Below are 72,089 nucleotides of genomic sequence, written 5' to 3'. Positions count from 1 at the left end.
AGAAAAAAATCTAAATTACAAAGTTACAAAAATTACGGAAAATGACAGGCAGCGGTAAGCGACAATATGAAAAGAACACGCATGTGGCGCATGACAGCAAATAATAGAATTACACCTCTGAAATACATACAAAAATATTCATAACAAAGCAGTGCATGAATACTTTCTTCGTATTTCTTTTTTTTCTCTTTCTTTCTTTGTCTCTCTATCTTTTTCTCTCTCTAATCCCTTTGTTTCTCCATATTTTGCTCTTTCTATGACTTTCTCTCTCTCTCTCTCCCTTTTGTAGTTGTTCTCCCCTCCTCCATTCCGTCGTCCTCATCTTCACTTCCTTTTTCTACCCCCTTTCTATACTATACTATACAAGGCTATGCTAGGCTCTGCTAGCGTGCATGGATAGCCGAGTGGTTAAGACACTGGTATTCGGATTGTGGATCCGCGGGTTCGGATCTTGCCTCGCCAAAAACGTTTCCCCCCAAAATTTCACTCTTTCTATCTCTCTCTTTTTCTATCTCTTTGTCTTTCATTCTTTCTGGCTCTCCATACTCGTTCTCTCACCAATCAAAGTTGTTGCACCCCGCGCCGGAGAAATCGGCCCACGTTTTGTGGGAGCGAAGCAGAAGATGAAGACGACGACGATAAAGAAGAGGACGAAGAAAGCGCGTGCCAGTTGATGATGATAATGTCTGCTCGCTCTGCATGGACGAACGGTCGGCTTAAGCAGCTCCATTGTTTAAAAAATGACATTTACTCAGCAGTTATTAGAAATCATCAATGCACGAAAAAAATGAAAATGAAGCCCTAACTCCGATCGTTATCATTAAGCGGCAATAATTTTTTTTCCAGCGCGATTGCTCAGCTTGCTCGAGAGTTCAACAAAGTGGCAGAACATGCTCGTAGCCGCCGCATTCAACAGCATTGACACTTTCTTCTTTCTGAGGTAAGCAACAGTTTTCAACTCGCTAATTTCCCTAATGCGGTGCAGGTGGTATTGCATAGTTTTCTATGCCTCTGCGTGCCTTTGCTGTGTTTATTGGTAGCATGAAATAAGAGCTGATGGCGTCCAGTAGCCAAGTAAATTATGCGACTTCCTTGCCTGCATTGAAGAGATGTCCTACCTTCAGCTAATAAATACCTTCTGATAGCTCGTGAAATGCCCGCAAGAAAATCATTCAGATTGCAGAAATAAATGCTTGCATTCGAGCTAGTAGCGTGCAAAATTGTTCTCACAGCATTTTACTACCGCAGTTGAGATTTATGGACTATATTGAAAAACTTATTCGGGGTTTGTAGCACACAACAACGCCCATACGGTTGCGTGATCTTCAACTCAGCCAATGGAGACACCGCAGTTGAGGCGTCGTGTCAATTTACAGTTGTATACAAAACATTCACTGTTCTATAATGGGTGATTTACGTTTATGCACCTCAAGTGACACAGTCGCACTAATTTTTGTTCACCCTCGTAGAAAGCACAGTGCGTAAGGCGTTTTACAGCGCAGCTGTATATACTCAGATCTCGGGATGCCTCCGTCTCCGTCAACAAACTTGTCGACAGAAAACAATTGCCCGAATTCAAGTTAAGAGCGCCTATCTCTATTGAAATTACGCATGCAAGACGCACCCGTGTATTTGTTTCAGTTAAGAAAAGCAGAAAACACATGTCGAAACGCATTTACAGAAGAAAAAGCGCGTTCGCACGATGCGATTCGCGTAGCGAACACAGCATGCGTTTGAAGCAGATATTGCGATTGCGTACGCTGCATATGCCGGGAAAAGGCAACAGTAGCGTACTAATCCGGGGGTGACGTCACTAAACATCCATATGTAAGAGAAAATAACGGCTAGCAACTAATTTCATATCAGGTGGTATATTCTATGGGACCGCCACGCATACTTAGCGTTCCCGCAGCTCATCGTTTTACTACATTATTTTTAACTGTTTTGTTGTCAATCAGTCCAGGTCGTCAATACTTCTATCGCCCAATCGGTCACATTGGTCTATAGAACAGGTGATCTTTAGTCTCGTACCCACGTTAGAGCAAGCACACATAATCTTGACCCCAGCTTGACCCCGCAGTCTTGATCCCGCGGTCAGCGTAGGGGCTGCCAGCTTACGTAATAAGTGATATGGCGAGCGAAAAGTGACCGCCAGCGTGCGATAAGTACAGGCCGGATGCTATTAGGTCATCCATTCCACCTCTGCCGCAGCCCCCCCCCCCTCACTAAAGATGGCTGCCCCCCGCGAGCGATGCAAATTCTGGCTAGTTGGACCAGCTGGTACGGCATGTACGTTGGCGAAGTACCTTCAGAGCGCGAACCGAAGCCTAATTTTTCCCAAGTCAGAAATGACGACACGCTGACATGTTCTTTGCCAGATAGCCACCGAACAGCTTTAAATTAAGATTTCTTTATCCTCGGCGTCCCGTTTGGATTTGTGAGTGCGGATTTGGTATGTCGTGAAACAACAGGAAGATATTTGTGTCGTCACAGTAAGCAAGAAAGATGGAGTAATAAACAGAGGAACCTGTCCAGCACTGTACATATATTTGCTGTGAAATCATCTACAGGCTGCCGGCATTTCCCAAAAGTCTTTTTTTTTCAGAATGACTACAATATACCAGACATCAATACAAGTTTAACACTGCGCTTCCATATCTGTTCGAAATATTATACAATATTAGTCTTTTCTTGGTGCATGATGAAATAAGTGAAGGTGTGCAGACACACATAAAAGACAGCAGAAGGGACCCGGAAAGAAACGAGGCCTTTGTATTGAATGAGTTTCCGTACCCGCACGCGTTACATCCTTGCATGATGAATCCCTGTTAACTAGCTTTAGATTCTTTTGTTAGAAGCTCCTGGTGGTGGTGATGTTGCCACAGGCGACATCACCGGGCCGGCAGTTGCTCCACCTGAGCGGCTCTTTCCTTGAAGTATCTCTCACCATGTATCACTTAAGCCGGCCTCTCACAGAAAACAAATAAAACCAGCCACCTCGTTGCGAGTCATACGCACACCTTTCCGAAAGGAATCTCTTCACAGCATCCGTGGCGAAACCCTCTTTTCTTCATACTGTCCATGAGTATCTACCTTTCGGGGCAAAAGCGCTTACAGGACCAGATGTAGTGGTTTCTATTCCCAACTTCACTAAACGCAGTACAGAATGGCGAAGGAGTGCCCCTTACTTTAAACAACAATGCAGGAGTGCAGGCTGATCGTGCTCCTAATCTATGCAGTAGGGGTTGACTCGGCGCGACTAAGTCCTCTTGTGAGACAGTGATGATGTGGCGAATTCGAGAAAGAGCGAAAATGGCATCGACTTGTCTATTTTGGTAGTTGCCGATTCAAAGGAGTTCTGACTGTCGGTTGTCTTGACTGTGCTTCATTGGCTAAGGCATCTTTTCTTTCGTCGCTGCTGACATCAACATGCCACCGTATCTTCTGCAATTATATTTTGATTCTTTTTTTGGTAGCTGCTTTCAGCGATGCTAATGACTGTCAGTAGAACTTATTTGTGGGAGTCCCAAGAGAGAAGTGTTGAATCGCCGACTTAGAGCTGTCATTTTCTCGTTCAAAGCTGTATTTTGTTCTGGGGGTATAGGAACAGGCGCTACTCAATCGGCGGTGTGGGTGAATGTTGTGCGTAGACGTGGACATGAACAGCACATTTGATCTCAACTCTTTCAACCGTGGCTTTTTTATTTTGGCCCGAGGATACTTTTGTGCGCGTTTTCCAATGGTTAGGACCTCAGATCACGAACGAAAAATTGTGCCAGTGGTGCAGTTATTTATGGACTTACATATATGGTGTCACATTAGGTCATCAAGACTCAGTGGTTTTGAAATAACAAAAGTCACAGTTTCGCCACAAATGCGTAGGAATGAACGCGATAGCAACGAATTAGCAAGTCCCAAGAAGAGCACCAAAGAGCTAGACACTTGCAGCGCGCTACGCTGCTCAAACACAACGAAGGACGCTCAAAGAGAACGCGCAAGTATAGACATGACGAGAACGAATTAACAACTATCCCAGATACTTATTCGTGTTTGAGCGGCACACTACAATCCAATGCTCTTAGATAATTTTGTTTTCTTGAAAAGTGCGGCGCGTGTAGTGGCCCCTCTTTTCTCCTGCCGCGTGGTACCGTTCGACGCATTATTTCCCAGATGTTCCACATCACATGTGTGTACAGAAATGGGCCATTTTTTAGTGCGCGCCTCAACGGCAGTTTTCGAACAGAAGTAAAATCCAGGATCATTGTTTTAAAGTGCACCCTGCCGGCAACCTCGCGGGGGATGCTGCACACGCGGAAGCACCTCCGAGTTCTGCATACCGCCAGCGTTAAATCATGTATATAAATAGCTCGCCGTTAGTGTTCTGCACAACCGGTGGCGCGTGGCCTAGTTGTTTCCTAGAGTGTCCACACGATTGCTATCAATTATGCTATCAATTTCACTTGTGAACAAGGCTCCCGCGTGGGAGCCGAAACGTCATTTTCTGTGTGTTTTAATTTTCACTTTGGTCGGCGCAGTGCCTCATGGTTTTTTACCTTCACCATAATTGCTATCACCATAAAAATGGGATCTTTATTTCTGCTACTCACTAGAGTACACAAAATCTGAAACAACGCTTTATTCAACAGTGTTTAAGTTCTTGAAACAACTTCGGGACTTCGTCCCAAAAACGGCGTTCACCCGCTTCGGCGTCACTCATGAGTTGCGTCAGGCGTCTTCATTTTGGTTCGCAATAATTCCACGATGGTGGAGTCAACCGCAGTGGGGATCATTCAAGAAATATTCCACAAAGAATTAGCAGTTTTGGTGTCGTTTGCGAGTTGCTAGGTGAAATGTTGCGTGATGGTGTCACTTGACACCGCCATGGGCGAAAGGGTTAAGCTGATAATTGGCAGAGTGCTTGGCGTTCTGTGGCACGTGAAGTAGTGAGCTCTGGTAAAGTGTACTAGAACAGGGGAGTGCTCGGAACGAGCGAGCTTCGTAAAGTGAAGCACGAACAGGGTCAATCTGATTGTCGCGCTGCGATCGGTAGTCTGCAATGTGTCGTCGTTTAAGAGTTGCACGTGGCTCCGCCGAAGTGGTGCAGAGAATGTGCACAGCTGTAGATAGTAGGTCTTCATTCTTAGTGTCACCTTTTATAGCTGTATTGGCTTTCCTTCGTTTCTTCAAACTAGCTTCAGTTGCTACGTGTTGCTTCAAAAAGTAATGCGAATTGTGAAGTAAAATAGAAGAAGTTCGACAGTGAGCGTACTGATTTGCGGCGCCACCACCCGGGATTGAACGAAAGCGTAAAGTATGGCCTCCGAGATTTTTGCGAATACGAAACTCGAAACGACATTTCACAGTTTTACGTTACTTTGTGAAGTAACACGTAGCAACTGCAGCTAGCTTTAAGAAGCAAATGAAAACCAATACAGCTATAAAAGGTGGCACTACGAATAAAATCCCTCCATCAAGAGCTGCTATTCGAAGCCGGGCCTTTTGAGTGGGAAGCTGGCATTCTACCCCTGCACCACTATGGCGGAGCTGCGCGCAACTCCTAAACGACGGCACATTGCAGACTACCGATCGCAGCTCCACAAGCGGATTGACCCTGTATGGGCTTCACTTTCAGTACGTGGGTGCTGCGGCCGTTCCGAGCACGCCCCTGTCGTAGTACACTCTAGCTCCTGTAACCTACCCGTCATCACCAATGGTCAACGTGCTTTTCCAATTTTTTTTCCAGTGGATTTTTTCTGTGTCACATTATAAGCAAGCAGAAGGGGCATTGGTCTGTTGTGTTCATCGTCGCCGTCATTAGAAGGATGATCAGGTGAGAATGTTGACCCATGTTTGATTTTGAATAGGCGTATAAAAAGCGATAAGACCACAAAAAAGCTGTAAAAACGGCACGCAGACGTGTTAAAGAGAGCACCGCATTTCATACTTATCTGTTATATTCATGCATTGGCATGTATTCCAACGAAACAGTTAAACAACCTTGAGCACTTTTTACAAACCTGATACGCCGGTATTTTAGATCGTTGGGATCATTGATTGATCGCATTAGGCGCTCTGCGCAAGCTGTGTAGAGGATCAACGTTTTAAAACGGGGCACCACTGTTATCTGATCCCAGCAAGGCCACCATACCGAGTTTTCAACCGTTCGTGTTTTGTTTGGGACATGGAATTATTTTATGATGTCATCCGTTCGACCGACCCGATTGGCCTTACGGGGTTTGTACAGAAGAAAATTAACTCAAACTTTAGGTCCTAGCTGTAGAAATTCACCCAAATAGTAATGTTAATCAGACTTTAAGGATTCTGGTGCAGTGAAAAGTCAGCGAAATTTCAAAGACAATGATATATCTATAATGTGGATACCCCTTTTCGTTTCTGAGAAAACGGTTCCTCAACATGGTCACAAATGCATGGGAAATATAAGCTTACCCGGTGCCCTTATCGCATTGATGCGTTGTGTTGAAGGGGAGCGCTTCTCTAAGCTCGTTCTTCGCCTTGACTCCACGTAAGCAATATCCGATATCTGTTGTGTAGCCCGATCGACGGCGTTATCAGATGCCATCAATCAGCTGGCAAGAAATATCAACACAACGATGCGCATCGAATGGGTACCACAAGCGGCAGTGTCTGGTCAGCTATAGAAGCGTATTCTGGCAGTCGCTCGGCTGTCATATTTTAACCGCTGCCGCAATTGACAGATCTCACCAGATGATGTGCGCATGCGTGAGACTCCGACAACGGCACTGCTGCCATCTTAGTTGTAGTACCCTTCGCGCTGCTGGTGCGGCTGCTTGCTGCGTGCTTCAGGTATATTGGCGTTTTGCACGAATCCTCGGCACATAACACGAATGAAAGCGATGGAAAAGTGTCCGAACCTGTAACGTATCTTATTTTATTTCACGTTAAACTGCATGCTAATGTTAAGTAGAAAAAAATGGGGAAGTTTGCAATTAGTGGTGCAAGGCTTGAAACAGCGAAGATGGACGGTTCTGCAGTCTAATCTGGTTGCTTCTAGGTTGTTGCTAAGCTTTAGCTAGGTGATGCTAGGTTGTTTCTAGCTTGCTTCACTAAGCGGAGAGGTTCGAGTTAAACCACACACAGTCACAGACACGACCCGGATGAGCAAACTCCAGATACAGAAACTCGCGCTGAAACCAAGCGTTCGCATCTCCAATAGATCTATGGGAACCGCCGTCGTTCGCGTAAGGCAGGGGTCTCAAACACGCGGCCCGCGAGCTTCTCGCTTGTGGCCAGCGGCCCGCACATGACTTTCTTCGCCGCGCATTTTTTTTTTATTTTCTCAGTAAGTGTGTTCATGAGCTACACAGGCATGATTGGTCCAAGCCATTCTTTTCGTGAGACACTCCTTGCGGTCACCAAATGTTGAACATAACCGTGCAGCAAAAACTTTTAGCCATTTGATTTTAGCCATTTTGAGGATCGCTAATGACATGTAGTTGGAATCTGACAATTTGCCGTTTGCAACAGTTTAACGCCCCGGAAATCTCGTGAACGGCAAAATATTTGCTGCTGAAAAAGGGATGGATTGGTCAGTGAAAGATATTTGCGGCACACTCAATGCGGCGGATAAGCAGTAGCCTGCACCGGCCGCCGGCGGTGGCCTCAGCCGATGTCTCGGCGCCGATATCGCAGCTAGGTTAGCGCTTCGAAGTTGCGGTGTACAGTACTTTAAGAATTGGAAATTCCACACTTTGTAAATTCCAAAGTTTGTTCGGCACAAGCCTGTGGCCATTCGACTTACAATGTCATGGTATCGGTAGAAACCACATTCTTGAGGCGCTTCTCCGAACCGCTTGCCGTAGAAAAAATTGGCCGCCTATCTGCGTGCTTCGCTGCAAATGTCGTCTAAAGACGATAGAAGAGGCGCTGCGTGAGATATGGACGCCATCTGGCAATACGTCGGGAAACATGAGTGCTATGTTGCGGGCTGGTAGTCCCGGCGCAGCGGCAGGCGAAGACCGGCGGTGACCAACGCGACCGGTGGGGACGCCGGCCAGCCCGAACACGCTGTTTGGCGCGATGCGCCGAAGGAGAAGAAACGTCCGCACTCAACGAGTACTCTCCACAAACTCTCTTATTTACACGTCGCCTGGATAAAACAGGAATTCCAGAGCGGCGCCCCCTGTCATTCGTACAATGCAATACTGAACCGAAACCGAAACACAACATGAGCTTGTGCAGAGGGCACGGAGGAAGACAAGTTTCGGCGCAGTCGCATTTTCAGCGTAGCTTAAGAAACTAGGGTCTTTAAAATTGCGTGTCTATGTATTTTCTATCAAAGGAACACACCACCTAATACTTACCTAATGATGTGGCGCCTCAGGTATGCGTAATATTTACTTTTTGATCGACAACGTTCACAAGTATGAACAGCCGTACCAGTTCAAGATGGGTGGGTGGTAAGCAAGTGGTTCAACTTTGGCCGGGTGGCTGAATCGGGTGACGTGCCGACAAACAGAAAGACAGACCAAAATTTCTGCGCTTAAGTTCCCCAAGAAAGACTATCGTTTTTAAAACCACCGGGCCGCTTGGGAGACATCCGACTAGTTCGACTGCTGCAACGAGACGTCTGAAGAAGAAGCGTTGCCGCGCGCCCCTGTGCCATCACGTGATTGCTAAGAGAGGGTGAAGGGGCATGGACGGACGCCGCTGCTGGAGGTCGCCGCCGCGTTGCGCAACAGTCACGTAAAGGTACGTACACACTGGCGGAAAGCATGCCGCGGCGGCGTCCAGCCCGTCGGAACCTCCGCGCGGCAAGCAGCGGCAGGCTATCCACATTGCCGGCGCGAGAGTCAAGAGTGGACATGTCGAGGAGCGCGAGCACGCCGGCTCGCTGCCGGCTCGCAATTTCTCGCCGAAAGACGGAGAGGGGTGGCGCGGGCGAGTATATGTCTGGTTGCTATGAAGACAGCCCGTGTGAGAAGGAAGGGGAGAATAAGCATGCGCTGATTGGCGGTTTTCTTGCGTGGCAGCCGGCGGCAGCGTCAAAAATAGGTCCTGAAGCGATTGGGTTGGCGGTAGGAAAGCGTTGATGTTCCGTGGGAGAAAGAGAGAAAAGCGGCGTCGAGCGAGCGGTGAGCGGCGGGCGGGAGAGTGCCGCGCCGCCAGTGCTTTCGTGCCTTAACGCGCGTTGGAAGGAGCAACGCGCAACTGTTTCTATGCGCCGCTGTGCCATCACGTGGTTGCTGAGAGAGTGTGAGGGGGAGAGGCCACAACTGGCACCGTTCCAGGGCACGGACGGACGACGGACGCCGCGAGTATGAGACAATGAAGGCTTTCGCCTTAATAAGAGCCGCCTACGCTCATTTAGCAAGCTACGCCTTGCTACCAATGTTGCCGTTCGTGATAATAACGAGCAACTCGCGAACAGCAAGTTGTTCGTTATGCAGCTCGCCGATGAACCTGTTTTAAGCAGCTGAACGCACCGAGCACATGGAGTACCGGTATGCACAGCGGCAGCCGTGGAGTAGTGGAACTCGCCGTGAGATCAGTCTGTTCCCCGAACATCACTGCGGCAAACTGATGCGCCAAGAGAAATGTATCCGAGACGCACCACACGAGCAGTCGTACCACCGCGTGGTTCCGAAATCTCTGGTGGGCTCACTCGCTTAGAGGAAGTGGCACTTCCGAGGCTTCGCGTTGGGGTCGCACTGGGCAACGCGAAGCCTCGGAAGGGCAGTGACTGCCCACGAGCCGAACACTACCGCGCAGCGTATGGAACCACATGCCTCTTTTGTGATATTTATATCACTGAAGTGGAAGTGACACACTTGTTGTGGTCGTACCCGGGCTTAGAGCAAGCGCACCTTCGCCACCTCGGAGTGACCGGCCACCGTCCAGGTCAACCCCCGGACTTCCAAGCGTCGATGCAAGGACCATTCCACCCATCCTTATGCGATTTTAGCCACGAATTGAACTTCTGTGTTTACGTGTCACGCGCCTCTCGTGACGCCGTGGAAATATGTCAAGTTTAAGGGTAGCCTTTCTAATTAAAAAAAGAAGGAAAAAAATTGCCAGATCCTACGCACCGTTGGAAACGATGTTATGCGAAGCATGCGACTGGAAGGTGACTGTGCCGTAATTTTTTACTTTGAGCGAAACGCTACGAAACGGTATACGTGCGCACATAACTTGAAGAGTCTGACATGTGTTTCATAACCAGTTTTGTAGCGTTAGCTACACTGGCCTAGCCGAGCCAGTTTCGCGTGGCTCTTCTAGAGCCGTACTGCGCATTCGCGAGGATCAGTGATGTCACACAGCTGGCGCATCGGAGCCGGCACCTCCCGTGCAACTCCGCCGCTGCCGCGCGCGACTCGCTGCCGCCGGTCTGCGCTTTCCGGAGGAGTGACGTCGTAGCCGAGGTAGACGTACTGGCGCCGGCGCGTGCGCAGCTATTCGCCTTCGCTGTGCAGTCGCCGTTTGACACTGCGCTGTAACCGCTTGATAGCACCTCTTACTGGCGTTTGCCAGTGTGGTTTAGCCATAGAGAAGGAGAGCGCATATGCTGCTCAACGGCGTAGAAAAGCGGAGAAGCTTAACTCATCGGATCCCAAAGTAGTTGCCTGGCAAAATAAATACACATGCACCACATAATATGTATACGACGTGTGTGTCATTAGAGCAGCAGTAAGTGTGATAATCGAGCTAATCATAGACAATCAGGTAAGGTAAGGACAATCAGCTAAACCTTTGCTAACGCTACGTTATCCTGGCATAACCGAGCTAAGCTACTGCAGCTGTTTTTTACAGTTGGGTAACAATGCGAACGCCAACATGCGTATTGCCAACATCAGACGCGGTAAGCTGATATGGAGTGCTTATACTTGTCCGTTATGATGGAGAACGCACGCACGTTTCACGAACACGTGTGCAGGTATTGAAGGGGCTCTTGACAGTTATCAGGTAGATGGCGGTAAACGAATGTATCTGTTACTGTGATTGATGTGCGCAACGCAGACCTCGGTGATTCCGCTGCTTGTCTGTGTGTGTTTGGTGTCTGGCAGCCGGCGAAGTGGGATGCTACGCACGCTGAAGTTGCGCATCGCCGTGTTTTTATATGTACCCATATCGTCCCAAATTTAATAGAGGCGATTGCGGCGGATGACACACTGGAATCCCGCCAATGCAGTGGGCTCATATCTCCTGGTTTCAGAAAGTGCTAACACGCCAATTTCTCTGAGCAGCGCGTGTTTTTCGAGGTCATGCGTGTGCGCGTGCACAAACCGTACGTTGAAAGCTGCGAGCATGAGGTGATTGATGTGGTTGCGGTACCGAATGAAGGTGGTAGCCCGGTCCAAGACAATGTCTATAGGCCTGTTTGCTAGTCGGGTAACATCGTCAATAGACTGTTTGTCGATAACGGCGGTGACATGTCGAAACCCTGAGTTACCCTTTGCGCTGGTGAGGTATAGGCCATAGAGCCTGGCAGCCCTGGAAAGTGCTACGTAGTCCAACTTCAGTGGATGGCGATTATCGTATCCGTGGACTACCTAGGCGTATGCGGCCCTTTGTGACTTATATATAGTTAGAGCGTTTGCTTAAGCAAGGGCAAACTGTGTTCTCTTACACGAGATATTTTTCTGGCGTATATTGTGGTTGTGGTGGTTCGCACTCCCGCGGGCACCCATTTCAATTATACTGAGGGGTATGCGGTGGTGATGTGCTTCGTCAAAGCGGCTCTAAATCAATATGAATTCATCCTCGGTCAGCATGAGGCCTTCGCCCATCCTGATAAGAAATGCAGAGTGCACATGGACGAGTGGATGGCAGTCGAGCTTCTTCCAGGAGTGTTCTGTCTTGAGCTCTTTCACTTGCTTTGTGTTTCAATGCGTATGTTCGCGGTTACTGTGTTGATTATGACTGTGAATAACCTGTGGCCCATACCCGCATAACATGAACTGCGGTATGGGGGTATGTGCCACACGTGACTGAGGGAAATGGTATTATGACGTTTGCAACAGGTGATTTGCGTTATGTCGTTGCCACTGAATCATGTTCGTCATACGCTAATCCCCTGCCATGACAATTTTGGTGTACAAAATAAAACTCCTAAGGGTTTATTCAGGATCGAAAATTAGAGCTTAAGCTTTCGTAGCTGACAGTTGAACTAGGGCCTTGGTACAAGTTATGGGAGGACAAGCAGAGCGCCCAGACGTAGGTGATAAGATAGATAGATAGATAGATAGATAGATAGATAGATAGATAGATAGATAGATAGATAGATAGATAGATAGATAGATAGATAGATAGATAGATAGATAGATAGATAGATAGATAGATAGATAGATAGATAGATAGATAGATAGATAGATAGATAGATACGGCCATAGTGCCTGAGGTTCGCTAGGAAATGCTTCGCATTTCAAAGATGCCTGTGTGGTCGACGTGCTTGGTAAACGCACTAACTGCAGACAACTACTCAATCTAAACAAAAATGTCGCTCCACCTCGACACTCTTGGCTCAGAGCAAAAACAGAAAGCAGCATAGGCAGCTGCTTGCTGACTGCTTTGCAATTAGTCGATTCCCACATTGCGTGAGATCTGCCGCAATTTTTTACCGTTGCCGCGCAAGGGTAACCGTAACAAACTGCCCCGCCGCGGATGGAGATCCCGATGCGTAGGGGACGACATTCGCTGTCCAGAGGGTTGACGTTGGTCGGTGCTTACAGCCGTTGTTGATTTTTGCCCAGCTCTCTTGAGCACAGAACACTGTGGGTGTTGTACGACGTTGAACATTGTGGTGAGAGCCCGAATACCACAGAAGGTTCGGCAGCAGTCTCCCGTTAACAGCAGGCGTCTGTTAGAACCCCACTGAAGTTCAACCACCCCGTTGCTAAGCGTAAGACATTTCCCGAATGAGCGCGTCGGCTTGTTTTCAACGCGAAATTGTAAGTTTTGCGAATTTTATAGCAGTACTAAAGACATACATATTTTTTACACCTTACAAGACGTAGTTTCAAGCAACTATGCCCAACAAAATAAAACTCCTAAGGGTTTATTCAGGATCGAAAATTAGAGCTTAAGCCTTCGTAGCTGACAATTGAACTAGGGCCTTCGTTAAGCCAACGCTTAAATTAGAGGGAGGCTTACGTAAGGACCAGCTCCGATACTGCATACTCAAATGTATGTAAAACGCAGGAATAGTTTCTTGATAACGTCCGCCTGGTATTAATGAATCTTTCGCATTCAAGAGAGGAGGTCCCACTCATGCGACGCTATGAACCTATATGTGTATTCACCTACGGGCCTGCTTCGTCCTTCCCTCGAAGAAAAACTATCACTATTCCGTGGTGTGAGTCCGTAAGATCCTCTAAATCAGATAAAGTAGACGTTCAACTTTGCAGCTTAATTGTTACAACGTTTACACCTGTTTTCTGAATGGCCTATTCACATGAAAAATTTCAAGACTCTGTACATAGCACATCAATCCTGTCCGATTTATATGTATAATTGGGTGCACCTTATATAATATAAATATTGTTCAGTAGAGGGTGTTCATGGCCCAGTTGGAACTTGTTATTTCGCATAATTGCCATCCGTTTTGTCATGTTTGTTATTTATTACTGCGTTCTTATGTCTCTTTAGCTGCGTTTACTATATATTGCGATATATTTTTAATCATTTCACAGTGACGGTGCTCGAAAAAATTCTTGCATTCAACATTCTTTTTATCGACGGCCTGTATAGAAAAATGTCCGGTTGCTGCACTCACCATAAACTGGCATTTCCTCTTATTTGTAAGGAATCTCATCAAATTCGGTAGTGTGGTTGCTCTGGAAAAGATTGTGTTACGTTGTATTTCAATAGGATAAGAAACCTATTAGTTTTATATAATACGGGAAAAATGGCAAATACCTCCTGCTTACATAGTAGTAGTAGTAGTAGTAGTAGTGGTAGTAGTAGTAGTAGTAGTACAGTAGTAGTAGTAGTAGTAGTACAGTAGTAGTAGTAGTAGTAGTACAGTAGTAGTAGTAGTAGTAGTACAGTAGTAGTAGTAGTAGTAGTAGTAGTAGTAGTAGTAGTAGTAGTAGTAGTAGTAGTAGTAGTAGCAGTAGTAGTAGTAGTAGTAGTAGTTGTTGTAGTAGTTGTAGTAGTAGTTGCAGTAGTAATCATTTATTTCGAAGAAGCATGGTTACATGCATATATGTGCTACATGAAAGTGCAGGGCTTAAAAAACAGACTACACTGATCAGGCAACAGATAATTGGAACGCATGCGTGAATATATTATGCACGTAAAGCGCAATAACTCGTCACGTATAACACAAGGTTGGCCTTGCCTTTGTTAACCCGGTGCCCTTAAGAAGCATAACGTCTCTTGGTATGACTGTTGCAATTCGCTGCAGGATCTACGTTCCCCTTTTCTTCGTCATAATGTGGTTCTACTTGCTCCCTCGTTTCGTCAACGGACCGGACACCGAGACCTTTTTCCAGAGATTTTATGTGGACATATCCGAACACTGGTGGATGTTCCTGATCCCGATCAGCAACCTTTTCGAAAACACTCTACAGGTGAGTCTTGAGAAGGGTCCAACCGAGTGCAAATTCGCATAATACGGAATTACCGGAGCGCACATGCTTTGAAGTTAATTTGTGACTGCGACAGCACGACATCTGTCTTTTGTGGCTGAGTGCCGAGCTTCTTATCGGAACTCTTATCAACTGCGTACTGGAGAATATTGTGGACGTTGAAGATGGCCAGTTAACAAGTAGGCATAAATGTTTTGCGTTTAACAAATTGCGCAACGATATGTATGCTTGCCCACCAATATGCGTTTAGCAATTCCAGGAATAACGTTCAAGTTGAAAATACATCGTTATATCACATAAACTTTCATGACAAGCACCGAAGCCTTTGTTTAGAAAGATTTATAAACGCTTTCTAAAGTAATACATCGGGGGAAAATTGTATGGATTAGGGGGATGTTTTGGCTGAGCTTCCGCGAAGATAAATATGTGATAATGTATGTGTTTCGGAAGGAGGCCTTCAACAATTGCTCACTCGAAGAGCATTATGATCTGTGTACATTACAAAAAAAATCTTATAGAGCAACTATGGATTTGAGGAGGGTGATTAAATTACATAAACATGATGTTATTAACCCACCTCGGGGACGGAAATTGGTTTGGTGTAAGAGGAGGACGTTATTCGGCAAGTGCGTACAGACATGTGTGCATATTCACTAAACTTCTTACGCAATAATTATTCTTCCTAACAAAAGGTACAGTTTCGCCGCAAAGGCGAAGCAATGAACGCGATAGAAACAAATTCCAATTTATATCAAGTAAGGCTAGCAGCTCACTTGTTAGCGCGCGATCTTGCGCAACACAAACAAAACGCTGGAGCAAGGTAACGCGGAGGCTGTATCGAGCGAGGCGGCTTTCTTGCTGTCTGTGGCTTCAACTGAAGCTTTGTAAGAGAACAGAACACGTATGAGGGTGGTGTCGGTTGATCCCCTTTAAATATACAGGGTGCGATCACGGGCGACCATGCCCGGCTGGTAAAAGTACGTATTTAATGTCGGGCCCACCAGCTTCCCCTCCGGCACTCCTCCCTGGGCCTTTGCGCGACGTAGACGGACGGCTCGTTTTATCTATGCTTGAGCCGCGCTTCTCGGGAGCACTCGAGTGCTTTAACTCACACATTAAACATATGAAACGCAGAGCGATGTTATCGATGCGACTTAATACGGAACATGACGGCCACGTCAACGAGGACGTTGACGGGAAATGTGCCTGGAGTGTCGATATATTTGTTATCTCGATGAAATTGCAATGAGTCCCAGTGCTGTGTATATCATTAGCGAAAGTGCTCATCTAACGACCGATTTCGTTGTTTCTTTCCCTGCTCATTTTCTCACTTTTCCATTCCCCTTTCTCATTCTCCCAGCTTAGAGTAGCCAACGGGATATGTTTCTGGTTAACATCCCTGCATTCAGCCTTCCCGTTTCCTTCCTCCCAATGGCAGAGTCACTTACAAATGACTGTGCATTTGTAAGAACATCGACTGTGCAACGGGGTGGCGACATGTGTGCCACCAAGCTCGAAAAACAGAACAAAAGAACGCGCCGTTGCTGCGACCGTCCCATTCGGCGCGTTTCCAATAGAAGTGTAATTTGTTTTAACACACCGCGAGGTGGTTGCTTCAGCCCAAACCACGCTCATAGCGTCCATCCATATCAAAAAATAGCTCTCCGACTCTCGCCTGGCTGTCGCACGGCGTTCCCCGCTCGCCTTGCGAGAATTAACTGCCAGGCTAGAGGGAAGACACAACGCACGTAGCGTTTCTTTTCGCGTTTCAGGAGGCTTTGGAGGAGTGCATATCAAGTATCAGTGTTTATTATGTGCTGTGGGGGTGCTATATCAGCCCTGTAAAGGCGACTGCCGTAACTTGGGCGCGGTCGCTGTGTTTGGAACGCACGTGCTTGGCGTAAGCAGAGGCGTTCGTCGAAGGTCAGTGATGCGCTCCCGAGTTTAGCGCGGTGGCGCCGGCATCGCCGCCGCGAATATAGGCCGGCGCATAGAAAAAGGAGTGAGTCTCTCTTTTGGGGGCTGGCATAAACTTTAGGGTGGCAGCGCGCGCGGATGGGCGACGGCCACGCTGGGGTCCGTGGGGGACGGTACCGCGGCTCGCTTCCCTCGGGCCCTCAGTGTGAGTCGTGCATCTGCGGCGCCGCCTTCGAATTTGTATTGTATTATGTTGTCTTATGTTATGCCTTATGTTTGTCTTATGTTATGGTGTACTGTATGCCTTATATTGTCTAGAGTGTGTGATATGTTTTTCCTAGTATTCATTGTTAGTGTATAAGTTTTAGCGTGTTACGTGGTACTAATTCGGCCGGCGAGCTTGCCATATATGTAAAGTATTGTTTTAATAAGCCTCTATGTGTTTGTTGCACGACCCTGAGGCGTGAAGTGTCTCCGTGTGTTCCGAGGGCGGCGGCGGTTATATCGCTCAGACCCCACAGTGCTTGTTGATGCCATATTTGAGCGGGGTTCACCATATGCGGTGTCTACGTATATGTTAAGAACTTTGTCTACCGCAAACGTTAAGTCATGATCATGGGTGTTAATCATCCGTGAGGAGATGTGGCAGTAGGCGTCAACGTGAGTGCGTCCATATCAGGCGGTGCTACATCTGCGAAACAACAATAGACATTATACAATCTCTGATATACCAATGCATTAAAGCAATCAACTACTTCTGTGACGACACGTTTCACTTTCGTGTTATACCGATTCCTATAACAGAGGGATCAGCCGTCTTTTTTATTTTTTAGCGCATATTTATCCATCCCTGGTTCTTGTCCACGGACTTCCAGCTCTTCGTGTTCGCACTTCTGACATTGCTGACATTTAAAAGGTGAGTTCACATATTCGAAACTTAGAACGAGAGCTCTACTACTCTATGTCTTCGACATGAACGTTTGCGTGTAGAGGGGTCGCATGGGGACCCAGGGGCCTGGGAAGTCCTGAATACTCTCGCAATATACTTTTTTAACATGACTGGACTCATCGCAAGGTCATTCATAGCGTCGCAACGACCTTGGGTCGCCGGAGCGCAAGCGCAACGCAAGGCGCGTACAGCCGGTCCTGGCGAATGAAGAGCCGCATGGTGCGAGATGTGAGTCACAGGAATACAAGAACGCCCTTGGCTCTCGGCCAGCTTAGAGCCGCAGCTGCTGCTCTTTTGTCCCAACGTCTCTCTGGCTCGAAGTCACACCACGTTTTTTCGCTGCGGCGATGGATCGTAGCTGCTCTTGCTTAGAGCTTCGCCGCTGCTGTGGCAACTGACTAGGAGAAGGTTTAACAGCTGCTTCGCCGGCGCTTGTTCACTCAGTCTCGCCATGTACGGCACGCCGGCTGGGCCGCCTGCGTTTGTGCTTCCTGCGCAAGCGAAAGGCTGAATCCAATCATCCAGTACTTATATATAGACGGCAGGCCACAAAATCTAACGCGAAGGCAAAGTTGCCTGCTGAAACACTGCAGCAAAGGCGCTTGTGCTGTCCTGACTTTTTTCTTGTGTCCGTGTTTGCGCGCCCCGTCTTTTTAGAATAAAGGAACCAGATTTGCACGTTGTAGCGAAGCTTACCAAGCGCGGAAGCGTGTCAAAATCGAAGGTACTGAAGTCGCCACTTGCGTGCATAATTTTTGTAAAAGCAAGCGAAAGACACATTTCGCATGTTATAACTTGGTGTGCAAGGGTGAAACCTCCACCTATTTTTTTGTTTCGTACGTTCAGCTATTGAAGCAACAGTTGCGCAGCGTGCTTGTGCTCGTTCGAATAATGCTTATTATGACAGCTTATTTATCGTAATTAATGAGAGACGCTGCGTATACTCGTCTATATTGGTCTATATCATGTTCATATCCCCAGTATATTGAGGCTATTGCAGTACAGAGCAGATTTGGTTTGAATTAGCAGAGGGGATGAGGGACGTAGAAACGCTTTAATTAAACGACCGTTGGTTGGAATCACTTTGATTGCAATTTCTGGAATTTTAGGTGAAGTTTCTCGATTAAGCGTAAGTCTCAATTGAAGTAAAACCTCGTGCACGTTGCGAAAACAGTGAAGTGTGGACTGACGCTGGGCTAAACATCATGATGCCATAGGTATGCACGGTAGTGCTAGCAATAAAATCCTTCCGCGAACAATGTGTTGTGTCTAAGCGATCACAAAAGCGTTCTCTTTGCGCAGACGAAAGCGTATGGCCCTGGCAGCTTTAGCCATACTTTCTCTGCTAGGCTGCGCCATTGCAACATGGACCATGGCGAGATTGCATCTTCCACCATTTCTCATTATGCCATACCCGGACATCTCGTAAGTACATTTCCGTAGAGTGTGTTGAAATCACTGAGCACACTAAATCAGGAAGCTTTGTTTTCTGAAGTGAACCAATGCAGAACTAACGCATTATCCTAAATTTTGTTCTTATCTGACCAATAAGCTCCCGACTGCGGTGTTTCGATTCCCGTACAGTATATTTTTAATGTCATTTATTTTCTGAAGACGAAGAAAGAAACTGTAGGCGACTTTATTGATCCATTTAAGTGCCTTTAAAGAGGCTCTGAACGACTTTTCTAAATAATCATCGAACGGCCTCAGTAACGCACTTTATTGCCTCACGAATCTATTTCCCAAAACATTTCTCGAATGCTTCAAGAACGATCGGAGTTACGGGATTTTTCTTGCCCTTAAGCGCTTGCTCTTTGCTCTTGTCCTGACGAGCGTGCCGGAAGCTAAAAGCGAGAGATCGCACGTGGGAAAGAAGTTACGTCAACCCTCGTATTGACCTTGAGCGTGCGTGATGAAACACAATCGCTCACTCTCCCTTTGTGATTCCTGTGCGCGAGTGTGGCTCACTGTGTATTGTTAGCTGACTATGGAGCGCAGCGCCGGCACGTGTTGGCACCACGTGGCAAGAAGCGCATCTGATCGAAACGCACCTCTTGATTTATGTCGGTTATTTTCAATAGCATGCTATCCGTTGCTCGACGCTAAACAACAGGCGCCGGCAGCTCCGAAGAAAGAGAGAGAGAGAAAAAAATGTTTTTATGAAAAGCTGGAGATGTAAGCCTGGCTATTCGCCTAGCATGGTACTCCAATATCTTCCCGTATATGTTCTGATTATCTCTACTCTGATCGGTGTGATCTATTTTCTTTCCTGCACTGCCTTGTACTGAAGGTATATAGGTCAGCGCCATTTTCTGAGGGCACTGCCCCATGTCCCTTGTGTGGTCTTGACTCGGTAGCATTCGCTCGACGGCGACGCGCACATTCGCGCTTCTGGGTGCGCCGACGTTCTTAGTACTGCGTGTGCTTCTCTTTGGAACGTACGACAGGCGTTCGATCTCTTACGTCACGATGCAACGGGAAAACGCGATTGGTTGACTATAAGAGAGAGAGAAGCAAAGGAAGACAGAGACGTTAACTAGACGCACGTCCTGTATGCTACCCTGTACTGGGGAAGAAATAAGGGGCGAATAGAGAGACAGAGGAAAAGAAGAGAAGTAGGATGGACACAATCACGAGCCCACGTCGGCGAGTCCATCCAGGCTACAGGCGGTCGCTCAGACTTGTTGATTTCAGGTACTTCGGTAGCGCTTTATTTGCCTTCTGCGCTCTCGAAGCACAAGTTCAAGGCCCTATAATCTCGTCTAGAGCAAATGGTCTTAAATCTAGTTGGTCCAAAAGCATCCGGAGCGGGCATCGCCGGGAGTCATAGCGAGCGCAGCTGCAAGGACGTGTTCGATTGCCTCTTCGGTTCCGCATGCGTATTGAATAAAGACTATGCCATTTATTAAAGATGGCTACACCAATCGCAGCGCGCGGACGCGCTGACGTGGCTGTCACTGTGAGCTACCTCTTCTTAAAGCCACCCTGAAACGGTTTTGACGAATTTGTATTAACGCATTCAGCCCGTAATGGAAGTGCTAATAATCATTTGAAGACCGATTTAAGCTCTCTGCTTCAACTCTGTAATTAATTAGAGGACAATAAACATGTGAATGGCTAGAGATTACAGCGGCTCAGCAGAACAAGTTTTCAACTTCTCGTGCCTATTCCATGTATCATTATCTGATTTGATAAGTTCAGTCTACGTTTGAACTTCTAGTGGGCAGCGAGGGTCGTCTGCCTCTGTTACAACGTGTTCCGTGCTGAGGTGAGCTGAATGACAGTGTTTATCTCGAGTTTTCTTTCCTCGGGCACAATTTATTGCCCTAGCTGTGTTGCGTGCCACAAATCTAGCGATTGGTGACTTGTAAAGCTGCGACATAATATAAGGTTTGTGAGGCATATGGCGAGCGGAATCGTTTCAGCTCCTCGCTGCAGTGAGCATCGGGCTCTTGCTATCCGGTCAACGCTAGGAGCGATACACTCTAACAAAAAAAGAGTATGCGTGATTCTTTTCGGAGAGTTCTGACTTGCCACGTATAGGACTCTCTTTAAATAGTCACGGTGACTCTCTTGGTGGGTCAGGGTCGGCTCGCTCTAGGAGAGCCCCTGACCCTCTAGGAAGAGTGGAAAGACTCTCATCCGAAGGATCACGTTACCACTTATAGGGAGTCAGACGACTCTTGCCTGTAACACTGTTACGGGGGTCAAGTGACCCACACCGAAGCGTCAAGCGACTCCACAAGTATTTTAAGCTACTCATTTGACCCTTGCTCTACTTTTGAGCGACTACTGTTGAAAATAGTGGAGTATTCATTTTAAGCAAGTCCAATAATACTTGCCGTTCCGCCCAGGGGCTGCAAAAAAAGAATAGTTCAGTTTTCGCATTATTTTAATAAAACTCGTCAAAACAACACATATTTTCCAGCAATGTTATACAAAAAGCGCGAAAAGGTGGTCTTTGATTTCCAATTGAAGTTTGGGCTTCCCTAATTTGCATGCTTCTAAGAGTATAGCCAACTAAAATGTGTGACTGGTGTGCATAGTGCCATATAGTGCAAAAGAAACTGCAGAAATAGGCATCATATTTCAATCTTTATTTCTTATGATTAAGAATAAATCAAAAAGTGGGGACGGCTGGAGGCATCAGACTTGTGGCCTGCTAGGTTTTCGCTCCTCTTCAGCATGAGCACCATAAAAACGGTATCTAAAAAGCAGAACACGATATTATGATGAGAAAATGAAATTGCAGTAAAGGTTTGCGAAATTTACAAAATAAGTGGTTCACATAGACACAATGAAGGCTCACAACAAAACAACAAATGCAAACACGTATTGTAGGGAACCAAGTTTTTTGCTGTTATCGTGTAAAACACAACTTACAAATAGTACCTTTTGTAACACGTCACTTGGCGACAAACTTGCAGCACACGATGATGTGAGCCTCTTTTAAACAACAAACCAAATTGGTTTAGGCTCCTTTGCGTGGGTGCCACTCACCTCTTTTCCTACGTCGTCTTGTACAACCAAAAGAAATGTAGGACCGACTGCCTCGTTGACAGGGCGAACGCCGCTGTTGATTTTCCCATCACGAGCGGTGAGGCGCCAGACCAGAATGGCACCTTCGTTTCCCCGAGTGTGGCTGTCAACTGGAGTGAAGAGGCGGGAGAAGTGATCCGGGATTCTGGGAATAACCAAAACACACACATTATTTGTATTTAAAACCACCCTTTGTTCAACACACCGTTATTGTGCACACATCTGCCACGAGTGTTTAGTTCAAATTTCGCAACGAAAGCAAATTTTCACGTAAAAGGCAGCAGGAACCTCGTCTCGCAATAGGCACTGGCTATACACGAATGAAAGCACTTCTTTTCTGAGAAATCGCTTCAAAATTTGGTTTCAGAATAAACATGGTTTTACGCCGGCTTACCTCGACACCCAAGCACATCCTCCGGTAGTCAGGGGCACGCCGTGAGCGGTTACTGACCGCATGTTTTACAAACGTAACCCATACTCAGATAAACACATGCGAGTACGAGGGCCCGAACGACACCCAGCGCGTGCGGACGCCGTCTACGTCGAGATGAGACATGTCATATGCTAGAATTAGCACACATAACTCCCACAATCACGTACACTCACTTGATTCTGTTATAGCGTCATCGCAGATGTTGGCAAACCATGAAAACAGCAAACAGTAACGAAGGAAAAAAGTGCACGGCGGCGGCCGCAACAAAGGGCACCGTCGAAAGTCTCTAGCTTTTTCGCCTCACCGGCGAGGCGTGCCCAACTTGAATGACTACCGCGTACGTTCTGGAAGCCACCGTACTATATCTGCACCTCAAAATACCGTCTTTAAGCCAAGAAAAACCATTATATACAGTGCGTGTGAGCGTTATGTACACAGGCTTTCTTTTTTTTCACGTTCCCACGCGCGGAAGCACGCAGCACACTCAAGGTCGATGGAAATGTTATTATGAAGTACACTAAAGTGCATCTCAAAACGACATCTTGCACCTTCAGTAGCGCAGACACAACGTGCGAGCAGCAAGAAATGACCCTTGATAATCGTTTGCATCGCTTACTTTATGGGAGCTTGAACAGCTACGCGCATAACGGCGGCAACTCGTTAACTAACAGCTTTAGTTGGGCATCCGCAACAGCCCCGCGGACACAGGCAGCTGTTGGAAATGGCTGGCAGATAACTTCCGCAGAGCTGCTGCAGACGCCCAGCTAAAGCTGTCTAATTAGTGCCAACGAAAGCAGTACCCTCACCGTTAACTGGCGCCCGTTGTCCGTATCCACAGCTCCATGATATTCCGCCCTCCAAGCGTCACTTCGTGCACGGAGCATGCGTCAACACCACCGAAGAAGACGCGCATGAACATGAAACTGATGAAACTTTAAGACACGCAACCCGCGCAACCAACGCAACCACGCAACGCATTCCAATAGACGGGGAGACTGAGACGACTGAGGGAGAAGGCAGAAACGGCGCGCCAACCCGGCGCCAACCCCGTCTCTGTCGGCGAGCAACGCGCCACAATGGCGCCAAAGGGCAAGCGCACGATATGTGTGGCGTATACGGCGGCTCTTTCCTGACGGAAGCCAATCGAAACGCGCTTCAGGAGCGTCCAGTGACTCCTTCCGAAATGCTAACTCTTTTTCTCTGCCTGTACCTTCCAAAAGGGGTCACATGGACGCCCGAAGAGAGTCACGGTTCCATGACCCTCTCTTGACTCTTTTTTTTCTTAGAGTGTACGTCTGCGGCTGTAACTTCACTCCTTAAGACACAACTACGATGCCCGAGGTTACGCTTATCGGTAATCGCTCTCAAATACTTTTTGTTTGTCCTCATGCCTTTGCACGTTGTCGCCGTACAGGAGAATAAAACAAGTTCGGCTGTTTGTGTGGCGGCATCCCGCGGAGCAGATACCAACCAAACCGCACGCTTTGTCATTTTTGCCAGACGGCGCATTACCGGGCGTATTCGAAGAAGCGCATCGCGCCGAGTGCGCTCGTGAGTGCGCTGCGATTCCCGGCGACGCCAGGGTGTTTCATGAGTTGAGGAGGCAAGGTAGTGGTGAGAAGGAGAGTATAGATATAACTTCCCGTAGCTGCCTTGGTACACGATGCGTCGCTTAATTTGTGGTGCGAATGAATTGACGACGCTGTGGCCTAAGTGGTGACCAAATTTCAACAAAATGTTTCAGGGTCCCTTTAAGGTTACGTACAAACACTTTGATAGACACGCGCGAAACGTCAGAAAGGAACGAAATCAGGCATTACTTTTAAGGCTTCTGCCATATCCCACGTCTACGTGCTCCGAAACAGCATGGCGGTTCTGTCAGAGTGGTTTCCACCCCTAAATATTGCCTGCATGTACATCTTGATTTCAGCGCTTAAAAAACATTCTGGAGTTGGAGCTCTCGCAATGTCTTACCAGGAAAAGTGAAACCGGCGTTTGCCCCCCATTAATCCCGAAAACGTACTCTTATCGAGTGGTGCCCGCTTAGAGACCAAGTGGTTTTGCTTTGTAAAATGTGTAATCTGAAAGCTAGAATAATTATAAGACAAAAATCGTTGTGCCAAAGGAACGGAACGTACCGAGATGGGTATCATTGAGTTTAGTTCCAATAAAATCTGCCAAGGATTTGAAGGATTTGAAGGATGCCAAGGATTATTAAGGTAACCAGCAAATTCAATACAATAACACGCATTTAGCAGTACCTGTCAGATAGGTTTTACCAGTTGGAGCCTGTGGGTCGTGGGCGGAAACCACTCCCTTTTCATCGTTGAACGCTCACGTTTTATCATGCTCCTACTAAGATGGTGGCTGCGGGCACATGGCTTCAATCTTGATGCATAATTTCCGCTTCAAAAATTTTAAAATTTCATGTTTGAATAATGGATGCTTGCCTTCTCTTGGAGTTCATTCCTTTAACGCTGGTCGTTATGAGTAGCAAAATGGAAGTGCGCGCGGGGGAGACAGAAAGTTAGGTGGGCAGATGAGATCAGGAAGTTTGGGTGGATAATGCGGCTGCAGCATGCACAGGACCGGGTTAATTGAAGAAACACAGTTGAGGCCATTGCCTTGCAGTAGGCGTAATGAGGCTGACGATGACTTATGTCGGCTACTGGGGACATGTCTTGGCTGAACGACTTAGTTACGTATGATGCTTGCGCATCATGTGACAATTCCCCAGTATGCAGTTTTCTGTTTAAAAATTTTCATAGTTCACTTTAGCATTATACACAGCTTGCACGTGTCGTCACGACCGTCTATCCGTCGAAGCGGGCGCCATATTGGGGGATCCGCAGTTGCCTCTGTCTGCTTCGTTTGGTGTAGCGCTGTTCACACATTCGTTGACTCAAAATGCTTTTTGGAGTTTTTGCGACATTCTTGGCGCAATGCCGCACGCTTACAGTCTTAAGCAGCTCGGCGCGGCATATTACGGCAAGTTAATCGCGTCTGCGCGCACACGATAGGAGGGAAATGCGCACCGGTTTCGACACGCACACACTGCCACCGGACTCCGACATGTACACGGACGTCAAGGCTCTACCTGAAATGATGCACGGCGATGTAGTCAACTACATCGTCTACCAAAGAACTGACAGTTGGACCTTGTCTTTGTCCGCTTCCAGTGCTGCGCAGTGAACGACGTACCTCGTATACTCCTCGAGCTTCTTGACCCTATAGGAGTTAACGCGTTCAAGTCCCTTGAGGAAGCTACAAACGAGGGTCGTTGCACTTAAGTCAATTTCGTTATTTGCTGGAGACTGGCCTTCCAAACCCTCCGGTCCCGACGGACATCAAGTCCGCGACTGCCGCAGCATGAGCCTCATCTTTCCGCAGGCGACGTCTTGTTCACGCGGTCGTATAGCGCCCGCGGTCTTCATGTACGCGTGCTGTGTCCGAGCAGAAGTGTCGGTGCCCTGTCGAGATTTGTCTCCTCGCACACATGGCCTGCCTACGAACGCAAGTGGTGCTGTTGTTTCGTCGTGACCCAGCATGTCGATGGTCGAAAAAAGGTTTTCGAGTTCACGTCATGCCGTGACGCCGCATACTCGGACATGAGCACGGTCATCGTCGAGATCGGCGTGCGTGATACGTGCCAGCCAAAAACTCCACCGCTTCGTACTTAAGCGCGAAGCGGTGCAGTTTTTGTCTGGCACGTATCACGCACTGCTTCGTGCAAAAACTAGTTAGAACTCCGCTTATAGCTGACAGACCCGAGCTTTCTTTTTTTGCGGCATGTAGCGTCGTGAGGTAATGGGAATGTTCTGCAGGGCCACTTTTATACATGCGTTGCACCCACGTCACGACAAGGAATTCTGGGATAGCAGAGGACCGTCACGGGGGACCACTTGAGACAGTGAAAGTGCGGAAGCGTGTCCGCGATTGCTGTAGACGTGCTGAATTGGTGTGCGGTCGCAATGATTGTGCTCGACTTTTGGCAGGCGGAAGCGATTTTTGTTCACTGACTACCGCGTCTCCGTCGTTCTGCTGCGGTTGGAGCAACCATTTTCAGCGCACAGCAGCCCATTTACAGCAATCGCGGACACGCTTCCGCACGTTCATTGTCCGAAGTGGTGATGGTCGTCTGGTATACCAGAATTCCTGCTCGCGACGTGGATGCTACGCACGTATAGAAGTGGTCCTGCAGAACATTCCTGTTACCTCGCGATGCTACTTGCCGCAAAAAAAGGTAATAATAAGGTCGGATCTGTCAGCTCCAAGCGAAGTTCTAACTAGCTATTACTCGAAGTCAGTGCTGCCTGTCTTCTTTAATTATCCAGAGCGCACTGGATACACCACAGCAGGAGGCGCAAACGAGCAATATAACCTCCGGCCCCCTCCTCCCCCCTTGAAAAAAAAAGAAAGGACTAAAGTGATAAAGCCGTCTCTCGTGGCCTTAATAAGACTTTTACTCTTTTTTTTCGCTTTGAACCTATTTCCTGTAATTTCCTCTTCAGACGTGCATTGCGCTGGGATGTGGCGGCACCCCGTAGTGGCTGCAATATCTGCACGATACAGCAGAAGAAGCAACCGGTAACTCTGCTTGAATGCGTGCTCTATCGCTGTGATCTCACCGAGCTATGTGAGTACACGATGTGGAGCGACTTCGTCCAACGCCAGCTTGACCGACGGAGAGCAAGGAAATCCAGATTGCTCATATTGAACCACTTTGAGTTAGCAGTGTCTGTCGAGGCATATCTGGCTCGCGAAGCGCTGTAGAGAGAGCGTGCGCTGAACGTATCGCTGGTATTGTAGGCGACCATATGTATTTGCAAGTACTGTCGCGATGAGCTCGGTGTAAAACGATTTACTTGGTGAGGCATGCAGCGTTTCAATGAGAACGCGTATTCTACACCAAGTGTCTTTTCACATGGTTACAGGCGAAAACAATGCATTAAGCAGGCGACCGTCGCTCAAAACCGGAAAAGCAAGAATTAAATAATTTCCAGTGCATTTTCTTGCTGATATCTTGAGTTGTCATTTATGTAAATAAATATTACGAACAATAGGATTATGGAGTATTTGCACCATCATGAAATAGGCCGATACCTGTCGGGCCCGCTTGTTGCGTACATCGTACAACATTGCGAAGGAGAGCGCCAAAAAGTGCTTGCTGTTTTGGACAGGATAAAAATTGTACATGGTTGTCCGGAAAATAAGGTTGCCAGGGAGCTGTAGTCGCGAGGAACACTGTTACGCAGGATCCGGCGAGGCTGTCGTGTAGCTTGGTTCCCCCTCTCACTGTTGCCGCCCAGGCTAGCTGTCTGCGACGCTCAGTCTTGGTTTGGCAGCCATTTCAGATGGAGCACCCATTCGCTTTTCCCGCCAGATGCGAATCGCGCTCTGCGATTCGTTTTCTTTTTGTTCTTTGTGCTAACAACACTGCGCCGGTGGACATGCATTCCCAGCTGCGCGAAGGCTACGGCCAAAAGTATATACGCCTACAATACGTGCGCAAAGGGTGCAGAGAATTCAAACACGGATGTACAGACGTCCGCGACGAACAGCGTTCTGAACGGCCATTGGTTTCAGACGAACTGACAGCGAATGTGGAAGGTAAAATGCTGCAAGACGGAAGTGTAACGTTTCGGGAGTTCTACGAGATGATCCCCGATGTCAGAAAGACCTGCATTGACAAAATTTTGAGATACTATTCAGGGTATGCCAAGGTTTGTGCAATGCGGTTTCCCATAATGCTTACGGAAGACAACGAACCGCAACGTGTTCAAATGACCCGCGAATTTCTTCAGGCCTACGAAACCAACGGCGAGGAATTTTTGGACTCCACTGTCACTAGATATGAGACATGGGTCCGCTACAAGGCACGGGAAGTGAAGCAGCAATACCATCAGTGGAAACAGCCACAGTCGTCGCTGAATCCGCGGAAGTTCAAACACTCTCTGCTGGCAAAGAGATGACGAGCGCTTTTGGGGACAGGAAGAGGTTATTGTGCTAGTTCATGACGGTCGGTACAACAATCAATGCGGACCGCTAAGGTGAGACGCTGAAGAAGCTTCGAGGCGCGATTCGAAAGAAGAGAGGTGTGCTCACGAAGGGAATGCGTTGGCATCAGGACAACACTCGTCCGCACATTGCCCGTGTAACGCACGATCTCATCCACAACTTTGCATGGGATGCTGCCACACACTCGTCCTACAGCCCAGACATAGCCCCAAGTCACTATCATCTCTTCCCTGAATATAAAAAAAGAAAGGCACCTGGTTAGGATGCATTTCAGAACCAGAGAAGAGCCGAAAGAAGAGGTTTTGAGCTACATTCGCGGCGCGGTCGGAGAGTTCCGCGACTCGGGCATAAAGAAAATGGTATACCACATGCAAATATGCACTGATCTCAAGGGCGATAACGTAGAAAAATAGGGCAAGGTGGAATCATTCTGAAAATATATTATTTAATGCCAATAACCATGTTTCTCATTGTGAAAAATCATTGGTGACCTTATTTTACGGACAACTCGCAATTTCCCTGCCGTGTGCATGGCCATAATATTTCGCTCACGTATTTGCACAAGCTTCAACGTTTCCTGTCAAAATTAAAAAACCCTTGCTTCTCTTAAGAAGCTGGTGGCTTGGTAAATGAATGATGCTCTCGAAGAAAAAATGTCCGTTGGAGTGAGCGCATGCTGCATTAGGTACCAATTGTTTTGTTGCTTAACCTTTCATGGCTAAAAAAGGCAGTGACTAGCACACGTGAGCCATATATAGTACAGATGAAGATGCACTGGATCATTATACGTGTTCAGTCCGGTATTTAGCCACCTCATACGATGAAATAGTTTGTGCGAAATGGATATCAATCGGTCGGGGGCCTTGACGATAGTAGTTGTTGCTGTGAAGATTTCGCTTGGTTAGGGAATTGAACAGGGGACCAACACCGTTGCGGCGAAGTTGCACTACCACATATACGCAAGAGCCAAACACTGTGTACGAAGAGGATAGCGTTGTGTATGTTACACAAGTGCACCAGGAGGAGGAGTAAACGTTTATTTATAGAAACAGCAAAACAGTGTTCTTTCTTTCTTCCCTGGGTGGGCAGCTTTCACAGTACTGAAAGCCGCTGGCTAATGATGCGTCCCGCGCCTAGTCCACCAGGCTTATCTGGTGTTCAAGCTCTGTGCCGCCAATATTGGCATCCCCGTTTCTTCGGGGCCTGTCGGGGTCTTGAAGCTTCGTCTTGATTGTTTTTCTCGTGGTTTGTGCATCCCAACACCATGTTTGTAGAGTGTCGGGTGCATCATAAAGTTCGCATAGGTACGCGAACGTTACGGGGTTCATCCAGTGCATAATAATTCTGTGGATATGTGTGTTCTTTTGTAGTCTCCGGAGGGCTGTGGCTCCTTCCTAGCTTAGCTTTGGATGTGGAACTGAATATCGTCTCCTTTCCAACGGGCAGCGCTGCGATATCGCGGCGTAGGTGAATGAAATATCCTTCACCCCCGTCGCTTTGTGGAGCTCTTAAGGCAGGAAATCCTAGCTGGTATGCTCAGGGGCAACAGCATCTACTGCTTCGTTTCTTGCCAAGTGCTCGTGGCCAGTGGTCCATACAAAGTAGGTGTCGGGTAGCCCTTGTCGTCTCGCCAGTTCTTTTTGAGAACCTCGACTGCTGCTGTAGTTACTAATTTTTTATTCTGTGAGACCATGCCCATTTACAGTTGCATAGACGGCCTTTTTTTTTCGTGGGCGTGAAATTTGTTCACTCCCCTAGGCGTAAACTGCCTGGTCTAGGAAATAAAGTTGGGTTCTGTCTCTGTTCCCGAGGATTTGCAGGCTTAGCATTTCGTTAAAAATTCACCTGTCACTGTTCGCTTCTTCCGTTTGACGTGTCCATTCTTTCTTTTCTTACAGGCGAATGATGAGAACGGTAAACGATTATTACATGAAGCCTTTTTATCACGCCGTGTGCTACTTCAGTGGCTGCATGACTTGCCTCATCGTGGCTGACTTCAGAAAGCGCAAGATTTCCAAGGTGCGCTTTTGAATTTTATATTACCCCGTCGTTTGCGAATGCTATGTTCACAAAACTGTTCGGCATGTCGATATGTAACTGTTGACGTTCTGTGCTAAACGCCGTCTTCATTTAGCGCTAAAAACTAGTGGTCGTCAAGTATTCACCAACTAGTGCCGCAACAAGTTCATAAAGTATACTTCTGTGCTTATATTTGCTCACTTCAAACAGAGTCCAAAGTGGCGTGAAAGTAGTGTGTCTTAAAGCGTAATCGGCACCTGCATAATCTGAAAATTGTAACTAGATTCAGCGACTGGTTTTCATTTCACATGACGTCATACTTCACTGACTAAAGTGAACGACAGCAGAGACCGGTCTGTGTGGGGTGACTCGTGAGTGCAGAAAACCTGCAGCAATGCAAATTGTGGGGCTAGCAAGATGCTGCGGGCAGGAGCTACGCCGCGTGGAATATTCTAGTAATACATTTTCATGACGTAGTCGGTTACATATGCATTAAAGAGGAGGTAGCTCAAAATGAACAGAACCACAATGAACTGAATTTCAGTTTTAATGCATGTGCTTTGTTTTCTTAGCAGATGAAGAGGGAGGCCAGGACTTAAACAAAGGGCAGCAAAGAAGCGTTCGTTAATCATTGCATTGATGTTTCGAACTTGTACAGATTGCTTAAGGGCTGAACAGTTCACTTTGCTGATCACATCGTTCTCTTCTGAGAAATGTGCGGCGCAAATAACGGAAGTTCAACGAAGGAAAACAAGAGGATGGTAGTCACATTTCCAGCTAGATTTATTTGTAACAAAAACACATTTTCGTAAAGCAGAGCACACTATACTGGTAAAAGCGCATGATCAAGGCAGCTACATGATAATGGTGCGCATGCATTAAAGAAGTTGAAGCCAATGTGGAAGCGCCCAGAAAACATCTCTTCAAATGCCAATCGGAGAACGCGCAGATTATTGCGCCAAAGGAAGCAGTTCCTTAGCGGAAAGGTAAAGACAGATGTCTTATAGGGCTATGACTCCTTCACTTGATATAGCACTGCCCATTTTCTTCCCACTCCGTTTTAACAGCCGCTCTGTCTACAATTTGTTTCAGAGAATTTACGACAGTATCTGGACGCTTTAAAATTTGTGGCTACAACGCTACCAAACTATTCTTGAAAATTGTGTCAATGTTGTGTCGCCCTATGTTGCTAGCCCTCACCAGTGTGTCCTGTGTTTTCTTTTCCACAAATCAGGATGATCCGATGCGATACCACTTCACACAATCCGCATACATCAAACCTCACGGACAATAAAGATTCGCTCTTATAATGTACGGTGCCGGGCTACCAAGAAAAAATGTCCTATAATTTTCTCACATTTTATCTCAGAATATCGCAAAATATTATCACAATGTATCCTGCCAATGATGAAGCGCTTCCAAAGTACAGCGGAGGCTCTCTTTTTGTGTTCATTGCAGACCTTTCAGCTCGCAGGCTGGTGCGTATCTGTCAGTTGCGCCCTCTTCTCTGTATTCGTGAAGCTTCCATGGTACTTAAAGGAGAATCCCACCTCAAACGACATAGAGATAGTCGTGGCCTTCTTCGACAGAATACTATGGTCCATCTCTATTGCTTGGCTCACGCTGGCATGTTCGACGGGTCTAGGTGGTGAGAACGCCCTGCTTCCTTTATTTGCTGTTTATTATAGGATTATAGTGTTCTGTTTACGAGGATACCCCAATGTAAGCCGAACAGCGCTGCATTGGATGGAATTGATATTTACGAAGCGGTGCCACGAAGTAAGAAAAAAATCCCGAAGGAGTACACGAAACACAAGCGCCGAACTCTCAAATGAACTTTTATTCGCATGCGCGGAACATAAATGTATACCCGCACGTGGCTATAAACAGACCAGAAGAAAAAAATCACAGCATATCCACGGAGTGAATGATGATGAGTGGGCGAAGCTGCGGAGGTTCATCGGTAAACCGTGAATCTTCCGTGAATTCTGCCCAGTACATCATCACCGACGTGAGATCGGGCGCGTTTATACTAAAGGTTCGATGAGTTATGACGACTTGCAGCTCACTTTAGTTTTACATGTACGCTGTGAATTTTCATTGTTTAGAAAATCATTGCTTTAGAAAACATCTGGCGTCTTTCGTTAAGCAGCTGGCGTCTTTTCGTTTTGCTTTAGAAACATCTGGCGTTCTTTCGTTTTGCTTTTAGAAAACATCTGACGTCTTTCGTTGGTTTATTTCATCAATCAACGGCGTTTTGAACAAAGTTTTTATTGTTTAATCACACACAGGAGAAATCTCACCAGGCACTACCTTGGAGGTAAACAATGGCTGCTAATGGGAATGAGAGACAGAAGAAGTCGGCTTTTAGCTAACACTTACACTTCTACTTCTACTAACGTCTCCTACTGGAACATGCCAATGGCTGCTAATGGGGAATGAGAGACAGAAGAATTCGGCTTTTAGTTAACGCGCACGCTGCGAATTTTTTATTGTTCAACAACGCACAGGAAAAATCTCCCACCGGCACCACCTTGGAGGTCAAGATCTGGTACTAACGTTACGACTGGTTACGCACTACGACTACGACAACTACGAGGGACGAACGGGCGCCGCCTTAAGGAGCTTCGCCCCTAAAAAAATCACAGCATATCTCCGGAGTGAATTATGATGAGTGGGCGAAGCTGCGGAGGTTCATCGGTAAACCGTGAATCTTCCGTGAATTCTGCCCAGTACATCATCACCGACGTGCGATCGGGCGCGTTTATACTAAAGGTTCGATGAGAGTTATGACGACTTGCAACTCACTTTAATTTTACATGTACGCTGTGAATTTTCATTGTTTAATCACTTACAGGAGAAATCGCACACACGCACTACCTTGGAGGTCAAAATCCAGTGCCTATATATACGGGGTGGTCAGTGAACGGTTGTGCAGCGCGAGCGGTCGGTTTTTAAAGACGATAGTCTTTCTTGGGGAACTTAAACGCAGAAATTTTGGTCTGTCTTTCTGTCTGTCTGTCTTTCTGTTTGTCGGCACGTCCCTCGATTCAGCCACTCGACCAAAGTTCAACCACTTGCCCAAGGGCCAGCCGTCTTGAACTGGTACGGCTGTTCATACTTGTGAACGTTGTCGATCAAAAAGTAAATATCATGCATATCTGAGGTGCAACATCACTAGGTAAGTATTAGGTGGAGTGTTCCTTTAATAGAAAATGCATACATACGTAATTTTAAGGACCCTAGTTTCTTAAGCTGCGCTGAAAATGCATAAGAATGGAAGCTTGAGCGAGTTGGTATGCGTTTATCTTTGTTGAAACAGCGCTCACTAGACGACGACGAAGTAAAAGAAGGCACAGGACAGGCGCTGCCTGTCGTGTGCCTTCTTTTACTTCGTCGTCGTCTAGTGAGCGCTGTTTCAACAAAGCTGAAAATGCGACTGCGCTGAAATTTGCCTTCCTCCGTGCCCTTCGCACGAGCTCATTGTTGTGTTTCGGTTTCGGTTCTGCATTGCGCTGTACGAATGCCATGGGTTGGTGTTGAAAAACTTCAGCTTTGAGAAGGCCAAGAAGGTGAAAAAAAAATATTTAAAAAATGAAAAAGCAGCGTTGTGGGCGGCCTTCAGGCTGCCGGTTGTGGGCGCCGCTCTGACGTTCCTGTTTTACCCAGGCGACGTGTAAATAAAAGAGTGTGTGGAGAGTACTCGTTGAGTGCGGACGTTTCTCTGCTTCAGCGCTTCGCGTCAAACCGCGTTTTCGGGCTGGCTGGCGTCCCCGCCGGTCGCGTTGGTCACCGCCGGTCTTCGCCTGCTGCTGCGCCGGGACTACCAGCACGCAACACAGCACTCATGTTTCCCGACGTATTGCCAGATGGCGTCTATATCTCACACAGCGCCTCTTCTATCGTCTTTACACGACATTTGCAGCGAAGCACGCAGATACGCGGCCAATTTTTTCAACCAAGACGCTGCCTCGCGACGCTGCCTGCGTCGGCGCCACTGCGCCGCGAGGCAAGATAGGGGGGGGGGTACCGTAGGCGGACCATGAGGCGATGCGAAGCCGGAGCACTTGCACGATCGCATTCCGTTGGCGTTCGTTGGGCATGCTACCGACCTCGTGTCGTGGAACGCGAAGAGGGACGCTACGCGCGTCGTATCTTCCATCTAGCCTGGCCGTTAATTCTCACAGGGCGAGCGGGGAACGCTGTCGACAGGCGGGGGAGAGGGGGGCAGCGTAGGAGAGGAGAGAGAATCGGAGAGGACGCGCATGCGCTCGAGCTCATCGCGGCGTTGCGCAGGAGAGAATTTCGGCATGTCTAGCCCGCGTTTCAGAGGAAGAGCGGAAAGGGGGAGGGGAGAGGGGTATGGGAGAGGGGCAGAGGGGGAGGTGAGAGGGTGAGTGGAGAGGGAAAGGGGAAAGGGGTAGAGGACATGAGGAGTGGTGAGGGGGAGTGGAGAGGAGGTGTGCGGAGAGGGTATGCGCATGCGCAGTAAGGGTGGTCACGCCGCACACCACCACCACCGGACAGATACTGCCGTTTACTGCCGGCTGCCGGGAGATACGCCGGACAACGGAGACGTGACAAGGTTAGACTAAGAGGAGCTACGACCCTAAAACAAAGGAACCTCTACTGATTCAGGTACAAGATTTATGTGCTGCGAGGTGATAGATGGGAAGCTGATGCATGACTTTTTAGGGGCGAAGCTCCTTAAAGCGGGTCCCGTTCGTCCCTCGTAGTAGTGCGTAACCAGTCGTAACGCTAGTACCAGATCTTGACCTCCAAGGTGGTGCCGGTGGGAGATTTTTCCTGTGCGTTGTTGAACAATAAAAAATTCGCAGCGTGCGCGTTAACTAAAAGCTGAATTCTTCTGTCTCTCATTCCCCATTAGCAGCCATTGGCATGTTCCAGTAGCAAACGTTAGTAGAAGTAGAAGTGTAAGTGTTAGCTAAAAGCCGACTTCTTCTGTCTCTCATTCCCATTAGCAGCCATTGTTTACCTCCAAGGTTGTGCCTGGTGAGATTTCTCCTGTGCGTGATTAAACAATAAACATTTTGTTCAAAACGCCGTTGATTGATGAAATAAACCAACGAAAGACGCCAGATGTTTTCTAAAAACAAAACGAAAGAACGCCATATGTTTCTAAAGCAAAACGAAAAGACGCCAGCTGCTTAACGAAAGACGCCAGATGTTTTCTAAAGCAATGATTTTCTAAACGATGAAAATTCACAGCGTACATGTAAAACTAAAGTGAGCTGCAAGTCGTCATAACTCATCGAACCTTTAATATAAACGCGCCCGATATCACGTCGGTGATAATGTACTGGGCAGAATTCACGGAAGATTCACGGTTTACCGATGAACCTCCGCAGCTTCGCCCACTGATCATCATTCACTCCGTGGATATGCTGTGATTTTTGCTTGCGCAAAGTGCTGCAAGTGTCGATACAGTTTGATAACTGGGGCCCCAAAATGCTTGGGGACCAAGGAGCTTGCGAGCCGCCAGGGCGCATGCGCAGAACCCAAGCCACTCTTGGGATCTTTTTTGAATATGTATATTGCAAAGCTCGATTATCTCTCGAGTTGTCTGGTTATGATGCCTGGAAACGATTCTAGTTTTGCTGAAATGAGGTTCACAGCCATATTGCTCGCAATGCGCAGCGATATGCGATAGGACTTCGGTACGTAAACCTGCATCATGTTGTCTTATTCCAACATTAACACATCTTCCTATGTGGCCTATGTATGCAGCGCCGCGTGACAGAGGAATTCGGTATACACAACACCCGTGGCACACTGAATTGCTTGGTATCTGTGCTTCACGCCGCAGCCTACCTTCACTTTTGCTTTTTTCTCTCTGCTTTTCTGTTTACGCGTCTGAAAATTCCTCCCAATTTATTAGGTACCGAAAAAGTACTTCCACACCCTATCTTGTTTGGTGCGAAATAAATTGGGAGGAATTTCTGTGAAGGTACTCTGTGAAAGTTTATTGTTCCATCATGCAGAACAGGAATACCTCCACTAGCACTGAACGGCGGCTCAAGATACCATAGCTATATATACCAGATCAGGGCCCGTATTCTCAAACGATCGCAAAAGGCGATAGTATCGCGTTTGGTGACGTAGAATTTGATGCGTTCAATAAGTAAAAAAAACACTTGCCTGTGACGTCATTCTTGCAACTGGCCGTTGGTAGTACGAATGTCTCACAACACAGGAGTGAGCGCACCGTACAGCGCAGAGCAACCCGAGTGCGGCGTTTTCGAGCGTGTGCTGCTGCTTCTACGCAGTGGCCAGGTTTGGCCGGCTTGGCTGTGGCTACTTGAAGTACAAGACGTGTTGAAAGTGCTTTCAACGTTTTTTTTTGTTCGATTATTTAATGCACAGTATAATATTTAAAGAATGCAACTTTGCGTGAAACGTATTTTCGTTGAGAGTTTAAGACGGCGTACTCGGAGAGTTCAGCTGTAGCGTGCCGCCGCAGCGACATCGTCTCAAGATCTCAACATGTTGCCGGCTCGCGATAAGCCACGCGAGCAACGCACGGTTTATGTTCCTGGGACGTTCAAACCACGAAAAAACACGCGCTGGCAAAGAACGAGTGCTGATAACACCCCAAGGTAATGCTCGATGAAAGCTTCGGCGTAAAAAATGCTGCGTTCATCCACCGAGGATTGAATACTAGAAGCTACCGCCTACGTCACTGAAATGCTAGACTTCACCACGAACCGACGGTTGACGGTGCCTTCGTTTATTGCAAATATGTCGAGAGCACCGTCGAGCACCATGACGCAAAATTGACGTCGGCGGAATTACCAGATGGCGCCCTAACTTTTCCGGTTTGCTCAATAGCCAATCAGCGCGCACCAAAGGCGATACTTTTGCGATTGTCGCCTTTTGAGAATACGAGCCCAGGTAGTTGGTATGGTTCCGGAAAATGCATTTTGCCTAGGCTATAAAGGCGTTAGTTATAGACACGATATACCTTCCTTAAGGGTGTAAACTGGTTTACTTCGTGTACGAGCGTCATGTAATATTGCGTGACAGACTCGTAGCATCGCAGCAGTGGTCACGCCATGTTAATTGTGTAACGAGTGAGTGGTACAAAATAAGCCACCCAATATAAAACGCGCATTCATAATCAGTTATCATCAACATCACGAGCCGCGACATTAATAAAGTGCACAGTTATGTAGGCGCACGTATTGCCTTACAGACGCAGTATTTCGCTGCTTCGCAAAATAAGAAATTGTGGCGTAGTTGCTAATCTGCGAACGAAATTGCCGTATGCGACCTAGGAGCGTAAACAACGACAAATACCACACGTACAGACGTTCCCCTTTTCACGGAATGCTTGAGGCATACACCGACAAGAGGACCTGGCAAGCGAAAGAGAAGGCCATGCAAACGGGACCCAAAACGCTTTCGCGTTCCACTATTACTTGCGAAGCTTAAGCGTCCTCCAATCAAGTTATTTTTCTTATGAAGTTGGCCTGTAGGTAGATAGATAACTTTTTGGAAGGCCGAGAGAGGAGAGCCGGGTTTTACCCCGAGCCCCCTGCAGCCGCTCACATGATGGAACAGGCAGGGTTGCCTGGTCACAGCATAATGGGCCCCTTAGATTTCCCGAAGCTGGCGGTGACGATTCGTACCTTTGATGGCGGGATAAAAGCCTTCTGCTCAGATAATTTTCGCCTTGAGTTCCTCGGGTATGTGGGGAAAGTCCCACATCATGTGCTCAAACGCAAACAGGCACCCACAGACCGGGCAATTAGGAGATATATCCACTAAACCGAAGCGCTAGGTGAAGTGGAGTAAACCCCTCTCCTACCAGTCTGAGCGTAATTTCTTGTTCTCTGGTAAGATGCGAATGTGGTGAATAAAAGACCCTAAGACCCAAACAATAACGCGAAGTGAATTCGTTGAATGTAGCTAGAACGTCCCGCGACCATAGATCAGCCGTATCCCCATCCATAGGATTGGCCCCGGCGGTGCGGCGCTGTCCAACGACCCAGGGCCGGGCCACCTCGCGCGTAAGGCAAGTCCTCATGTCCGGGCGCGCGCCTGCTTGTTGGAGTGTCTGATGCCGCCGATCATGCAGCCCATATCGGCCGGGAACCAAATGATCTCGTTTGAAGTGATGGTTCTACCTCTGAGAATCCTAGCAAAAAAGGGGGGAAGCCCCACCAGAGGCAAACGCTCTAACCGCCGAAAGTGAGTCAGAATAGATATTGAAACGGGAGCAGACTTAAAGCCCTTGTGCGACTGGTACCTTTTCACAGTTATAAGTTCTTTTTCTTTGCCGTCTTGAGGAATCCACGCACCTAAGACAAACTGCATTTATTTTATAGGTCCTGTGAGCAAGTTGCTCTCTTGGAATGCATTTGTGCCGTTAAGCAAGCTCACGTACGGTGTGTATTTGATCCACCTGCCCTTGTTCGAATTGATGATGCACTCATCAAGAGAACGAGTCGACTTTTCAGAGTTTAACCGGGTAAGTTCTATTGACTAGAAATTCCTGCTGTGTTGTGCCACAATGCCAGCTGCGAAATTTTTCCGCGTTGTCGCTATTCAGTCGAGGGAATATCATTTTATTACATTTCCTGTATGCAGTTCCATATAAAAGTAAGCAATACTTGGAAGCTTTCTTGCTTGACATACTGAAGCGTTCAGTTGTAGCTACGGTTTAAAACATTGGGGCCTAGTTTGAGAATTTTGAACATGAGAACAGTACTCGCATTCTTTTCTAAATGAACGTGCGAGACTTAGCAGGAGACTAAATCATTGAAATTAATGTAACTTACTGTGTAACAACAGCAAGGTTGCTAGGATGCCGAGGCAAAAAAAATTCGGGAGATCCCACGTACCATGGAATCGATGATATGCGAAGCATGCGCGGGATGGTGACTGTGGCGTAATTTTACACACTGAGCGAAACCTTACGGAATGACGCTAGAGAAATGTGGAAGTGGTATACGCACACTCATATGTTGAAGAGTCGCATATGTATTAGATAACTAGTTGTTTACAGTTGCGTAACGATGCCAACAGCAACATGGGTGTTACCAACACCAGACGCGGTAAACTGATATGTAGTGCTTATATTCTTCAATACTGGAAAGCTCGAATCCAAACATGAGAAAGAAGGAACACAGATGCACAGGACAGGCATTACTCGCAACTAAGCTTCATTCAGGAATGTTTCCCTAGATATATGGTACGCAGCCGAGTGGCACGCGCAGGCGCACTGCACGATGTTACACGCGCAGTTGCAGTTCTTATAGTTGCGTTACAGTTGTTATGCTTATACTTGTCCGTTATGACGCAGAACGCACGTACAGGGGTGGTCAAAAGTTTCTAGGCCGCGCTGCCATAGTATTACATGGGATAGCGGCCTGCAAACTTTTGACCAGCCCTGTACGTTTCACAAACTTGTGTGTATGTGTAGAAGGGGTTCTTGATGACAAGGTCATCATCACCGTGATCAGTGAGCATCAGCAGCTGGACAGGACTTGTTATCGGATCCGTTCATGATTGCGGCTACGAGGGTCTAAGTGTAGTGATGAGCGAGGTATAGTACACCTCGTGGAAATCCTGGCTGCCCCTTACGAAGAAATGATCTATGATGCCTCCTGTTCTGGACGTGGCAGCGAGGGTTTTAGATGCCCTGTCCACATCCAAGCCGGCTTTCACGCAGTATAGGGATCACGCGTTGTTGTGTCTTGATAAGTCAGCGTTGAAGTCACCGGTAATGTTTAGAGGCGTGGTTCTATCGGCAGATTTATTGTAGGGAAGCAGTGACCCCGGTCTATTTTGTGGACCACGTGGATGAGTGGATGGTAGTTGAGCGTCTTCCAGGGGTGTTCTGTCTACAGCTCCGTCACTTGCGTCTGCCGCGGTGGTGTAGCGGTTACGGTGTTCGGCTGCTGACCCGAAGGTCGCGGGTTCGATCCCGGCCGCGGCAGTCGCATTACGATTGAGGCAAAATGCTAGAGGCTCGTGCACTGTGCGATCCCGGTGCACGTTAAAGAATACCAGATGGACAAAACTTCCGGAGCCCTTCGCCATGTCATCTCTCATAATTATATCAACCCAACAATTCAACCCAACAAAAAGCAAACAATTATTGTTATTTTCACTTTCCTTGCGTGTCAATGTGTAAATTCGCTGTTACTGCGTTGGTTGAGATTCTATATCACCTGCGGCACATACCCGCATAACATAAACTCTGATATGCGGGTATGTGCCACACGTGACTGAGAGAAAGGGTTTCATGACGTACGCGACAGGTATTTTGTGTTATTCATGGCATGACTAGTGAATCGTGTTCGTCCTTTACTGATCCCCTGCTATGCCAATTTGGGCATATTACGAGTTATGGAGAGGACCAGGAGAGCGCCCAGACGTAGGCGGCTAGATAGATAGATAGATAGATAGATAGATAGATAGATAGATAGATAGATAGATAGAAACGGCCAAAGTGCCTGAGGTTCGCTAAGAAATGCTTCGCATTTAAAAAGCTGCAAGTAGCAGCTTGAGCGGGGCCAGGCCCCCTGATACGCAAGGCACGTTCTTACGGGTTCAAGAAAAGAAAATATTGTCACAAGGTAGCAGTGGGCCAGTGGCACAAGGTAGTAGTGGGGCCCACTCTGGAAGAGGGACAACGACGAAGTGCTGAAGGGACAGGCTCCGGTCCGCCATTGTCTCAGCGTCTATTTCTGCTTGTATATATTTGTAAATATACGTTTTCTCGTAACATTATTGGTGGAGGTGCGGGGTACGCCTGCCTGCCTGCGTTTCCTCTCGGAAAACCAACACGGAACTTCGGCCTCCCTTTTCCTGCAATGACTGACCGAGGATCGCCGGTGCAGCAGCAGCAGCAGCAGCAGCAGCAGCAGCAGCAGCAGCCCCATGTGGTTCTCCTGCCTCCTCGAGACCCAGGAACCTTTTCGGGCACTGACAAAGACAAGGTGAATGTGGAGGATTGGGTCGCATTGTACGAGCGCGTCAGCGAGTATTACAGGTGGGACCCCACGTTGATGCTCGCCAACGTGGTCTTCTACCTCAGGGAGACCGCACTCGTTTGGTACGAGACGCACAAATCGGAATTAACCACCTGGGACACCTGCAAGTCGAAGCTCATCGAGTTGTTCAGCAGGCCATTTGGTCGCCAGCAGGCCGCAAGAAAAGATCTCGAGTCCCGCGTTCAGACGTCGACAGAGTCTTACGTCTGCTACATACAGGACGTACTGGGTCTTTGTCGAAAGGCTGACGCGAACATGACGGAGGCTGACAAGATTGCGCATATATTGAAGGGGATTGCCGACGACGCGTTCAATCTACTGATCGTGAAGGATTGCACCACCGTCGACGCCGTGGTCAAGGAATGTCAGCGTTTTGAGCAGGCCAAGAGTCGTCGCATCAGCCGCCAGTTCGTACGACTACCTAATACTGCAGCCACATCGACCTGCCAAGACCCCCCCACGTTCACGCAGGCTGCGTCGTCAGAAAATGTCACCCGCATCGTCCGTCGTGAACTGGAAGCAATGGTTCCTGCTGACGTTCCACAGGCTAACGCGTCCACCGTATCGCTCATACAAGCAGTCGTACGCCAAGAGATTGCGAATCTCGGCATAGCACCTGTTTGCTCTATTCGCACCCCCGAGAGCACTCCTGCCGTCGTAAACCAGATCCCAGTGTACCCTTCACGCTACCGAAACCCTGCTGAATGGAGGACAACTGATGATCGGCCAATCTGCTTTCACTGCTCTCGCGTAGGACACATTGCGCGCCACTGTCGCAATCGGTGGTCGTCGACTTCCTGGAACACCGGGACATGGCGTCGATTTGAAGGCAACTCGCGCAGGTTTTCTCCTCGTTCCGATCTCCAGGCTACTGATGTCCACGTTCCAAGCAGAAGGTTCAGCCGATCCCCGTCACCCCAAGGCCGTCGATCTCTATCGCCGCTTGTTCGTCGATCAACGTCCCCTACGCGGCCTGGCCCCTCGACCTCGGGAAACTAGTCCATGCAGCTCCCGGAGGTGAGGCTGCAACAACGACCCGGACTTCAAATCCTCTGTTGACGATTCCTACGCGCCGAAACATTTTAGAAATCTTGGTGGATAACGTTACCGTTACAGCCCTAATAGACACTGGTGCACATATTTCAGTGATGAGTGCTGCTCTCCGGGAAAAACTGCGCAAAGTGCTCACGCCTCCTGTTCAGTGTGCAGTAATAGTTGCCGATGGGAGCACATCTACAGTTCTTGGTATGTGCACCTCTCGCGTGTGTATTGCTGGCCGTCAGACCATCGTATTGTTCACCGTGCTTGCGCAGTGCCCACATGACGTGATCCTCGGTCTCGACTTTCTTTCGACGCACTCCGCTCTTATCGACTGCTCGACGGGCCTTCTTCAGCTGGAACTCCCTTTAGACGCCTACGTTGACCATGACGCTCCCAGTCGCTTATGTGCCATGGAGTTTGTGCATCTTCCGCCTCAAGCCGCGACGTACGTCCAGCTTATCCTTGATCCACCTGTGCGCGATGGTGAATATGTTGTTTCACCGATTACCGACGTCGTCTTGAAGTATTCTGTCGCCGTACCGCACACTGTGGTCACAGTATGCCGCAACCAGACTTGTTTACCTCTCTTGAACTTCGGTCTAACCACCCATGTGCTGCCTGCAGGTATTATGCTCGGCGTCCTGTCGTCACTGCAAGATTGCCATATCTCTCAGTTATCAGCAGGTGTTCCTAGTCACCATGCCAACTCGCTCACTGCACTCGACCTTGCACGCACTGACATTGAGAAAATGATAGCGCCCGATCTTCCGCCCACTGAAGCACAAGACCTGCGTGGTCTATTGATATCCTATGCCGATATCTTCGATCTTGACAACCGCCCTTTAGGCCAGACATCGGTTGTGACCCACCACATCAACACCGGCGATGCCAACCCAATTCACCGGCGCCCTTACCGTGTGTCCGCTGCCGAACGCGCTGTCATCCAGAAAGAAGTCGAAAAGATGCTCGCCAAGGGTGTCGTCGAACAATCGGCTAGTCCGTGGGCATCTCCTGTCGTGCTTGTAAAGAAGAAGGACAATACATGGCGATTTTGCGTTGACTACAGGCACCTCAACAAGGTCACTAAGAAGGACGTTTACCCCTTGCCACGCATCGATGACGCACTCGACTGCCTTCATGGCGCCAAGTTCGTCTCATCCATTGACCTTCGATCTGGTTATTGGCAGATCGCTGTTGATCCGCAAGACCGAGAAAAAACCGCATTTGTAACCCCAGATGGCCTGTACCAATTTAAGGTCATGCCGTTTGGGCTTTGCAATGCTCCCGCCACCTTTGAGCGGATGATGGATTCCCTTCTACGCGGCTTCAAGTGGTCAACATGCTTGTGCTACCTGGACGATGTCATCGTTTTTTCACCAACATTCGCAAGCCATCTTGAGCGGCTCTCCACTATTCTCGAGGTATTCCGCCACGCTGGTCTACAGTTGAACTCCTCCAAATGCCGTTTTGGCCGTCGTGAAATAACTGTACTGGGTCACCTCGTTAACGCAGCTGGCGTCCAGCCTGATCCCGACAAAATTCGCGCAGTGACACAATTTCCCGTACCCTGTTCGGCTAAAGATGTCCGCAGCTTTCTCGGGTTGTGTTCCTATTTCCGCCGCTTCATCCGGAATTTTGCCGATATTGCGCGTCCTCTCACAGAACTACTCAAGAAAGACGTCAGCTTTACTTGGGGTTCACCTCAAGCTGCTGCGTTTTCGGCGCTTGTTACAGCCCTCACAAGTACTCCAGTATTAGCCCACTTTGACCCACCGCCCCGACAGAGGTTCGCACCGACGCAAGTGGCCATGGGATTGGTGCTGTTCTCGCTCAGCGTCAACACGGACGAGACTGCGTCATCGCCTACGCCAGCCGACTGTTGTCCACGGCGGAGAAGAACTATTCAATCACCGAAAGAGAGTGCCTTGCTCTAGTTTGGGCAGTTGCTAAGTTTCGCCCATACCTGTACGGCCGCAGCTTTACTGTTGTAACTGACCATCACGCCCTGTGCTGGCTCTCTTCGCTCAAAGATCCCACGGGCCGCCTCGGTCGTTGGTCTCTCCGCCTTCAAGAATACACCTTCTCGGTGGTTTACAAATCCGGGCAACTCCATCAGGACGCCGATTGTCTGTCACGGTACCCAGTGGATCCACCCGACACCGCAGAGAGACCCGCTGAGTCTGGGGTATTCTCAATATCAGACTTCCTCGATATAGGTTGTGAGCAACGCCGCGACTCGGTTTTACGTCCCATCATTGACAGTCTGAGTTCCGGAACTCCAAGCAGTTCTCTAAACTTGTACTGCCTTCACGACGGTGTTCTATACCGCCACAATATGCGCCCCCACGGCCCTGAACGTCTTCTCGTCGTGCCTTCCCACTTGCGGGCAGATGTTCTTCGCCAGCTCCACGATGAACCTACCGCCGGTCACCTTGGAGTTACACGCACTTACGATCGCGTCCGGCGCCGTTTCTTCTGGCCAGGCCTCTATCGCTCCGTGCAAAAGTACGTCAGCAGCTGCGACCTCTGTCAACGTCGAAAACGACCAACAATGCTTCCAGCCGGCCACCTTCAGCCTATTGACATCCCCGCCGAATCATTCTACCGCGTCGGGCTCGACCTCCTCGGACCATTCCCCACTTCTGCATCCGGGAACAAGTGGGTCGCCGTAGCGACTGACTACGCCACACGTTACGCCATTACCCGCGCTCTTCCCACCAGCTGCGCAACTGATGTCGCCGACTTTCTACTGCATGACATCATCTTGCATCACGGTGCTCCACGCCAGCTTCTCACCGACCAAGGCCGATACTTCTTGTCCCGCGTCATCCAGGACATTGTTCGTTCCTGTTCTACAGACCACAAGTTCACAACGGCATACCACCCGCAAACTAATGGGCTTACGGAGCGCCTGAACCGCACTCTCACCGACATGTTGTCGATGTACGCTTCTGCCGACCACCGCGACTGGGACGCAGCGTTACCCTACGTCACATTCGCTTACAACTCCTCCAGGCATGACACCACAGGTTATTCCCCGTTTTATCTTCTGTATGGACGTGAGCCATCCCTCCCTCTTGACACGCTGCTTCCCACTGGCTCGAACTCGCCTGTCACATACGTTCTCGATGCCATTGCCCGAGCCGACACAGCACGACAGATTGCCCGAGAGCGCCTCACAGCATCTCAGGCCGCTCAAAAAGACCTGTATGATCGCCGACACCGAGATGTCTCTTATGAACCCGGTTCACTTGTCCTGTTGTGGACCCCATGTCGTCGCATCGGTCTCTCCGAAAAGTTGTTATTTCGCTATGACGGACCATACAAAGTCCTGCGGAAGGTCACTGACCTCACATATGAAATACAGCGAGTCGCCGATTCAGTGCAGTCAACGCCAACGCCACCCACTGTTGTGCACGTCGTAAGACTGAAACCATATGTGCCGTCCACCTCACTACTTCCGTGACCAGCGCCGGGTCGGCGCTTTTACGCCGCGGGGTAGTGTCACAAGGTAGCAGTGGGCCAGTGGCACAAGGTAGTAGTGGGGCCCACTCTGGAAGAGGGACAACGACGAAGTGCTGAAGGGACAGGCTCCGGTCCGCCATTGTCTCAGCGTCTATTTCTGCTTGTATATATTTGTAAATATACGTTTTCTCGTAACAATATACAAGACGGGCTATGTATATAGTGCAACACGCACTATAACCTACTGTAATGCACTACAACACAAAACAACCACGGTCAATATACGATAGGAGTGCCGTGAAAAATATTTGCACAACTCTGAAAAGAAACCAAGTCATCTGACTACTCATAGAGAGAATCACTGCATGTGGTTGTGAATGATGATGGGGCTATTTATAGCCAAAACTGCTGCCCTTCAAGCTGAATAGCCAGTTGAAATAATTATCTCAATAAGCTCATTTGGTCACTCCTTATAATTCGCTGCAGTCCTCGGCTTCTTTTTAGTTGCCTTGCTAGCAATTTTGTTGCTCTACCCGACTACTGTTTGTCTGCCCTACGCATTACGTGGCCTTGCTCAGGTCTATTTCTTCTGCTTAATACCAATTATAAAATGAGCTAACCACTGTTTGTTGTCGGACCCATTCTGCCGTCCACCGATGTATTAATGTTACGGCTGTCAATTTACGTTCAATTCTCCACTGCGTGACTTTAATGTACGCGAATCACCATAAAGTAAGCCTTCATGAGAGGGAGATTATTTAATAAAAATTAGTAGCTAAGTGTTCATAAACAACCTAAAAAAGATCTTTAAAATGCTCTCTTGAAATAACCATATTCGAGTTTTTGTAATCTTGGCATTTCAAATAGACATTTTCAGGACGCTCTGTGAATTGGAGTTAGGATGGAATAAAACGAAATTTTAGGTTAAGGTAGGTTAATTATAATGCGATGCGCTATACAAGGCTTCAGAAGCAATTCAAGAACCAAGTTGCAGAACCAGCTAAAGGAATACTTTGACAAGACAATATGGAGAGAAAGGCATCATAGATCATGCCATAGACTACCGCGCCATACTACACCGGACTATAATGAAGATGAAATATAAACTAGAGCATTATAGATTTCAAAACAGGAGAAAGTGCCTCAGATCAGGCTGGCCGACGTTTCGATAGGGGACCTATCTTTGTCAAAGGCGCCTTGTCATCCCTGGCGTGTTAGTTTTATGGGGTTAGTGATGACGTCATGTCCAGCGGCGGCGTGTCTGTTGCTGTTGGTAATTGATGCCTGGAAAGAGAGAAACTCGAAAGCAGAAGAGTAAAGCCCTTGCCACATTTCAAGAGAGTTTGCAAACACGTTCGGGTCTGCCATGTCAGAGTTAAAGGTAGCTGCAAAGAAAGAGAAAAAAAAAAAAGGAGAGAAAAAAAAAAGGGGGGGGGGGTACAACCAAGCGAGAGGGGCGAGTGCAGCCATCACAAAGAGCTGCAGAAGGTGGTGAGGAAGGGAAATACAGGAGTTTCTCTCTTTCCAGGCATCAATTACCAACAGCAACAGACACGCCGCCGCTGGACATGACGTCATCACTAACCCCATAAAACTAACACGCCAGGGATGACAAGGCGCCTTTGACAAAGATAGGTCCCCTATCGAAACGTCGGCCAGCCTGATCTGAGGCACTTTCTCCTGTTTTGAAATCTATAACGTGTATCCATCCGTCGGCTCCCTTCTTGATCTTGGACTCCATGCCTGCTGACGATGACGGAACAGGGTAAGTGCCCCTTGTTGTCCTTGGCGCATGTAGCTATTCTAGGCGACAGCCAATTCAAATACCTACACGAACACTTCCCGTCAGGCCCACAAGCACCATACATTAGACATTTGAGCGGCGCACAGACAACCGACATCTTAACACTGGTATGTGACGCCCCAACAGATACCACACACTTCATTATCAATGCCGGAACGAACAACCTCCACAGTCAAAATGCAGCAGAAACAATCGAATCACTAAACGACGTAATACTTTCAATCCAGACAGCTCGCCCGAACACACACATAACTGTGACAACTGTGGCTCCTCGGCTACAAAACAAACACCGTCCACTGATTCACCAAACAACCGCACTGATGAGGCACACTGAGGAAAGAAACAAACTAAACACACTGATACTTAACTTGCCACATTTTCAAAAGAACGTAGACGCCATCCACCACACAGAAATACACAATTCACCACACGAACACTTGGCCTGGGATGGCCTCCACCTAAACCACCGAGGCGTTGCAGCAGTCGCTCAGCGCATTAAACATCTAATTAAAGGACAACATAACGTCACTTACCAGCCCACACAAGGCCCTTCCACCATCTCCGTTACAGCGCCACGCACTAGAGCCACACTAGCCCACTCAGCAACATCCCACACGCAAACAACAGAACAAAAGACGAACTCATCACCGAAAACACACTCGTCTGTGAGCCAAACGGAGGCAACATACACCACAGCCGAAGCCTCCACACAAACTACACCCCACGCAAGGTCCACAGCCGAAGCCTACACACAAACAACATCCAACATGAGGCCCACAGCCGAACCTTCCACACAAATTACATGCCCACCTCCACACTACCACCAGGAACCCGCCACAACCGAGACCGACGAAACAAAATCCGCAACCGAAGTTGTCACGCAGACGCCCACTCTCATACCTCCACACACGGACGCCCAGGCCGCAACAGTCGTCGAATCTAACGAACCAGAAGTTCAAACAGCTCCCAAACCGGAACGCGCGGACACACGCAGATCCACCCGCACTAAGACAAATAAGTGACAAACCCTTGAAATCACTACTCCCCATACACGCCGCATTGAATTTTTACAAGCTAGAAAACTAACCCAAAAACTCACCAACTACACCTGCCACCTCAACACGTACAAGCACTGCATAAAGAACAACACAATTCCCAAAGGACTAAAACTGAAAGCGACACCCGCGTTAGGTACTCTCTCCACCCAATATCAAGATAACTGGCAAACAGCACTAGACAACGCTTCATTTTCTCTCTTAAATATACTCAAGAGCCACTGCATGGAGCAAATTGAAGAATTTTCCCAAAAACTCGAGAACATAATTCTAACAACCGAAGAAAAAAGGGACCTAGAACAATATAAAGAAAAACAGAATAAAAAATTGAGGCAAAGGCAGAATAAGAAAATGATTTCCAATCAAGGAACACCCTCCCGAACAACCACCCTAGTCCCGCTAACAACTGACAGTACAAACAGAGAAATACCAAGCACAGCTAACATCACACAAATAGAGCAGTCCAATGTTGTAGACATTTCAAGTACATTAAGCCTAGAGGAAACAAGGGTCCTTAGCAAGGGCCTAAACTTTTGTCCAACCAACAATACAATAGATGAATTCGAACTCCACAGAGACCTCACAGAATTTTCACGAAGAATGCGCATTAGACACTTTTTTGCAGATAACGATGGAGCAGAAACAGGCACTACAACGCTCAGGGCTCAGTCTACTTGGACTCCCGAACCAGAACAGGCAATTGAACTCGACTTATATCTTAAAGCTATCACTACAGAAATCATTAATCAATCGAAATCATCTAAAAAGCCTAGGAACATGACTTATTCGGAGAGTCGCATCATCTCTAACCTCAAGTCGCGCGAAGACATTATCATCAAGGAAGCCGATAAGGGAGGAAGCATAGTCATTTGGCCAACACAGAAGTACAAGCACGAGGCTTACAGACAACTCAATAACCCAGAACACTACCGCAAACTAGACAGCGACCCAACAGAACAATACACACTCACAATCACTAACACACTTAGATCCCTCCTTGCTGATGAATTAATAACTCCATCAGAATTCAAGTTTCTGAAACCAAACAACAAAGCAGCAGGGCGGTTTTACCTCCTCCCCAAAATTCACAAAGTACCATCCACCGAATTATACACTGCCAATATTCCAGGGCGCCCAATAGTATCAAATAACAACACCCCAACCGAGAGCCTCTCCGAATTCCTCAACCACTTTCTCGGGGACATTCCGAAGACATTCCCGTCATTTGTACAGGACACCCCACACCTACTGCGAATAATAGAAGAGATTAATAGCAAAGGCACACTACCACAAAACGCCATCCTCGTCACACTAGACGTTACCGCTTTATACACGAATATCCCGATCCCAGAGGGCCTAACCTCAATAAAGCAAACTTTAAATCAACATAATGTACAGCATTCTACTGAAGTATATTTATCATTACTCGAACTAGTACTATCACACAACTATTTTGAATTTGAAGAAAATTACTACCTTCAAATACAAGGAACAAGCATGGGCACCCCATTCGCACCCACTTATGCAAACATATTCATGGGAATTCTGGAAACGGACTTCCTGGCTCGCTGCGCAGACAAACCCCACACATACCTTCGGTACATTGATGACATACTTATAATATGGGGTCACGGCAGGGACAATCTAGCTAAATTTACATCATTCCTAAACTCCTTTCATCCAACGATAAAGTTCACATCCGAGACCTCAGCTGAGAGCATCAACTTTCTTGACACAACCATATATCTTGAGAATGGTATATTAAAGACTACGCTGTATAAGAAACCATTTGACAAGCAACAATACCTAGATTATACTAGCCATCACCCAAAACATTGTAAACAGGGCATTTTCAGGAGCCAAGCAACAAGGTTACGTCGCATATGCGTAGAGGATCAGGATTACGTAAACAGACTTACTACCCTAAAAGAAACACTAGCAAACAGAAGCCATCCAAACGCGTTCCTTCATAAGGCTTACACGGACGCACTAAAACTAGATCGCACTGAGACACTCAAACCACGCCCTAAAACCACAACAACAACAACGCCTCTTCTCACTACAAAATTTTCCAACGCACTTCCGAACATAAACAACATCCTCGCAAAATACTATCCGATTCTAACAACCAACCAGAAACTTAAAAAAATCTTCCCCGAACCGCCTAAGGTTGCCTACAGACGCAACGCCAATTTTAAAGATATGCTCGTACATGCAAAACTCGCAACAAAAACTACACCAACGTCTGGACCCTGTGGGCGTCCAAGATGTTCTACGTGCAAACATATACAGCCAGCCACCAACGTAAAGAGCACAGCATCCGATTACCTTCACAAGGTAACATCGAACTTCACGTGCACCTCAAACAACCTGATCTACTGCATTGAGTGTGCCACCTGTAAAAAACAGTACATAGGCGAAACTGGACAACCAATTCATGTAAGACTGAACGGCCACCGCGCAGACACAAAGCACAACTTACCAAAAGCAGTAGCCAGCCACTTCAATCAACAAGACCACAATTTCGATCAAGCCAAACTTTACATTCTACAAACAAACTTCCGGTCACCACGTGAGAGGAAATACATGGAATCGTATTTGATACACAAATTTCAATCCCTACACCCATCAGGAATAAATCTAGCTCGTGGTAATTTGGAATCGTTAAAAGCCATAGCATGATTCCTATAATATTAAGAGACATGAAGTACGCTCAGCGTTCAAAAACCTTAACCTATTCGCAAAATAAAATCCCGACCAGCTCCCATAATACACTATCAATATTCTTTTTTAATATCTCTTAACCTTGCATGTATAAATGTGCACATACGTGTAGATATTATTCTCTTAAGATGTTTTCATTTTCTAGTGAATCCGAGCCACGGTTTCCTTCCCCCTTTCCGCGCTCCAAAGGCCGCTTCTGGCCAGCATTGTCACAGCCCTCGCTTTCTCAGGAAGTTCTACGAGTCTTATTCCGATTGTTCCCCCCCGGCCGCCCCTCGTTCCTTTCAACTTTTTTTTTCTTTTTTTTTTTTCCCTCTTAGTTGACGGGCGCCCAATTTTTGGAAGCCACCGACGACACTGGATGCATGTGCCAGCCAATTACTTCACCCATTAAGCAGGAGCTTGCTTTTCAGGCAACCCTTTCAATATCACTTAAAGTAGGCAGGCGGCATTTTAAACGTACGCCGCCCGAGTACCTTCCTTTTTTTTTTTTTTCTTTTGTCGTCTGTAGCTGCCTTCCCCACCACCTTCTGCAGCTCCTTGGCGGACATTTAAACCGCCCGGTTTTTCTCCCCGCCTGTATTTCCCTTCCTCACCACCTTCTGCAGCTCTTTGTGATGGCTGCACTCGCCCCTCTCGCTTGGTTGTACCCCCCCCCCCTTTTTTTTTTCTCTCCTTTTTTTTTTCTCTTTCTTTGCAGCTACCTTTAACTCTGACATGGCAGACCCGAACGTGTTTGCAAACTCTCTTGAAATGTGGCAAGGGCTTTACTCTTCTGCTTTCGAGTTTCTCTCTTTCCAGGCATCAATTACCAACAGCAACAGACACGCCGCGGCTGGACATGACGTCATCACTAACCCCATAAAACTAACACGCCAGGGATGACAAGGCGCCTTTGACAAAGATAGGTCCCCTATCGAAACGTCGGCCAGCCTGATCTGAGGCACTTTCTCCTGTTTTGAAATCTATAACGTGTATCCATCCGTCGGCTCCCTTCTTGATCTTAAACTAGAGCATTAGTAATTCTGTAAACGTATCCAGTTTGTCCTAGGGCTATCGTGTTTATTTGGATAATACTAGCGTTGGTTAATAATGTCGAACTGTTAGCCAATGTTAAATTGCTAGTGTCTCGCTGCATTTAGCTAGTGCCAGGTATCCGCTCTTGTAACAGCGTAAGGAAATAATACCTGTGTAATATAGCCCTGCCCCTGAAAAGTAAGTGTCACACACTTTATGACACTTAAGTTAGCTCCCTAAGTTTCTGCACACCCCATTGAATACCTACAAATTGACCAATACATACCCTGCGATTATGGGCTACCCAGCTCATTTTTTTTCTTCTCTCGATAAGATTTCCTACTTATCAGCATCCTTTTGTAGTCTCTGTAGGATTGCTTGAACAACCGTATTAGCTCAGCTGCTACGGTGTCGGGCTGCTGAGCTCCAGGACACATTTCGATGGGAGCGACACACACGCAAGAACACCCGTTTAGTTACATTTAGATGCACGTTTAACAACCGCGGGTGGCCTTAATTACTCCTCAGTCCCCCCTGAAGGCATGCTTCACAATCGTGTCATGGTTTGGCACGTAAAACCCCGTAACGCAACATTCTATTTTCTTTAGGTTGCTCTTAGGTCATGGGTTCTGAGATAGGTAATCCACAATTTGCACTTTCGTTCTCCTAATATGTGCAATCACACCCACGCGGAATTCTCTGCAGGCCACAGTTTTCTTCGGGGTGCTCCTGTGGTGCTACGTGCTGTCGTACTTCGCATTCATCACGTGCGAGGCACCGACTAAAGCGCTCGACAAGCTGGTTTTCGGCAGGCTGATCAGAGGTGGCAGCTCCCTGAAGCACGAACATCAAGAGCTCCTCGAAGACAGCAACTTGAAGAAGGAGAGTCGTGGGGGAGAGAACAACGAAATGTCTTTACGCTAACTGAAATTTCTTTGCGAAATTTCTTTACGTGTTGATTGGTGCACGCTTGTGGGCATCCACCTTTGAGGTGAGACTGCCAATGCTTTCTAATGTTGGGTCCGACTGTGGTAAAATCGGGCACAACTTTACAAAGTTGTTACAAAGGAGTGCTGCAAAGTGGTAGGTAGCAGAAAATTCTTTCCTAGCAGTGGCGGCGGTGTAGGCGGTGGTGTAGGAGGTGGGAGTAGAGGAGAGCGGATGTATTGGTGGCACAGCGGAGCCAGTGCCGAGAGTCGCTGCGGTGACGCCAGGTGAGCGTACCTCAGTGTCCGTGGGATAGGTCACGTGCTTTCCGGACATGGATATTGCGGACGCCGGCCGAGTGCACCTTTCGCCAATCTAGCCAGGCAAAGCTTTCGCGTTGAAAAAGCGCTTACTTTTCAGATGGGAAGAAAGCAGACACAGGCCAACTGGTTGTACTGTGCCTACCTTTTTCACCTGTGAAATGTTTAGGCTCTTTCTACCTTATTAGTAAGCTAAGCGACACTGACTTTGCTAAGCAGGAGTCGATAGAATACTAATATCTATGAATCCGAACCAGTCAAGATGACTTCTCCCATAAACTCACTCGTCCACCTCATGAAACAGATGCTGCTTGAAAACGATTAGTAAAACACACATTTAGCGAAACTCTTTTGAGCTATTAGTGTTCATTTCTTAAGATTCATCGCAGGGACTCGTCTGACTCAGGGGCTAGTTGTAAATTGAGGGTAGTCACAGAAAGCCATAAAAACAAACAATAACGAACTTGAGCAAAGCACTGAGATATGGTGCTCCTCTATGAATGGAGCCGATGGATCCTTTAATATTGTCGTTTGACTTCTACGTTTACTATGGTGCAAGGATAATGACAATCATCTGCCCGAGTTAACTATTAAAAAGTAAAACTATCGACATCAAACTTGCTTTAAAATCGCTCACTTACGCTGAAACCTTGTGCAACTTGATGATTTGTAGTGATGCGGTTTTGAGGATGGTCGTTTGATGCCTAGGTTTACTATATTTCGAAGACGTCGCATTGTGCTTGTCGAGTGGACCATAAATAAATAAAGGCAATGACACCGAACGTTTTGTCACAATAAACTGTTCAGTGCGTATGCAAAGTGGCATTTTGTTGGTTATCGGCATAATAAACATTGTATGTCTCTTTAACAATAAACAAACGTACCGGAATTTAGATTTCATATGCAAGATATAATTACAAGTCATATAAAGATGTTCGTGTTTTCAGTTACGCTATGGCCTCTTTCGGTATACACACGTTTATTTATTTATTTATTTATTTATTTATTTATTTATTTATTTATTTATTTATTTATTTATTTATTTATTTATATAAGTGGCAGTTCCTACCATCAGAACTTTGATTGCGAACACCGAAAACTTCCACTAAAGCGGCCTCGTAACTCGTTGGTCTGTGGAGTTGCTAAACCGCCGTATTTCTTTCTTCCTGAAATTCCAATAGCGGTTATGTTGAGCGACACTGAGCATAAACTGTGTAACATGTTGAAATGAGCATTCCCGTGGCGTTGCTCTCCTGTAGGAAAAAAACCAACAGGCACACATATTCCACCTTTATTTAAATGATGTACGACCGACTCACCCAGTAACATGCATTATTGATGTTCCACCCATATTGGCCCTTCCTCACTTTCATTTGATCACTTAATACATTTTACACAGAGTATAATAGTAAACGGTACGCGTGTCTCGTTGACCTCCCTGCCTTTCCTTTCAGACAGCAGCACAGGAGCATGAAAAAAATATATATATATTAGCAGCCTTGGACCTATAGGGAATAGGGGGCAAGCGAAGTTCGGCGTGCGCGTGCATGACCAGCGCCTCCTCTTGTTTTCCAGTACCGGGGTGAATGCTCTCCCCGGGTCTTCGAGCGCCTGCTCCACTGCCGCGTGGCGGCGCTGTGTGAGTAGAACTCGGGAAGCTGGCGCTGACCACCCGCGCGCAGTACAAAGCTCACGTATTCGTGTTTGCATGGGTGTTTAAATGCATTCGTGCTTTTCGCATGCTTTCACAGGTACATATTCCGCATGCGGCCTGTTTCGGCGCGCTGTTGGTTGAAACTTGCATTCGAAGTTGATGCTATTCGCGTTTTATTTTCTATTTCTGGCTTTTGCAGCCACGTGCCCGGCATGCCTCAGTATGTCGTTCTGTTGTGTACCACTGTGCAAATCGAACGGAAAGAAAAGCACTGTTGTTGGGCTGTCGTTCCGTGAAATTCCTGCTGCCGCTGATGTACGGCAGAAGTGACTTGGAGTAATTAGGTCGTATAAATGGTCGGGTAATACATCTTGAAATTACACTAGAATATCTACCCGCCGTTTAGTACTAGAAGACGTCATTGAAGGAGAGAAGTGGCCGATCATGAAGGATGAAGTACCGTCAGTGTTTGCATACTACCCTTCCCGTTTGCAGCCCAAGGTAACAACTGAACAAAGCATGGCAAGCATCACTTAACTTTTAACGATTTCAATGAAGTCAACGAATGCATGTACCAGTAGCAACGCAGCCTCGCGACTGCCTCAATGTGCAGCGCTAACATTAGGTCCCGAAACTGAAGAATCGGAGCCTATGGACATCACAAGCGCTACTGGCAAAACAATCGACAATCATCCTGTACAATTTGACAATGAATGCGCGCACAATGCTGAGCAGGCTGCCCCATGCGACAAAAGTGTCCACGTCGACTGCCATACGGCCTCTACTTTGCTCGCTACCAAAAAGGCCAAGTGGAAGAGATTGGAAGAGAAAAGAAGCATACCTGAGGAGCCAGGTAGTGAGACTACAGCAAACCATAGACGAATACAAAGAGGAGCTCAAGAAACTGACAGCAGGCCGCATTTTTTTACAGGATCACATTGGCTCAAGTTAAGATTCAACACTACGATTTTAAACTTCGTAGTGTTGAGTAGCGTCTGTTCGCACACATGGACCAGTGTTACAAAAAGCGTGCGGCAGAAGCAGCTGTTTTTGTTTTGTTTTTCGTACCATCACGACTTAAGTGCTTTAAGCGCTGAAATGACAGTCACGTGGCATAGTTTTTCAATTTCTGGCGCCAGCTGCCGCTTCCTCTCGGTGGCAACAAATCCAAATATCACGTATATGCGAAGCAGTCTAGTGACATTTCGTGCTATTTATGCGCATGCACTCAAGGCTTGCGTGCAGTATGCTGCATCTGTTTTGCATGCGTCGGTGCACTTAAGCGCGCGAGCTTTCGGTATACTAGCTACCGGCAAACGCTGCTTTCAAAAACGGACTGTCACACAGTCAGAAACCGACTCTCATGCAAGAGAACCTGACGGCGACAGAACAACTTTCCGCGCATCACTGGCACGCGCTGTCATATCGGCTTAGGAGACGACGTGCTAGCGCCTCGATCAAATAGCCGCGAACAACACGTGCCTTTAAAATTGACTGCTTATCCAGAGAGGCAAGTGCTTCAGGATTCCCGTTTACAAAAGTATTAATTATATTTCAAACAGCGCGAATACAGCCGAAAAGTTAACCATATAACGGCTTCGAGTGCAGCCACTACCTGCGTTTCCATGAGCGACGACGTGACAGCGCGTGGTGACTAAAAGCCGTACCAACGCCAACGGCCGGTTCCCATTGCTGTCCTCTCGTTTCACCAGGCACAGAAGAAGATAAAGAAGGCGGTGACTTGACCTACTATATTTAAAGACGATAGTCTTTCTTAGGGAACCTAAACGCAGAAATTTTGGTCTGTCTTTCTGTCTGTCTTTCTGTTTGTCGGCACGTCACTCGATTCAGCCACCCAGCCAACGTTGAACCATTTGCCCAAGGGCCAGCCATCTTGAACGGCTGACTAGGTTCATACTTGTGTACAATGTTCATCAAAAAGCAAACATTACGCATATCTGAGGCGCAACATCACTAGGCAAGTATGAGGTGCTGTGTTCCTTTAACAGAAAATACATAGATACGTAATTCTAGAGACCCTAGTTTCTTAAGCTGCGCTGAAAATGCGACTGCGCTGAAACTTGCCTTCCTCCGTGCCCTCTGCACGAGCTCATGGCTGTGTTTCGGTTTCGGTTCAGTATTGCACTGTACGAATGCCATGGGGCGCCGCTCCGGTATTCCTGTTTTACCCAGGCGACGTGTAAATAAAAGAGTGTGTGGAGAGTACTCGTTGAGTGCGGACGTTTCTTCTGCTTCGGCACTCCGCGCAAAACCGCGTGTACGGGCTGGCTGGCGTCCCCACCGGTCGTGTCGGTCACCGCCGGTCTTCGCCTGCTGCTGCGCCGGGACTACCAGCCCGCAACACAGCACTCATATTTCCCGACGTATTGCCAGATGACGTCCATATCTGACGCAGCGCCTCTTCTATCGTCTTTAGACGACATTTGCAGCAAAGCACGCAGATACGCGGCCAATTTTTTTCAATTTATCGATTTGCTCAATGCTCTCTGCTAACTTTTTCCTTACTCCATCCGGGAATCGGATCTCCATCCACGTCTTTAGCAGGGCAACACTCAGTTACTACAAGCATGGGGTGCTATTCGGGACATTGTCAAATACTAGGCGTCACAGGATGCGAATTCCGCAAGCAGGCGTCACACAATGCGAATTGCGCAACGAGTGGGTTATGCTTCCAACCCATTACAAAGGGCTCTGCCATAATTTTTCATCGTCATCTGGCACAGCACCGACAAATGACTTAGAGGTGTTAAGCGGGTACCATGGTTCTCCGCATCATGACGAAAAATGGCGCAGTGGCTGCTTTCCTACTTCACAAAAATGATGATTTATAGCGTAGTGGGTTCCTCGCCAGGGCACTTATATTGGTTGTCAAGGAAGCCCATAAGGCCCCCATGTTCCACTTCCTCAGGGTCTCAGTAAAGTTCTTTCCCTCTCCCTCTCTCTTTCTCACGTGAACGTATGTTATATAGCGTGGTGGGAGAATGAAATAGCGACCGGGCGTCACACAATGCGAGTTACGTAACTAGTCGATCGTTTAAAGCTTCCAACCCATTACAAAGGGTTCAGTCATAATTCTTCATCGTCATCAGCCGTCGCATCAACAAAGTGCACATAATGCCTCACATGTGTACCTGGTAGTTCGCTTTTCCGCAGAATAACGAATAATGGCGTAGTGGGTGCTTCCCAACTTCACAAAAATTACGATTAATTGCGTAGCGGGTACCTTGCTAGTGTACATGTATTAGTAGCCCCAAGAGAATTACAAGGGGATCTACAAGGGGATCTAGAATTACAAGGGGATCTAGAAAAAACGTCACGCTGCGCTCTCCGCGCAGGCGTGAAGCTCTTTTCGACAATACGATTTTTATAAAAATTCTATGACAGTAAGGCTTCTGTCTCTTTCGCACACAATATCTACGTCGAGGCGGAAATACTTCTCCGCAGCTAAAATAACGTTGACGCGTCTACTTAACAAAGGCTCGTTAAAACTTATGTATTGACTTGAAGGCAGTGGATTATATTAGGAAGTCGTAGTGCACAAATGATGGCATACCCATTTTTTTTTAGATATCGCAAAAGTAGCACGTGATTCGAAATATTCATCATCGGATTCCGAAGGCGATATGGAAACTTATCGGAGCGCAGGAAATACGACCACTCGGTTTCGTCAGAGCAGAAATACCCGTGACAGTTTGCACAAAGACACGTCGCTGCCGTATCTTTTTGTGAATAGCAGCAAGTCATCTCGCTTGCGCTGGCGTATTGCCTTACCTTCGCGTCTGGTGTTTCTTGCTTATCTGTTCTTTTCCAGCTGCACGCATGAAAGCCGCAATATGTACCTTTTCTTTCTCTGTTTAAGCGTAATATTCGGGGGCAGCCCCTGCGGTGATTCGCCTTGGATACAGAAAAAAATACTTTCTCGCCCCTGCCTAAAGAGGATTTCACGTAAGACACAGAGGCGCCACCTTGGGGTGTTAAGCGAATGTGTTCTTCTTTTTGCATATCGCGACGTGAATTAATAAGGTCATGGAACGACAAATTCACCAACGCGACCGCTTTCATGCGTATGCGTCCTCCGTAGCCCAATTTGTTGTGTTGTTAATGATACAAAACGGCAAGGTTAATAGTCCAATATGGCAGCACCCAAAGCCATCCATAGAATAGTGTATAATAAGAAACACATAAGCACCACACATCACACGCAAAGAAAAAGTACTATACAATGTAAAAAATTGTTGTAAATTTACAGATAAAATACATGAAATTTCTGTACCGCGAAAGAAACTTTCTGTGAATGTGCCATGAAGCTAGGAAATCTGTTAAAAAGAGAAACCGAAATTTCCTGTTATTCGTGACCTTCAGCGAAACAAACGACTCAAAATTGAACCTCCACAGTTTTAAATACTTCAAAGATTACAAATGTCCATGAAATAACATTTCATGTTTTTCTGGTTTCTCCCACAATGCTATTTTGATTGCTAAATATTCAGAGCCTTTTGTGCGGTTCTACGTTCATGCCTCGCGGGCCCCTACATTTACAAGATGGCTACCGCTCACGTTGAAGCGCGGCTACGCATGGCTGCAGTGTAAAGCGCGGCTACGGCACCCTCCTGCTCCTGCTTTTTGTGCGTCTGTCATTGAAAGGTGGGTGGTTTGCTTCTCACTAGACTTCCTTACAAGAACTCGTTGATATGCCTGCCCGCTTTCGAAATTCGCTCTCGCGTAGTTTCTAATTCAGCTTTGCGTCGGCAGCGCGTGCGACCACAACGTTGTGCGAGAGCCGGAATTCCTTCCATGCTCTGGTAGAAACACTGAAGAGGCCTTGTAAGTGGGTGCTTGAGGGAACGCCTGCTGTTGTACTACATTTATTTCTTTGCTGGTAGCGGCAGCGAACGTCAAGGTATCCTAATTTGTACTTGGACGGTTGCAGAGCGCATACTACAGCGTTCGCAGCGCACTTCATGTGCGTTCTCTGCGGGTAGCCAATAACGAGGTTTCGCTGTACAGAATAATGAGAGGTATTTGTTCACCTTACCCGCTTTGTTTCTTTATTACATCAAACCTGTGTTCTGTGTTTCTGCACCTATTTTTTTCTTGATGCTTGGCCCGACTTTCTCTAAAAACTAATGAAGTGCGTATAACTCAACTCAGCTAACCGAGCGACGTTACAGAGCATATAATTCTTTCTTTTTTTTTTAATGAAAGTGCGAACGTTTCCTTTTTTTGTGTGTTTATCTACGTGTAATAGGTAGCTTTCTCCTGCATAGTGAACATGGCCCTGAGCCATGTTGTTGTGGCTTGGTGTACGGCGTTTAATGTTTAGTAGTGGTCATTGCATGATAAGTTCTGCTTGGTTGTATAATGCTGTGTATCTTGAACATTGCTGGCGGGAATGTGCGAACGCATAGCTTCTTGGCGTAGTATCATTGGATGACCTTCCTTACGAAGCTTTAAGTTCCTGGCGGAAGATAGATAACCTAGGTAAACCTAGTTTACCGAATGGACGTGTGGGGCACATCCACTCGGTAAACTGATACCTCGATTGACTAGCCAATGGGCCACGGGCTTGACGTGTACACGCGCTACCTCGCGTCATCGCATTCCGCTTGCGTTGCGGTGGAGCACGGCTTCTCCTCGGCAGGAGAAACTCGGCGCGTTTCGGATTGGCGTGTTCCCTGCTGAAGCTCATGTTAGATACGCGGTTGTTATCCGTGGTTTACACACAACGGCGTGAAGCCGTGAACACCCCTGGAAAGTGGGCTCAAGTGCGCTCGTAGTACAGGCGGTCAATCGTGGCACATGTCACATGTGATCTCTCAGTGAGCACCAACGCCGACGCCGCTGTTCTAGCCGTGCGTGAAGGCTTATTGTGGACATCGATCGTGACTACCTTTAAAGAATCCCGGTTTCCGGAGAGGCGGACTTTGTTTTTAGTGGCGTATTGAAGGGCGAATGAATCTTTCGTTGGCTCTCGCCCGTTTTGTTCACCAGTGCTTGGCGGCAGTAGGTATTACACTTCCATCGTCGAACAAAAGTACCGACACAAATTTTGAATGACGCAATCAAGTGTGTTCGAGATGTGTGTACGAGATGTGTTCGTCGCTGAACACAATTTTTTTTAGCTCTTTGAGGCGCACGTCCTGTCGCGCGTGAGGCTTAGGGCGTCTGAAAAAAAAGACATGCGCACGTTTTGGTCGACAGCTGTAGAAGGACATCCGTTCTATATCTCCGCCCTATCGACATATGTAGGCCACAAAAAGAGCAGCTTGGCAGATAACAGTGGCTCCCGCACTGATCAGACGACCGGCATATGACGGAATGGTCTGTGTGTTTTGCTAGCCATGCTACCGCGACAGATGGGCTTTGTTTATTTCACAGTGCTGTTTACTGCCAAATGACGCCATGCGAAACAAACTGTAATTACGCTAATATTACCGCTGAAAAAATAACGTCTACTCCGTTAAGCACATCACTCCTTGATTGAAGCGAATTGCTCATTAGAAATGTTCTGTGATTTGTAAACATTCACAATATTCTATAGATTTTGAACATATATATTGCGTTGCTCTTTTGCGGAGAAGCAAATGTCATGCTTTATATGGTTTACAGCACGTAATAGGCAGGAATTGGCGTACCAGGGTGGGGGTTCAACCCCTCCCCCCCCCACAATTAATTGTTGATTTTGCATGTCTAAATATGCACGCACGAACATACATAAAGAGCGGTTGAACCCCTCCCCCGAAAAGGATTTCTGGCTACGGCCCTGCAGGCAGGTGCAACTCGTCTTCTGGCCCAATGGCTTAGCCCAACTCGAAGGAGTTTTTCAGTAAAAATGAAAACCTAGTTGACCCTCTCCTTTTCATAAAACGAAGGACATTTTGCTCCATCTCAGGCGGCAAGTTTTCCCAGATTGATAAAGATCATTGGACAAATTTTCCCACCACGTGCCATTTATAAATGGATTCCTGGTAACCAAAAAGTGTGACGGAAATCGCAACTTGGTGGCTCGCTAGCCCAAATAATGAAATAGTCGACGCGAAGCAACCGTCATTGCGAACGTCATTGCGCATGCATTGTTGATTCCTTGCGTAAACTCTTTCTGCAATGGAGGTTCACTGAGCGCGCCCACGTGCTCTGGTGTTATTCGTCTACATGCTTAGCCTGACGTCCGTGCAAATGCGCATGCCTTTAAAGGCTTTTTGAAAGCATTATGAATATGTTTCAATTAGGTATAGCATTTAATGTTAAAGATTCATTCTCTCTGAATTGGCCAAAATGTTTGTTACAGTCAGGCATTAGCCCCCTTTCCTTTCTCTTTAGAGCTTTAAAGAAGTGCTTACCGTTATAACAGACTTTTCTATTTCTTTAGGTAACTGCAGTTTTTTATTTATTTCAGCGATGTATGTATGCAGTCTCTGTGGTACCACCAAGACGTCTGTGCCACGTTTCATCAAGTATGCCGCACTGCACAAAAAGATGAATGCATTCTGCATGAAGTGCCCATTGGAACAGCACAGAAAAGTGTTCCGAGAGTTCCTTCTCTGAGTTAGTGCTACGAGATACCGAGGACGAAAATAGGGCTGTAAAGCAAACGAAGAGTCCAAAAGGATTTATATGGTTTTGTGTCATGGAAGCCCAAATTACCTGCACTAAGACGATTACACTAAGTTGGCACTGATGCTATAGTGCCCTAAGGTGGTGCTGCATCTCGAGCTACCAGAAGGTAAGAGAATTATTTGACAGTGACCTGCTCCTCAAATTGTTCGCTGCTTTTATTTTATATCACATCTACAATGTCTGTAGTTCAATAAAAAATATTGTCTAACTTTTTAATTGTCTTCGTATGCTTGTTTGAACTCCAGAGTACAGGAGCTTTGTGGCTACTTATCGCATAATTAACTTCATAACTTTTATCATTGCAGGCAAGCACAAGTGAAGATCACGTTGGAGACGTGCCGTGCTCCCCTTGCATCATTGCAAAAGGTATTGTTATGGATACTTGCAATATATTGCCGAATATTTCTAAACAGGAAATATTTTGTTCCAGGAGAGAACGTTCTGACTGCTGGGGCATTTACCATCTGTGATGATTGATACCCATGCTGTGATCGAATCCACCACACGGTGCCAGGCATTCAAGTTGATGTTCTTTGCACACTTCGCCTTTACTATTGAATACCGCAAGGAGGTCAGCCTAACCCTGGTGTTCACACAAAGGTAAAACTTAATGTGATTTCTCTGACTTTTTCAACGAGATTCATGCAACTAACTTAGATAAAGCCACATTAGTTAGTACAAAAGTAGACAAGTACTGAGGAATTTCCAATATCTGATATTACACTCCCACTTGGCTAAGTCAATGAGGGTTCTGATGGAGGGTATGGCTAAATGGAAATGTTCAGCTTAAGTGTAAAACTGTCTACGGGAATCCTGAGCGGTCATGAAAGATTTTAGGTAATAACGTTAGTATATGGAACGGTTGACGTGTGAGGTATTTTTAATCACTGTTTAATGAGGATTTCGAAGGGGCACCAAGTAACATGAAAAGTTTCATTCATTTAAATAAGAGATAGCACTTTTTTATGCAGTTCTGCTGCCGGAGCAAAATGTGTGTCCGGGCTAGTTGGTATACCATAATTGTGAGCACAACGCAGAAAGAGAAAGAGACACAATAAACAAAAGACCGACGAGGATTGGTGCAATCAAGCGAGAATTCCCTGTAAGCAAAATGGGCACAGATTGCATCAGCGACACGTCTATAAGTTTATTTGGCATCTATAGCTACACACGACTTTTTCATACCTCTTATTGTTTGCAATAGAGAACACATGCACGCATGCGCTTTAGGATGAGTATGTTCTTTCCCTGATTGTCTGGGGCAATGCCATAAAATCCGTGGTGAAAATTGTGCCCGTGGTGTCCCATCATCCACTTTGTCCGAGTCTATCGCGCTACAATGGTTTCAGTCTAATTTTTAGCAGATCTAAATTGTGAAACCCATAGTGCCTTCCATGCAATCATGCGTGTGCACTTGAAAAATCTGATAGTTCGGTGGTGTTCTCGGATCCCAGCAAGCACATGCATTCTTTAATAACACCTTTGTTTTGTTTAATAGCATGGTAGCTTTGTTTTCACTTTGGGCTATGCGCGCACAATGTCACAAAGCTCATACATGATGGAAGCTGTTGAAGGTGAGGACCTTCAGCGGCACTCCGCAAGTCCACATAAAACTCGCTTCTTACATTCCGATGGACAAACGATCAGTTGCCGGCCAATTTTTCGGCGACAAAATGATCATCACGTGGGCGTGGTGGTGTTGCTCGAGGAGGTACGTAATAAGGGATGCGTTCAGAAAACGTTTCGGCTTAATACACGGGGTCTTGGGCCGCGGTCTCATTGTGAACGATGAACCTAATGACAGGAATTGTGGCTTTTACTCCTATGCAAAATGGGTACTGGATTTGCGCATTCATCAAGAAAAAGAAAACGCATTGATATTGTTACGTGAGTTACGTGAGTGACGAGTCGCTTTTACAAGTCGCTATTCACAAGATGTATTCGCAAGAGCGGCTGCAGCGCTGACCAGTCCGGCTCCGAGCTCGAGCAGCTAGCGACCTTCGTCCTCTTCGTCGGGCGCACACGCGCGTCGACAATATGAATTCCGGCAGCCAACATGTAGCATAACCCCCGGCGGCAAAGGCGCCGTCTCGGCGCATCTAGACGTCAACGTCATGGGGCGAGTGGTACTGCTTCAGGCGTGCGACGTGTACGATGTCGCTGGCATGCGGGGTGGATGAAGACGACGGGGCAGCAGGAGCGATTTCATAGGTGACGGGAGTCACCGCACGAAGCACCCGGTATGGCCCTGTGTACCGAGAGAGCAGTTTGTCGGACAGGCCAACGTGCCGGGTCGGAGACCACAGCAGAACCAAAGAACCGGGCGAAAAGTGTACGTCGCGGTGTCGTTGATCATACCGACGGCGTTGGTTCTCTTGGGAGGTCAGAAGGCGAGTACGAGCGGCTTCGCGTGCATGAGCGGCCCGGCTGATGGCGTCCAGGGCGTATTCAGTGGTCGGAGCTGCTGGCAACGGAATGACTGTATCGAGGGGCAATGTGGGTTCGCGGCCGAACAGCAGGAAAAATGGGGAGTAACCAGCCGTGTCATGGCGCGAGGAATTGTAGGCAAATGTCACGTACGGTAGAGCAAGGTCCCAGTCGGAGTGGTCTGAGGAGACATACTTTGAAAGCATGTCGGTTAGGGTTCGATTCAGACGCTCCGTGAGGTCATTCGTTTGCGGATGGTACGACGTAGTGAGCTTGTGCCGCGTTTCACATGAACGCAGGATGTCCGCTATGACTCTCGATAGAAATGTGCGGCCACGGTCCGTGAGCAGCTGGCGTGGAGCACCGTGTTTCAAGATCACGTCGCGCAGAAGGAAATCGGCGACATCTGTGGCGCAGCTTGTTGGAAGAGCTCGTGTGATGGCGTAGCGTGTGGCGTAGTCTGTGGCCACAGCTATCCACCTGTTGCCAGCAGAAGACAGGGGAAAAGGGCCGAGTAGGTCCAAGCCGACGCGAAAGAAGGGTTCGGACGAAATGTCGAGGGGTTGAAGGCACCCAGCCGGAAGCGTCGACGGTGTTTTGCGGCGTTGACATTTCTCACACGCCGCGACGTATCGTCTGACGGAGCGTGCGAGACCTGGCCAATAGAAGCGACGGCGGATTCGGTCGTATGTGCGAGACACACCAAGGTGACCGGCAGTTGGAACGTCGTGAAGTTCGTGGAGTACAGCCGAGCGGAGGTGTTTGGGTACAACAAGCAGCAGGGATGGTCCGTCTGGATGAAAGTTGTGGCGGTATAGTGTACCATTCTGGAGTACGAACGAGCGATGAGATCGGTCCGAAGGTGAGGATTCAAGGCACTCGATGATAGCCCGTAAGGATGCATCACTGCGTTGCTCGTCGGCTATGTGGGTCAGTTGGGAAACGGTGCACACGCAAGCGTCGGTGTCAGGGACGGTGCGCGACTCGCCAACCGGATAGCGAGATAGGCAGTCGGCGTCGTGATGCAGGCGTCCAGACTTGTACGTCACTGCAAAAGTGTACTCTTGCAGTCGCAGAGCCCAGCGACCAAGTCGACCTGTGGGATCCCTTAATGATGAAAGCCAGCAGAGCGCGTGGTGGTCGGTGACTACGGAGAAGTGAGTGCCATATAAATATGGACGGAACTTGGAGACCGCCCAGACAAGAGCAAGGCATTCTCGTTCGGTGATCGAATAGTTGCGCTCCGCAGGTGGAAAGAGGCGACTAGCGTAGACGATAACGCGGTCGTGCCCCTGCTGACGTTGGGCGAGGACGGCTCCGATCCCGTGACCACTGGCATCAGTTCGGACCTCAGTCGGAGCGGACGGGTCAAAGTGGGCCAATATAGGTGTCGTCGTCAAAATTGTAATGAGGTGAGAGAAGGCGGCAGCTTGAGTGGATCCCCACGAAAATGGGACGTCTTTCTTTAGAAGATCAGTAAGTGGTCGAGCGATTGCTGCAAAGTCTTTCACGAACCGCCGGAAATAGGAACAGAGTCCCACAAAACTCCGAACATCTTTGGCGGATTGGGGTACTGGAAAACTGGTGACGGCACGAATTTTCTCAGGGTCCGGCCGCACACCAGAAGCATCAACGAGGTGGCCCAACACTGTAATCTGTTGGCGGCCGAAGTGACACTTCGACGAGTTCAACTGGAGGCCAGCATTGCGGAAGACGTCGAGAATAGCCGACAGACGCTCAAGGTGGGTCTCAAATGTAGGTGAAAATACGAGGACGTCGTCTAGGTAACAAAGGCATGTTGACCATTTGAACCCTTGTAGCAGAGAGTCCATCATGCGCTCGAACGTGGCTGGGGCGTTGCATAGACCGAAGGGCATAACCTTGAATTGGTACAGGCCATCGGGAGTGACGAAGGCGGTCTTTTCTTGGTCTTTCTCGTCCACGGAAATCTGCCAATAACCGGAGCGAAGGTCTATGGATGAAAAGTAGCGTGCGCCATGGAGACAATCGAGAGCGTCATCAATGCGGGGCAAAGGATACACGTCCTTTTTCGTAATTCGATTTGGATGCCGGTAATCGATGCAGAAACGCCACGTGTTGTCTTTCTTTTTAACCAGGACGACGGGTGACGCCCAAGGGCTCGATGAGGGCTCAATAATGCCTTTAGCTAACATCTTGTTTACTTCTTCTTGAATAATCTGGCGCTCCGATACGGACACCCGATACGGTCGACGGTGAATGGGAACAGCATCACCTGTGTTGATACGGTGCTGCACAAGAGAAGTTTGGCCGAGTGGTCGATTGTCAAGGTCGAAGATCTCGCGGTAAGAAGCCAAAAGGTGGATGAGGGCGGCTGATTGCGCTGGGGGGAGGTCTGGGGCAATCATGGGGCGAAATGCCATGTCGAGGCTTGTGGCATCGGGTGGGCGACAAGGAAGATTGGAGCATGCGTCTGCTGCAAAAGAGGTGACGTGGTCATCGGCTAAGGACCGCAACGTGGCGTTTAAGATGCCTTGAGGGAGGACTTGCTTCGTGAAGCCGAAATTTATGACGGGGAGATGTACCCGGTTAGCGGCTATAGTTATGACGCAGTTAGGCACAGTGATGTCACGTGCCAGAAGTACATCAGTAATCGGCGTGACGACGTAGTGCCCATCCAACACGGATGAAGTCGTTGTGAATTCGGCGAATGTTAGGGCTTTAGGCGGTAGGCGGATGAAATCCGTGGTGGAGAGGCTGTGTGGAAGGTCGGGGTGAATATCTGGCTGAAGAGGAAGGTCCAAGCAAAGAGTACCAGCGGAACAGTCTATCAGGGCAGAATGGGTCGATAGAAAGTCCATCCCTTGGATGAGGTCATGAGGACAATTATGGAGCACCGTGAATAGGACAGGAACGTAACGGTCGGCGATGCTTATACGAGCTGTACACATTCCAATGACAGGAACAGTTCCGCCATCGGCGACGCGTACAGCTTTTGTAGTAGCAGGCGTGAGGACTTTTTTCAGTCGGCGACAAAGACGAGCACTGATTATGGACACGTGAGCTCCAGTGTGGACTAGAGCCGTCAAAGAAATACCGTCCACATGCACATCGATTAGGTTCTTGTTCGTAGGAAGCGTCAACGGAGGATTTGGTTCAGAAGGAGATGATGCAGCACTACCTCCAGGAGCTGCACGATCTAGTTTTCCGTCGGGTACGATGCAAAGTTGGGCGGCGAGGGGTGGCGGCGTGGTTGGGGTGACGGGGAACGACGGCGTTGAGGGGACGGTGAACGAGCAGGAGGGCGGCTGTTAGGTGTGTCACAAGTAGGGTCTGTACGGCTGGGCGAATACCGGCGAAGATCTTCATATGGGCGGGAAGGCGAGAAAAATTGGGTCCTATATGGCGGCGTCCAAGTGGCGCGGCAGTAGCGGGAGACATGACCAACGCGGTGGCACCGGAAGCAGATGGGTCTGTCGTCGGGAGTTCGCCATTCCGCTGGGTTGCGAGATCGTGGAGGAACGAATGGGTCACTTCGAGATGCATTCAAGGGCATTGGTCGGGACGAGGGGCGAGAGACGGGGCAGGCGACAGGGAACCCGATGTTGGCGAATTCTTGTCGTACGACCGCCTGAATAACGGAGACCGCGGGGGTTGGTTGTATAGTGGCATGGTCGAATGGAGAGGGCTGGAACGGCGCTGGACTTCCCGCTTCAAGTTCCCGTCGAACGATACGCGTTACACTCTGCTCAAAGGGCGGTGTAGCGGCGGAATCGGAGCAGGTGGACGTGGCAGCCGTGTTTGGCAACCGAGAAAATTGAGGGTGCACACGACGGCTTTTGGCCGTTTCGAAACGGCGGCATTCTTGAATGATGCGGTCGATAGTCGAGACGTTGGTGTAGACCAGCAAATGGAAAGCGTCGTCCGCGATGCCTTTCAAAACGTGACCCACTTTGTCAGCTTCGGGCATTGCCTCGTCCACTTTCCGGCAAAGAGCAAGCACTTCTTGTATGTAGGAGACATACGACTCAGTAGGCGACTGGACACGGGTAGCGAGCTCTTGTCGTGCAGCTGCGTGGCGACCGGTCGGGTTCCCAAAGATGTCACGTAGCTTCTCCTTGAACGTGTCCCAGCTGGTGAGCTCGGTCTCATGTGTTTCGTACCAGATGCGCGGGGTTGCGTCCAAGTAGAAGAGAACATTAGCGAGCATCATGGTAGGGTCCCACCGGTGAGTTTGACTGACCCGTTCATACAGGCGAAGCCAGTAGTCGACGTCGAGGCCAGGTTGCGCGGAGAATGTCCCGGGATCGCGGGGGGTGAGAACCGCGACAAAGGTTGTCATAGGAGCCGCAGATGGAGATGGGGACGGGTTGTCATTGGAAGCCATGGCGAGAGGCTGGATGACGCGGCCACTGCGCAGCTGCGTGGTGAGGACGGGGAACGTTCCACCTCCACCAAATATGTTACGTGAGTTACGTGAGTGACGAGTCGCTTTTACAAGTCGCTATTCACAAGATGTATTCGCAAGAGCGGCTGCAGCGCTGACCAGTCCGGCTCCGAGCTCGAGCAGCTAGCGACCTTCGTCCTCTTCGTCGGGCGCACACGCGCGTCGACAATATGAATTCCGGCAGCCTACATGTAGCAATATAATTGTCATTTGTTTATTTTTTTCTTGATACTCTCGATAATTGGGTATTCGGTTAATTCAGACGTTTTTTCCGGACCCGTGAAATCCGAATTAATGAGTTTTTATTGTATTTGGGTGAGTGTTTAAAAGCACACGAACCTTGCTCTGTGAGGAGCATTATTTCCTTTAAAGTGCTTACACTGCAATAAATGGCATTGTATGAGCCATAATGCAATTTTATAGAAATGAATCTCCATCTGGATCGTCAGGTTATTTTTTAACTGATTCTACACACACCTTAAAGAGGCAATGCGAGGGTTTCCCGAGCGCTCTACCAACATAATCAATGTTGTTCTCAGTGTGGTCCATTATGTTCAGCATAGTCATGCAACATCCTGGTGCACCTAAAAATACCATTCTTCGTTTTTAGGGCAGCCGCAGCAGTCAACCCTGACAAAGGGAGCAAGGTCGAGAAGTTAAGGAAGCAGCGCCGCCTCACACCACAAAGACCAATTTAATCAAACCTCTGCGAGACTATGAACGCTAAGTGCTACAACAAAAAATTTGCAGTGTCATTATGAATATACCGTATATACTCGAATGTAAGGCGATGTTTTTTTTTTCGAAAAAACGATGTGCGAAAGTGGGGAGGGGGGGTCGGCTTAGATTCGGGTACAATGATTAAGTTTTTTTTTCTGGCCTTGCGAATTTTGCGGGTCGGCTTATAATCCGGGCCGGCCGAGATTTGAGTAAATACGGTATATCTACACATTTTCCAAACCGGTTTGAATCTACGGTGACAACATGTACGCAGTTTTCATTATTTTGAAGCTGTTTACATGCAGCATTTCCTGTGCTTAAATAAAGATTCGTTTCTTTTATCATGAAAGGAGAATCTACTGAAACGTGCCTGTTTTTATTGCGTTATTTACTAGAGTGCTGGAAGCAACGCCTCGCGGGTGTAGCTCCAAGAAGTTCACAATGTCCGCTGCGGTAGTACAGTGGTTCCGGTGCTCGGCTGCTTACCCGAAAGCCGCGGGTCCGACCCCGGCCGCGGCGGTCTCATTTCGACAGAGGCGAAATGGTAGAGGCCCATGTACTGTGCGATGTCAGTGCACGTTAGAAACACCAGATTGTCAAAATTTCCTAAGCTCTCCACTACGATGCGCCTCATAATCATATCGTGGTGTCGGCTTGTAAAACCCCAAATATTATTTTAAAAAACTGAATATATTTGGAATATGCACATGCAATATATTGGTATTTTTGCCATTGCATTTGGCTAAACAAAATATTTTTGCGTATCGCTTGTACAAGTGACATAACTACTTTTTAGTACTGAGGAATGCTTTTCTAAGAAAATATATATATATATATAAGTTGATCTTTATGCATAAAAAATATGTTCCCGAATTAAAATGCAGTAATGAAATAGCAGGAGGTCAGTAACAGAAAACACAGCCTTTGTGACTCGATATCCGAAATTGTACTTATAGATAACATTTCTGTAAACGATAACAGACACTATTAGCGAAATAACAGGTAACAGAAAACAGTTTTTTTCAGTGTCTGAAAACTGAAACATGTTTTTAAACATAAAATTTCTGTACTGTAAAAGCGAAAATAACAGTGAAATAACAGAAAGAAGAAAAACAGAAAACCAAGTTTTTTCTGTAACACAAAACTGAATATTGTGTTTATGCAAAAAACTTCTGTAAAGTAAAACGGAAAAACTCTGTTAAAACACAGACAACTTCAAAATAGAAAACATAGCTTTACAGAAATTTTGTGGCAAGAGAGCTGCCAGACAATTTCTGTTTTTTTCACAAAATATTTTTTACAGTGTACTTCTGTATTGCGGATTTTCCTGAACAGAATTCGTTTCGGCGCACCTTGATTTAAATTTCATGACTTTCTTCTCACGGGTAGTCCGATATGACGTAACGAA

The 72,089-nt window shown here is 47.7% G+C and overlaps 1 protein-coding gene across 1 annotated transcript; it reads left to right on the top strand.

The window, feature by feature from the left end:
* Nucleotides 1–30,327: 30,327 nt before the first annotated feature.
* LOC119391319 (nose resistant to fluoxetine protein 6-like) lies at nt 30,328–54,221 on the top strand. The gene is made up of 4 exons (XM_037659001.2): nt 30,328–30,442; nt 31,901–32,090; nt 38,791–38,933; nt 53,275–54,221. The coding sequence occupies exons 1-4, from the start codon at nt 30,329–30,331 to the stop codon at nt 53,491–53,493; spliced, it is 666 nt and encodes a 221-aa protein (XP_037514929.2). The 5' UTR covers nt 30,328; the 3' UTR covers nt 53,494–54,221.
* Nucleotides 54,222–72,089: the final 17,868 nt, after the last annotated feature.

The sequence above is a fragment of the Rhipicephalus sanguineus genome, chromosome 4 (assembly GCF_013339695.2).
Source record: "Rhipicephalus sanguineus isolate Rsan-2018 chromosome 4, BIME_Rsan_1.4, whole genome shotgun sequence".
In the NCBI taxonomy this organism is placed as follows: domain Eukaryota; kingdom Metazoa; phylum Arthropoda; class Arachnida; order Ixodida; family Ixodidae; genus Rhipicephalus; species Rhipicephalus sanguineus.
The sequence above is the reverse complement of the archived record's forward strand: the minus strand, read 5'-3'. Positions and strand labels throughout refer to the sequence as shown.

Excerpts from the sequence above, each read along its gene's own strand:
- LOC119391319 (XM_037659001.2), top strand. The coding sequence starts at position 30,329 with ATGAGAACGGTAAACGATTATTACATGAAGCCTTTTTATCACGCCGTG. Across the intron at positions 30,443-31,900 it reads GAAAGCGCAAGATTTCCAAG|ACCTTTCAGCTCGCAGGCTG; the intron begins GTGCGCTTTTGA and ends TGTTCATTGCAG. Across the intron at positions 38,934-53,274 it reads ACTTTTCAGAGTTTAACCGG|GCCACAGTTTTCTTCGGGGT; the intron begins GTAAGTTCTATT and ends AATTCTCTGCAG.